Here is a 72,089-nt window from a genome sequence, read left to right as displayed (position 1 = left end):
TGTTCTATAAGTCGTCTAATATGTGTTGAATTTACAAGATAAATGCTTTAGCTTAGAAGGCAAGTTTTCTACATGTAGGCCATATAGTTAGCTTGTTCTTTAAGCTATCAACATGTATAGCATATGGCCAACTTGTTGATCACGTTTCTAACCTAAAAAGCCAATTAAAGATATCTATAAAATCAAAATAGTATCTATGAAGCTTCTAAGAAACTTCTATAGAAGATATTATGGAATTGACCTACTTTTATCTACTATTATCTAAATCATATAAGTAATTATTGGTTTACATGTATATGTCCATGACACTACCACGACAACGCCTTTTCAATCTTTAGTCTTATTTCAAGACTATCTAGTCTCTTTATTTTTAAAAATAACCATTCTAGATTAATATTGTATCATCTGTAAGTGATTTTTTAGACTTTTTGAATGATACAAGAGTATATTGAGGTTTTCTTTCTTCAAGATTCATCTCTTTGACAGTAAATTAATAAGTAACAACTTTTAAATTGAATCTACTAGTTATTGATTCTCCATCTTGTTAATGCAACTAATAGAAAGAAATTATAATAAAAGATAAAAGAAAGAATGCAATCTTCATTGAATATCTTTTCTTTTATAAGAAAGATTTGTTTGACTCTTCATCTTAATTTTGATAGATGTCATTGATGAAAAGCTTTGATCTTCTTTATTGAACTTATAAGATTCTTAATAGACTTGTATGTGTATTTATTAATATTATATTCATACCAATAAATAAGATATTCCAACCTAAATTAATATTGCCTTGAGTCTAAAACTTCTTTTTTTTAAGTTTTTTATTATTATTCACTTCTATAGAAAGCAATGGCATTTGTCATCTTTTTGAGATATTCATTATCTTATATGACTCAAGAAAAGATATGTGAAATATGATATGGATCTTTATAGACTTTGGTAGATGTAATTGATAAGTAACTGTATTGACTTGTTGACAAATAGGAAATGGTCTAAGTCTATACTAATCCAATTTTTCATAACAACAAATAGTCTTAATATTACAACAAAGTAATCATACTTTATTATCAATGTGAAAATGAAGTTGTTCCTTGTAATAGATATCTACTTTAATTTTTTGTCATTCTTGAGTTTCTTTTAGTTGTGCCTTTATTATTGTATGTAGCTTAAATAAATAATTTGTGAAATCTTCTATTCCAAGGTTATCAATTTTTGAGAAGTCAACAATATCAAATTATAGATAATAATCATAATTACCAAAGAAAGGTATTTGTTGAATAGAAGAATGTATCATGTTATTATAAGCAAATTTTGCCATTGAAAATAGAACTTTTCAATCATTTTATTGATATTTAATAATATACTTCAAATATTACTCCAAAACTTGATTTATGAACTTTTTTATCCATTAATTTAAAGATGGAAAGTTGAAGATAGTTTTATATCTATCTTTAGAATTTTGAAAAGAATTCTTCAAAATTTTGATACAAATTGAATCTTCCTATCTAATATAATATCCTTGGATAATCTATGATAGTAATAGATGTTGAAAGAAAATTTTAGTTATTTCTTTACTTGTGATATATTTTATACATGATAAAAAATGTGCCATCTTAGTGAAATGATCTACTATCACAAATATAAAGTCATAAAAACTTAAGATTGAAAGATCAGTGATAAAATCTATTGAAACAAAAGACTATGGTTATGCAAAAATAGATATAATTGAAGAAGTTAATAAGGTCAATGACAAGGAGTTTTTTATCTTAAAAAAATGTCACATAATTGTACAAAGTCTTTAATTATCTTTAACATTTGAAGCCATTAAAAATCTATAGATATTAGCTCCAAAGACTTCTTGTATCTAAAATATCATGTTATTGAAAAAGTGATGACAAGCTGGAAGAATAAGAAATTATATTTTATCTTTTAGAACATATAAGTGATCTTCAAAATAGAATAGTTTATTCTTGAATTCAAACTTGAAAGTATTTTTAAAAATTTTAAATTTTTTTTTTAATATTACAAATAAAAAGATCAAAGAATATACTTGATTGAACTTACTTTTAAAAAATTGAATCAATAATTAATGTTGATTTCATTGCTGAAAGATGAAATTATTTTAGCTTCAAGAAAATTATTTGTTCTTAATTAAAAGCAACATCTTCTTTTTTTGAGCTAAGATAAGATAATTTAGAAAAAATATTAAAAAAAAAAAATAGCCAATAAGTGATTTTAAATTCAAATCTTCAGAAAGACATGCTCCAACAAGCTTGAAAAAAATTCAAAGTACTTGATGATATAAAATATTCAAGGTTCTTGTGATTTATATATATAGTGAATGGACTAGAAATGCCTTCTAGATAATGGCGTTATTCTTAAAATAAATCCACAATTATAAAAAGTTCTTTATTATGGATCTTGTATTTGATTTCAATTGCTAAAAAAATTCTTGTATGAAAAGCTATTGGATGAAGCTTATCATTTTTTCTCATTTGTAATAATATAGCACCTAAAGAAAAGTTATTTCTATAAAAATGGCTTAAAAAAATTAACTTGATATAAGATTGGTATAGAAACAAAGGCTATTTCTAAAGCTTCAAATATTGATTTCACTTCTTGATTCTACTCAAGTTTTTTTTTATAAGTCAAATGTATAAGTAGAGCTGTAATTTGAGGGAAGTTTTTAATGAAGATCATTACAAATGTCTATGGATTATTGAAGACTCAACAAGATTACTATTAAGAATATGTATCTCCTATCTTTGATATCAAGACTTCTTAATCAATTAAATTAAACAAAGATCTATATTAAAATAGATCTAAGAAGAATATATAATCTTAAATACATAAAAAAAAAAATAGAAAATTATGTTTTGAATTAGATATGGATATTTCAAATATAATGTCATATTTTTTGGACTTAAAAATACACAAGTTACTTTTCAATATTCCAGGAATGATTTTCTTTAAGATTTTTTAAATGATTTTATTATCTATTATTCAAATAATATTTCATTTTATTCTAAGAATAAAAAAGAGCATAAATTTTATGTTAATTGTGTATTGAAAAAAACTTAAAAATACAAGATTATATACTAAGATAGAAAAGTATATATTTTTATAATTTAAGTTAACTTCTTAAGATATATAATTTTAAATAATTATCTTATGATGGATTATAAAAACATTTAAATTATCATAAATTAGAAGGTTTTGAGAATAGTAAAAAAAATTTAATGTTTTTGAAATTTTTTAATTATTTATAAATCTCTATTAAGATATTTTTTGAAGTTGCAACTCCAATTATATATTTGACTTATAAACTTAAGTAGAATAAAGAAGATAAAGCAACTTTTGAAGCTATTAAGATAGTTTTTATTACAATTGTGATCTTATGTTGTGTTGTTATATTACATATATTCGTGTTTGAAAATGCATTAGGCACCTAGCTACGGAAGATAAGTAAAAATGCAACAAAAATTCTATCAAGTTTAATAGAGTCTTAATTAAACCTTAAATAATCTTTAAAAATCTTAATCAAACTTCAATTGATATAAGTAAATTTAATAGAAGTTACAAAAGAAATACAAAAAAGTCATTAATTAATCTCAAAAAAATATAATAAAAAAATATAAAAATAATCCTTAAAGATATAATAATAATATTTAAAATATTATAAATATAATTTTTTAAAAAATAATAAAAATCATAAATAAATATTAAAAATAAAAATCTTAAATAAATTTTAATTAAATCCTAAATAAATCCTAATTTAATTATAATTAAAATCTTAATGAATCTTAATCAAATCTTAAATCAAATCCTAATTAAATCCTAATTAAATTCTAATTAAATTTCTAATTAAATTTCTAATCAAATCTTAAGTCAAATTCTAATAGAAATCTTAGCAAAATCCTAAATCCTAAATAAATCTTAAACCCTAATCAAATTCTAAATCTCAGACCAATCTTATTCAAATCTTAGCAAAATCTAAAACCCTAATTAAATATTAGATCCTAAACCAATCTTAATTAATTCTTAATTAAATTCTAAATCTTAAATAAACTTTTAATAATCCAATAGTAAAATAAAAATTCGATAATTAATGCTTAAATTATTGATCTTGACAAAAATTTCATCTAGACTTCAATCAATAATTAATTAACAACTACATAAGATTTTAGAAAAATGAGACTCTCCAATTGCAAGAAAAGCTTTTAAAACCTCTCGGTCATTGATTGCCTTCCCTCTCTGACTTGAATGTTGATCTTTTAATACAGATTTTTTCTTTTTGAAGTGTTAAATCACTCCAAAAATTAAATTATATATAGATATTTAAGTCGTAATTGCTCTCATTAATTTTTTCTTCAATCTAATAAACAGGTATTGTCATATTGCAAAATCCTTCAATGATCCTAAATCTCAATTATTTGAAACTATAATCCAAAAATATCCTTATATTTTTCAATTTAATTGCTTAATAGACCTAAATTTATTTTACACACATTTATAACAAGCACAACAACAAACTGCCAAATCTTCATCCATACATATACTATGAAATTCAAAAATCCTTCAATTTTGTTAATATATTTTTATTTTTTAAAATCTAAATCCACCAAATATATCATTGACTTTGAAAATCCTTCAAAATCTCAATATTGATCCAAATGATATAAAACAAACTTTTCAAAATCTTTCATCAAATTTGCTCTTGAATCCTACTTTCTAATTGAGCAATCGGAATTGACCTTGGAATTACAATAGGTGTGTGGTTTTATGTCTTGAAATTTTATTTTGACATAGATTGATAACTAATCCTCTTTAGATATTTTAAACAAGACCGGTCTATGTCAAGTATCCAAGATCCTTCTAATCCATTGCAACATAAAACTTCATTATAAAATAGGATAAACTAGACTAGAAAAAAATTGAATAAAATTAAACAAAATGGAATGTAGATGACAAAATTGAGCAATCGGAATTAGAATTAAATAAAATAAAATAAGAAGGTACAAAATCCAATTCTATTAAGAGAAAGGGTCCAAAGCCATGTCTAACCCCATGTCCCAAAAGGCCCTAGCTAGTCCTATTTATACTTTGTTCTACTGCCGTGGACTTTCTAGAATGTTTCTAAATGATAGACCTCTCTTAAATAACTGCCTTAAACTCCTTTTAGAAGGTTTTATGGTGGATCTTATATAGATAACCGCCCTAAGCCTTTTTTAGAAGGTTCTATGATAGTTCTCACATAAATAATCATCCTAATCTTTTTAAAATATTTCACAATGGATCATTTATGATCCACTAATCTAACTCTTTTTCTAAAAAATTCTATAACTTTTCAAACATGGTTCTAACTATCTATTCTTATGTGTCAATAATACAAATATCTTATCATATCTATTATAGTTAATCTCTCTCTACTAATACAAAACATCCTTGTTTTGCTCCCAATGGTATCTCCAAATTGTCTCTTAGTAATGAGTGAAGTTTTGTACGGGTTCTCACATTGCATTGTAGATGGGATAACATTTCTAAAGAACTTAATACTAAAATTGTACACATCCATTGCCATAGCAAAGATAGCAATGCTCCAAAATATTATCTACTTCATATTCTTGTTGATCATCAAGTACAACTAGTGGTGATGGTGGTTGCTGTCAATTCAAAAAGCACTTTAGCTCAGTATGAAATTCCTTCAATTACAAAATATGAAAGATTGAATGGATTCAAATATGAGGCAAAAGCTCAAGGCAATATGTAATATCAGAAATCAATGCAAAAATGTCAAAAAATCTAAGCCATTGAGGTACTAGTTTATGAATTTGGATTGATTTAATAAGTGACAAGTTGAAATTAGAAAGATCATTTGACAATAGAGGAATTTGGACAATAACTTACAATGACCTTACAAGAGGCATAACAAGTATTGATGGGATCATGGAAAATTTCTGGCATAATCAGATATTGATCAAAATTAAAGAAAAATGGTGTATGATCAATATTTGCTTGAATAATATCATTGTAAGCAAATTTCAAGGATATCAAGTATTTATTCCAATCATTAAGATGAACCACCACAAATACTTACAATATATTTTTTAAGGTCAAATTTTTACATTGTCGTGTTGTGGTTTGGCTACTATATGAAAATAATGTAATTATGTACTTAATATATAATTTACTAAGTAGCATGGTGAAAGCCAAGTTAGTAGATTTTAGTTGGTTGTAGAATATAATTTGATTATTACCTTGAAAAGAGGTTATTTAAAAAGATTACTATAGAATTTTTATAACTTTAATTTCTTTTAATAATAGATTTTAAGATTGGTTTTGATTGATAGTAACTTCTAAATATTTAGAGTCACATTTGTTAGACATTGGTGACCTTTGAAAACTTATTTTGATTCTCTTATTTGGTGTTTAGAGCATAAATTATGTAAATCTTAAAGAAAAAGGATTGAAGAAGGGTTTTAGTAGCAAAGAAAGTTTAGAGAATCCATATAGATGAATGGAGATGGATGATAAAAATCTCCATTCCTATTAGTCAAAAGTCATGATCCATAGGCTTTTAGGAGGCTGCTCGAGGCCATATTAGAGATTAGGGTTAGTTTTTCGGAGCTATTCAAGCTTTGAAGGCTAGGATCAGGAAGTTTAGGTTTTTGGCTATAGTTTTGGTACAAATCTTGTATGATTTGGAGTTTATATGAAAGAGATATAGGCGCTCAAAGTTGAGGTGTTGATTTGGAAGCTACTATCACTATTTTTGATATAACGCACACATATGGAGGGCAATTGAGGATCGGCGATCGTAACTAGAGAGAGCACTTTTGCGGCTATAATTTTTGCATATTGCTTGCTGGATTTTAAGTTGGAGATAAAAGACTATATCAAAGAAGATTCATGCAAGTATTGAAGCATCAATATCCAAGCATATCACAACTAAGTGAAGTTGCTTCGAGAATCGATTTATAAAGACCACAATGGCAATATAATTATAAGGCATATGTAATAAATACATAATGAGATCCATAGTCACATACTTTCAAGAAGCCATAGGTGGCAAAATTGACTGCAATAGTCCATGAGATGCTACATTGCATGCTTTATTATGTTGACATAATTAGTAAAAGCTTACAAAAGTTGAAACATTATGATCCAAACATATCCAAAATCACGTCCTTGAGATCTATTCTAAAATCTTTTTTTGCCCTAGATGTCTAAATATTAAGATGTCATGTCCCTCTTGAATTATGGACATCCAAAATATAATATTATTAAGTACATAAATTTAGTTTTTGAAATAGAGCAAGTCATCATTAAGGTTGTAATTTTGAAACTATATATTGTCCATCTTTAGCCAATCTCTAATCATCTTGAAATAAGTATCTTAATACATAGCTTCCTTCCATTCTGCCTCTTTGGTTAGATTTGAAATGACACTACTTATAGTAGCGACTTCTGCCTTTTTTCTCAATTTATTTTTTAAGTCTAGTCTTTGCAATAAGTTATTTGGCACAATATGTTGTTGCCCTTACTTGTATTCAAGCTGAATATCAAAAAGTTGCAACTATTCTTCTCAATGATGATGTTGTGATTTCATATTTTTGAGATGTAAATCATATAATAAGAATTGATGGTCAGTCCAAACAACCACTAGTTTTTCCAACAAATAGTATTATCATATCTTTATAGCATATATAATTATTAATTACTCTCGATCATATATAGAGTAATTGTACTCTATACTTTTGAGTTTGTATGATTTATATGCTATATGTTGAAGGCTCCTATCAAAGTCTTGTTGAAAAACTACTCTAATAGCAAAGTCGAAAGCATCAATATTAAGCGTGTCAAGAAGATTGAGATTATATGGTTGCAATATTAGAGCAGTAATGAGTACTTCTTTCAACCTATCAAAAGTACTTAGCTGGTCCAATTTCAATTCAAATAAAGCACCTTTCTTCAATAGATTTGTCAAGAAGATAGTAATGAGTATAAATCGCTAAATAAAATGATAATAATATCTAGCAAGATCTAAAAATGAGTGGACTTTAGAAGCATCCTTGAGAGTTGATCAATCTTCCACTACTTTCATCTTATCTTGTTCTATACGCATGCCTTTAGAAGACACCACATGTTCCAAAAAGGTGACATTCAACTTTCAAAGTTTACATTTGCTTACAATAGAAGCAATTATTTTATAGCTAATGCAGCACTTCTCATAAGTGTTGCTCATGTTCTTAAGTATTTTATTATATACAAAGATATTATCAATGAAGACAACTACATACTTCTCCAAAAAGTCTCAAAATAATCTATTTATGTGACCTATGAAAGAAGCTAGAGTATTGGTGAAACCAAAAGATAAAATCAGCCATTCAAAATGTCCATAGTGCATATGAAATGTTGTCATTTTTGCATCCTGTAGAATAGGTAAATAAATTTTGTGGTAAGTTATTGGTTGGTTATTGACGACCTTGAGAATTAGACTTATGGTTAGGCAGTTTAGTTGGTAACATTAGGTTGTTAGTAGAACAAATGGTTAAGAACTCAAAGATTCATAACCTTTAGAATCTACTGACCGATAGTTCATCTTTTGGTAGGATAAAGAGGTTAGAAAAAAGAAGATCGGGGCGAGACTGTAAGAGTCGTAAGCGGAGATAAACTTAATGCCACCTCTTTGTTTTCTTTGCTTTTATTATTTGCTTATGAAGAATTGTGATTGAGAGAAGTATTGTTGAAATTGTGATTAGAATATTGTGGAATATGACTTTGGACTAACCGTTTTGGAAAAAATTTGTGACCTTGAGAATTGAGATTATCGAATTATGTTGTGTTAAGTAAAGATATTGAATTTTGTGTGATGAATTTAGAAACTAAATATAATAAGTAAGCTGGAGATCAGTAATTGAATATATATAAATGACAAAGATAGTAAGTGGAAGATGAACCGATAAGAATATAGAAGTATTGTTGAATTGATATTCGTAGAGTGGATTATGTGTTGAATTAAGATGGAAGTAGTAAGCCTTGGTGTTTTGTAGTTTGATAATTGATTTCAGATAGCTAGAGTACAGTCAATTGTGATACTAACAGACCCAATTCATATAAAAAATCTTTTCCCGTATTCGAACCCACCTCTATTAGTTCAATTGCTTTGATATATTGAAGCTTGAACACAATGAAAACAACACATCTTCTCTTACAATAAGTGTCTGCCAATAGCTGCTCCAAAGATCTAATTTACTAAAGATGTTTACATTTCAAAGTTGATCAAAAAGATTATCTATATATGAAAGAGGATATGTATTTTTAATAGTCTACTTATTGAGGACTCGATAATTGATACAAAGGCTAAATCCACCATCTTTTTTAGGTGCAAAGAGTATAAATTCTTTCTATGGTGATGTGCCTTCTCAAATGAGACCTTTCTCCAAAATTTTGTCCAATGTCTACTACAATTTTTTAGGTTCTTTTGGTACTAGGCAATAAATTCATTGACTTGTTGGTTTGGCTCCAAGTAATAGTTCTATTTGAAAGGAGGCACCCCAATCACAAGGCATGCCACTAGGTAGGTCAATTGGAAAGACATTTTAATATTTTCATATGAGTTGTTTTGCACGCTTTGCTCTTTTAGTTGTCTTATCTGCCATTGATGCAAGATTTGGAACCACCATATATATTGGTTGCTTATGCTTTATTTTCTTCTTTACAAGTAAGTCTATGATTGCAGATTGTCTTTCCTCTTGATGGGGAGGTGCAAAGAGTCACCTTGCATCCACTATCTTTAAAAGAGATTGTCTTTGCTACCTAATCAACTTTATTATTTCTCATCTCTAATCATGACATATCAAAGATAATATCATATCTTAGCTTTGTCACCTTAAACCTCTCTCTTAAGAACTAGGTGTCAGTCAACCTCAAGGTTTCTTCTTTATATGTTTTATTCAATATGTTTTCTTGGTTATCTGCAAGGTATATATTTCTTCCCATCATTGCCTTAATTTAAATTCCAAATCAATCGATAATTTTAATTGAGGTGTAATTTTTTGTAAAGCTACAATCTAGAAGCACTCAACATGATTGTCATCTTAATAGTCCTGTTAGATGGACCAATTAACTCTTTTTATAGTTGTTTAAGGCCATGCCATTTGTCTTTGAGAAATAATAGCTATCTATAATACTAGCCCTTGGTACCTTTATTTGGAAAATTTTATTTTTTTGCTTTGTTAAATTATGGACTTGATAAATTTTGAGACTATAAACTTACTTTGTTTTGTTGGTGCTTGAATTTTGACATTTTGAACAACCTTTAATCTCATGGCCTAGCTCTCAATAATAAAAACACAATCTCTTTTCCACCAATATTTGTCATCTTTGTAATATCAATAATCCTAGTAGGGCATCAATTTCCATTCGCATTGGTTTTTGTACCATATTATTAGATAGCAACATAAGACTTCGTACTATAGGTCATATTCCATAATTTTTGAAATCTATAGCATTGATTCTCTCTACAATCTGAATTACCTCTTTGAACGTTTGTAGATGCTTTAATTCTACCTCTTTCTAGATCCTAAGTTTCAAATCTTATAAGAATCAATCTATCATCTTTGTCTCTAAAACATTATCAATTTGAAGACATAAACACTTGAAACAAGAGACATAATCTTGCATCAACCTAGATTGTGTAAGACTTGTCAACTGATCGTATGCTATCTTGTCTACATTAATGGGCCAAAATTGATTCCTAAATTCAGCCTCAAACTCCTCTCAATCACAAAATCCACCTTGAATTCTATAGCTTTGAACTTGATATTGCTACCAAATCGCTATCACATCTCTCAAATAGCTAGCTTTATATATGATTCCTTCAATGGTTATTGCTCAAGATAGTTGGAGATATTATTGCATATTGAAGAATCATTGATATACATCTTCTTCTCTCAAAATTTTAGAGTATGTACTAAGTTTACTCAATTTCAATTTAATAGATGTCTACTCCCTTGTCTTTGAGACTTCTCTTTGCTCTTGTAAAATAGCTATCTGGTCTAAGAGATGTTGTATTTGAGCCTCCATCTAAGATTGCTCTCTCATATCTTCTATGTTGTAATTTCTTCGCTGGACTCTACTATTATAATGCCTTCTCACCTTCCAATTGACTTTTTAAGAGTAGCTTGTAGTAGCCTCAACACAGTATCCAATATGACTACAATATCTAATCTTGAACTAGATGATCACTATCGACACACTACCAAGGAGTAGTCTAAAACTTGTTCTGATATCAATGGAACATGATTGGTCTATATCAAGTATCCAAGATCCTTCTAATCCACTGTAATATAAAACTTCATATCAATGTAGGACAAATTGGACTAAAACAAAAGTAAACATAACTAAATAAAATGGAACAAAGAAGAAAAAACTGAGTAATTGGAATTAAAGTAGAATAAAATAAAATAGAAAGGCATAAAATCTAATTATATTACAAAAATAAATAAATAAATAAATAAATAAATAAAGCTATACCTGACCAGATGTTTCAAAAGGCTTGGTTAGTCCTATTTATACTTTGTTCTACTATCCTAGACTTTTTAGAATGTTCTTATATGTTGGACCCCACTTAAATAATTGCTTGAAGCTCCTTCTAGAAGGTTCTATGGTAGGCCCTACCTAAATAATCATCTTAAAAAAAATTTAGAATGTTCCACAATAGATCCTATTTGGTCCACTAATTTTATTCTAATTTTAGAAACTTCTATAATTTTTCAAACATGATTCTAATTATCTATTTTTATATGTCAATAATATAAATATCTTATCTATATCCTGTTACAATATTAATTTTTGGTAATTTAAAATAAATTTTATTTTAATCTATTTTTAACTTTCTTCTAAATATAGTAATATTAATTTTTTAATTTATTTACTTAAATTAGGCTCATTTATACTTCTATAAAATAAATAGAAGTTTATTCTATAAAAAGTAGTATTAAAAATAGAATTTTTATTATCTTTCTATAATTTATCATTGTTTTTTATTGCATCTTTAAACTAGGCTCTTTTATAATAACATCTATATTTTTATTTTTCATCACATAGTAATCATATCACATCACAACGTTGATTTTTTAAAGCATTTTTTATGGAAATAGATACATTAAATCTTGCCTTAAATGTAATATTGTTATAAGTAGAGCAAATGATAGAATTCACCTAATAGCTTTTCATTCAAAAATAATTTTACCAATAAATATTAACTATGACATCCACAATAAAGAGCTTCTACAATTGTAGACTCATCTCAAGAATAGTCCTATTATCTAGAAGATACTTTTGGTCTTATAGTTATTTATATAAATCATAAGAATCTCTAATATTTTATATTAATATATGTTTTAAATTATTACCAAGCTTGTTGGAGCATGTCTTTCTTAAGATTCAAATTTAAGACTACTTATTAGTCAAAAAAAACAACAAGATTTCTAAAATGACCTTTTTAGATATTTTTATATTATGCCAAAAGAAAAAAATACATCTTTTCATAAACAAAGAACAATTCTTTTGAAGCTTAAATAATTTCATCTTTCACCAATGAAATCAACATTGAATATTAATTTAATATTTTTTAATCAAATTAAATTAAGTATATCATTAAATCTCATTATTTTTATTATTAAAAATAATCCTTCAAAATTTCATAATACTTCTAAGTTTGAGTTCAAGAACAATCTATTCTAATTTTAAAAATGCTTATATATTTCAAAAAGTATAGCACAATTAAATTCTCTTCAAATTTATCATTATTTTTTAGCTACAAGATATTTTGAATACAACAAATCATTGGAATTAATTTCAAGAGATTTTTGGTGGCTCAAATATAGAAGACAATTAAGACTTTAAACAATCATGTGATATTTATTCAAGATCAAAAACTCTTTGTTATTGGTCTTATAAACATCTTCAACCATTATCTATATCAAAACAACTATAGTCTTTTATTCCTATGGATTTTATGATAGATCTTTTAATTTCGAATTCTTATGATTCAATATATGTTATAATAGATTGTTTCATTAAAATGGCATATTTTGTACTATGTACAAAAACTATCATATGTAAATAAATAGCTAAGTTTTTTTTTAATAATATTTATTTTTATCATTGATTATCAAAGAATATTATATTAAATAAAGAAACTCAATTTATATTAAGATTTTAAAGAAACGTTTTTTAAATATTAAAAATAGATAAAAAAAACTACCTTTGATTTTCTATCTTCAAATCAATTATAAATAAAATAAATGAATCAATTTTTAGAGCAATACGTAAGATGTACCATCAACTATCATCAAATTGGTTGGATAACTTTTTTGCCATTGAAGAATTTCTTTACAATAATATGGTACATTATTTTATTCAATAAAAATCTTTCTATGTTAAATATTGTTGTCATTCATAATTTTTTATTTTTGACTTTTTAAAAGTTAATAATCTTATAATGAAGGATTTGATAAACTTTTTATTAAATCTAAATACAACAATGAAGGCATACTTAAAAGAAATTCAAAAACAACAAAAGATCAATGTAGTTGCTTATTGTAAAGAATAACCTCAATTCTATGTTATCAACAAGATATGTTGCTTTATTGTAATATCAAGACTATTTGTCCATATGACAAGTTAGATTTTATGTAGATTAGAATTATTTCCTATTTGTAAAGAGATCAATTCAATTTCATACTAATTACACCTACTACAATTTATTAAGATCAATTCAATTGCATACTAATTACACCTACCACAATTTATAAAGTTCTATTCCATGTTCTATATTTTTCTATATATAGTTTTTATATATAGATTCATATTATAACATACATGACATTTGTAATAATTAGCCATATTTACTAGTATATTTAATTAGATAAGTAGAATCAATTAAAAACAAGTAGAAGTAGGTTAAATTGTTGATTTCTTGTTAAAAAGCTTTTTAAAAGCTTTGTAGACTTTAAACATGTTTATAAATAATTGGTAGGTTTACAACTTGGCCACATGTTACACATTTAGTCACTTGTTTATAAATTTGTCATGTTATGTATATGTTGGAAATTTTCCCTACAAATGAGACATATATTCTATTGGTTGAACATGTATCATTTAGCCTATAGGGTATTGCCTCATACTTCTCTAATATATTGTATATATGGAAGCAAGAGTGATGCCTTGTCAATGCCATTTTTGTATTGTATCTTAATTAAGACTTCCTAGTCTTTTTGTATTTGGTAGAAGTCATTTTAGTCAATTTCATATCTATCTTTAGTTATATACATTCCCTCTTTTGGCGATACAAGTGTATTGTCATTTTTAGAATTTTATTGTAATTCATGATACATGTTCAATTAATGATTTAGGTCCTTAAGACTATCATTTTAGAGAATTCAATCAATTTTACATTGTATCTTCTATACAAAATCGGTAAGTACTTTATTATTTTTATCCATCTTATATTTTTATCAAAATCTTCTTTGCAAATTCTTTGAGCCACTATGTAACAAATCATAATTATTAAAATTACAAAGTTGTCTATTGTAATAAAAATCCATCTTTGATACTAATAACATCTTCAAAGTTTTAATTTGATAATTATATCTTTTTGAATATTCTTTGATTATAGATCTTTACAAAAAAATATGTATCATTTTTCTAAAAAAATAGTCTTCGATTCTTTTCTATAGATGGTTTGAATAGATGTTATAAAATAAAATAAAATACATATATAAATACATAAATAAAATTTAATTTATAATAAATTTTAAATTTAAGAACTTCAATTAATTAATTACATATATATTTATAATATTATTATATTAAAGTATATATATTTAAATCTTTAATATATTAATATATCTTTTATTTTATAAATAATCTTATTTAATTTGATTATATCATATAATATATTATATCTATAAAAAGATTAAAATACTTAAAATATCAAAATAAAATATCTAAAAAATAAAATAAAAATCAATGATCTTAATAATCATTAATATATAGAATTGAATAGAATATAAAATCAAGATATCATTTAATAAAATTAAATACAATTAATAATACAAAAGCCAAAAAATATATATTTAAATTCTTTTAAAATATTTTTTGTAAAAATACAACCACCAATATACTTAGGACCTTTTAATGAATGATAATGTTTTTAATATAGGATATTTGTCATGAAATTATCAAAAATTGTATCTTAGATTAAGAAAATTAGAGAATATTTTTCAAACTCATAGTTAAAAGAGATAGCAAAAAGTAATTATTGGGCTCTACATACAAAATCGTCCATATTATATTGTTTTTTTCATATTCACATTTTCCATTTACATTCATTTGTATCTTATATTAAGTCTAATACAAGACAAGTAAGACAAGTTATGTCTTATAGTATACAATATAGGACAATGTTCTCAATGTCCTACATTAAAAGGGCTTGATCATGCTGATGATTTGTTTATTAATTAATGTTCAAATAGACTAACAAAATATTAGAATTAATCAAAATATAAATGCATATTTATTCCAAAAATATTAAATTACTATCAAGAAGATTGATTCAATACAAATAGGAGTAAAAATATTCAAAATGAGTTAATTAAGATTAATTAGTATCTCTAAAACTTTCACAACAATAATATAATCAAAAATATAGGAACCATAGTCAAAAGAAAAACATGTAATAAAATTGTATATATCACATAGAAGTTGATAAATTAAATAAAAGAAATATACATACAATTTCTTGTTTCTATAAAATACCACTTTCAAGAAATGGTTTGCCTTTGAATTTTGGATTTTGCAAAAAAACAAAAAAACAAAACAAAAAAAAAACAAACAAAAAAACAAAAACTTAGATCCATCAAATAAAATTGTAATAAGTACTATTACTTACAAATTTCAAGTTCGAAAATTAGGTTTGGAAATTAGGTGGACCTTTAATTAGGTCAAAAATCTTTTTAATTACAACAATCCCATTTGGTAATGCCATTTGATAATCCCATTTGATAATGTTATCCTGATGTGCAAACGGGTAGATAAATGTCGATTTCATGGCTATTGCTTACCCACATTGTATTTGGTGTATTACCTTCTAGACTATTTATTATATTTTGTGTATAATTTATTATTAGAAACACTTTAACAACTCCCTATATATGCATATAAATCCTCACACATGAATTCATTTAGATTGAAGACAGATGGTGATGAGAACAACTCTTACGAAGTCGCATGCTGTGATTCTTCCAAGCACAAAGATAATACAAGCGTGACATACAAAACCCTCTGGCAATTCCCATGCGAAAAGGCATATTCAAATCCCGCAGCATGTTTGAACAAGGCCAACCTGGTCGCAAAGCCCAGTCGGACTCAAAGCAGAGAAGTGTCGATACAATTCCGACCGATCTTAATTCATCGCTCAGTTTCAGACAGGAACTGTGCAAGAAACCCTAAATCACGCGCTCGCAAACACAAAGTGACGAAAAACGAAAACCCCCCTCCCGACTCTCCGAGTCATCACCCGACCTCGGATTATCCGCCGAGACGGCGTCGAACAGCACACAGGCAGCGCAGATTGGTGCCTACAATGTTTAACAACTCCTCCCCAAAATGGGTTTGAATGCCCCAGGAGCAGAGAATGGACTGATATAGGAGTACAATACAAGGTTTGCACGCGGTGCAGGGCGGCGGCGGCGGCGGCTGCGACGGTGGCGGCGGCGGAGGCAGGATCGAAACCCTAGGGATGCTTGAGGGGGACGCGAGGGGCGGCACTGCAGGGAAGGATGAGGGGGAGACGAGAGAGTCGGAGTGTGCGAAGAAGAGGGACCCGATGCTGCTCCTGCTGCTGCTGCTGCTGCCAGCAGCAGCCACATTAGCAGCATTAGCTGGAGCCCGTATTTTCACGCAACGGAGGCCATCGCAGACTATGCTCCACCACGTACGACAGTGGGGGTGGGTTATCGGCCACGCTGAGCTAGTGTCTCCTGCGCGTCTCCCCTGAACGATCCAATCCTACTGAGGAAGTAGGTACGAGAGCATGGGATGCTGGATTCTAGACAACGATCTCCGCCGCGCTGCTCCGTGAACTCTCGGCAACCATCACCGCTCTAACAACGCTCACACCATTTCTTGCTGCCCAGACCAATGGAACAATGGATGGATGGATGATTGATGGATGCATATGGGATGAACGGAAGAAAGTTCCCATTTATCATAAAAGTGAAAGTAATCCTCTGCATGGGTTTTGGTAGCCAATGCATGTCTTGTTTGGCCTTTGTGGTCATGTTTGTCAACTACTTTTGGGCAGTTTGGTTGTTTATTGCATGTTCCATAATAGTTATGTGTTAGATTTTTTCTTTTCTTTTCCTTGTAATTGATTTGGTAATGTATAATCATTGATGCAAAAATCATAAAAATGATTATTTGTTCTTTAAAACACTTGGTAATTAGGAGTAAACGAAAATAAGTAGAATTATGTTAGGATGGTATTATTATGTGTTGTAAACTTCTTCTACAATTTTTTTGGAATTTAGAAGGTGCCACGAAAACATCTCATAAGTTTAACACTTATTTTGTAAGCATTGTGGTTCTTGAAAAGTTTTTACATGGCCTTTTGTTTAGCTAATATGTTTAAAAGCAATACTAAGGGCATTTTTAGTCTTAATAATATCTTTTCTAAACTCTAGTCTAGCTTCAAGTCTCTACTACCAATTTTAACTTAATAATAGTTGTTCAAATTCTTCATTACTATTTTCATGATAAAACACTTATATATTAATCATCTTTTTTTAATGATTATCCACTGTATGTTCTTTATTTTTTTATTTCTATTTATCTTTGCAAAATATGGTCATTTTAATAAATCATGTTTTGTCAATATATATGTTCTATATTTATATATATATATAATTATTTAATATATAATTAATTATTTAATATATAATTAATTATTTAATATATAATTATTTATATTTTAAAATTACTTAATTTATATATATATAAACATATATACATAATTTACATAAATTAAATAATAATTAAGTATCAATTTTTATACACACACACACACACTTATATATATATATATATATATATATATATATATATTTATATATATGAATTAAGTAACAAAACTACTAAATTATAAGCACAAAATAAATCCAATACATATCATTTATTCTAAGATCTTTATAAAATTATATTTTTTGGCTAATATTAATAATTTAAATCATATCTACAAATCATATTATTTTTTAATTCTTAATTGACTTATAACTATATTTTATTTTTTATTTTGGAAGCTTAGAGGGTATATAATTTCTCTCATATATATAATTTTGCACTATTATTGAATATTTATTTTATGTCTATATATTATAAAGTTTTCTTTAAAGATTCGAAAAGAAGCATCATATAGAATCTTAAATAATGAATCTTATTAGATGCTTTCTAACTTTTGAAAGTCTTCCATCAAAAAAATATTTAATTCTTTTTCATAGAATTTAATTTGATATATTTATTTTTTATATTCTATAATTCACTTTTTACAAAAATATTTCTAAATAAATTTTATATCTATGTAACTAATATCAAATAATAAGAACTTATCAAAATCAACTTAAATGAGCTTCTTGCAACTAAATACATTTTAATTTTAAAAAATACTACTTAAAAATTAATTTAAAAGTTAAAATTTTAATATTATTCTAAAAAAACCTAAAGTAGGATTTTTAAAAATAATTATTACATCTTAACTTTTTTACTAAAGTGTATTTTTTGGATGTATTTTTATAAATTAAAACTCAAGATATCAAGAATATTGAATTTAGAGTAGTAAATAAATAAAGTATAAAGTTGATTACTATTAGAACTTAACCAAAAAAAAAAAAAAAAAAAAAAAAAAAAACTTGTATATATATATATATAATTTTTTATTTTACTTTATTTATTACAAAAAAAATTAAAGGGTGAGTTTTATATTTATATAAAAAAACGTATGATTAAATAAATTAGAGTATAAAATTTCTATTGTGTGATTTCTATTAGTGTGTGGAATAAAGTAAAAAAATATTATACAATATATGAATTATAAAACAAAAAACTCATATTATCCTTGCATTAACCTTCTTTAATTTTTAAAAGTGGTAATGATAAGTTTTTTAATTAGTTAAACTGAGGTCTGTTAGAAAATGAATTTCATCTTATTACTAACTATCATTCAGTGGGCTAAATAAGAAAAGAAATAGGGTAATAGTTTAAAATTTTGTGAATAATATGTAGTTGCTCCCCAAAAAATAATTTTCAACCAATATAATCTTTTGTGGATATCAAAGTCATGTCTCATTGCATTGAAAAGAATTACAAATCTTAATAACTAAAATCACAGCAGATCATAGATCTTTGATAAAAGACAAAAACAGTTTATCTATACATATATATATATATATATATATATATATAGGTAACCATAGAGTCCAAGTAATTGAATTCAGGTACACAGAATACCACATCTCATAACTTGAAAGGGAAAAACACAAACAAAATTAAACGAAACGATGCGCTAGAGTATTGCAAAGCAAATCGAATAGCACCATAATGTTTGTAGAGGGAGAAGCATTTAATCCACGTAGAAGGGTACTACTACTTCAAGTACGGCAACCCGCAGAATAGAATTCATCAAGCAGTCCTTGAAATTGATGGGTTATGTTGAGGCTAGGGAGGAGATGGATTGCGTTCCCCTGCTCATGACCACTTCGGTGAATTAAGCTCCAAGGGGAGCTCTGATCCATGACAGCAAGAAAGATCCACTTGAAGGAACACCGAAGTGTGAAAAGAATGAGCCCCAAAAATGGTGAGAAATTACTTTACACAAAACACACACACACACACACAAAAACACACAGAATATGCTTTGTTGTGGATTTCGTCTCTCGGTTAGAGGAAGCAGGCAATTCCGGTGAGTGGTGGGGATGAAGAATACCGCATCACGACATGAAGATCGCCAAATGTTTTGTTTGCAACTTTGTTATTGGAGTGGCAAATCATCATGTCTATCCTCATCTTTTTTGCTCCACTACGGGAAGTTATCAGTAGCCCCACCTCATGTGATTGATTGCAAGGCTGATTCATCTCCTTTGTCTTCAGACTGGGAGCGTCGGCATATTACAAAACCCCTTGAGAGTCTTCTTCTTCGTGAGCTCCATCGCCATGACTCGACGCTGAACCTGATCTCACAGCACCAGCCACCATAGCGAACTGCAGTCATACGATAAAAGGAAAGACGATACGATTTCTGTGTTGAATGAGTAGACTCCCCCAAAGTGCGTCTCCATCTTTCGAGGGGAGAGTTACAGTAGATGTTGAACGATGAGGTAGAATTGGTGTAGAATTTATCATGTGGAGGTGAGCAGTGGAGAAACACGGAGCAGTCTATAGGTACACTTCATTATCTGAGACTCGATCTAACTTGAATTGCAGAGAGGACAGGGATCTTGTATTATTTTATTATTGGTTATTTTTTGGGGTTTGGTTTTTGATTTGAGGAAGATGAAGTTGCTTATCAAGAGAAGGTGAAGTACTCACTGAGGTTGCACTGCTTCTGGGGATTGCTGCCAGTGCCAGTGCCCGTGGTGCCCGTCAGATGCCGCGTCGACGTCTCACATATTTTTGATGTGGCACTCGCAACCACTGCCACAAAATTGTTTTTGCAACACAAGCGTTTTCCAGTGGTAGCATTTTATTTTATTCTGTGTGTGTGTGTGTGTTTTTCTTTTTTCTTTTTTCTACTTCTTATTTTTGTCTCAGGGATCTCGGTTGCGATGGCTGGCACCGCGCGTGCAAGTTATCAACTAGTGTAGTCTAGGATGTTGCCTAACGTTAAAGACAAGCTCCCTCTCTTTCTCCCTCTGCATGTGCGATCCGCGATTGTGAGTCAGTACTGCCGGTACGCAAATTTCTGAGGTGGATGCATTTGGTGGCATGTGGTCGGGCGATGAGCCGAAATTTTGTCCGTGTAACATTGGCGCAGCCCGCTGCTCTGGCAACCACGATGCTGAGCTGGTGACATCGCTCCCTCCACCATCACCATGCCGAATCGTGGCTTCGGATTCTGGTTGCCCTCTCGTGATGCAACTTATGCGCACATGATCTCCTGCATCATTCCAGATTGAGTCTGCGCCAGAGTGGGTTCCAGGAGCAGTTACGCGCTGGTATGAATCCTGAATACACTTTTTGCCGCTAGGACCCTTGGAGAATTGCGATTCCTGCACGTGAAGCTCAGATTGTCATAGGAGATTGAGACGATAGTTACTTTGGTGTGACCGACGTAACTTGTAAACTTCGCCACTAGCGGAGGTAGAGGAAAAGGGAGGAAGAGGATTTGTATGACAGACAATCGCAATTTACTGCTCGTGAAGTGGTGTAGTACCAGCGATGGCGACCAGCTGGAGCTTTACACTGCTATTGATTCTTACAGTAGTAGCGTTTATCACCTACAGTCAGCCGCTTTTCCATCCTGCTCCAGGTACGTCATGCTTTTCTGACCAACTCGAAGCTGTCTGTGATAGATCGATTGAGAATTCGCTTGTCGCGTTCTTTCCTTTGTGTTCAGTTTGAGTCGGCCAATGCCCGCAAATTCCTACTTCGCAGCAGCATATAATCAAGGTTTGTTTTGTACTCTGTTTCGCATAAAACGGTTGCGGTTGCTATGTTTCATTTATATTTGCATTTTTTTGTTAATCTGGAAGTTAGCCTGTTTCCTTTTTCATGCACACCTCGTCTAGCATTCGGAATTTCTGTCTCTATGAAGAACAAGGTTCAGCTGTGAAATGCCTCGTCCTAAGGAATATGGCACTGCTACAAATAATTTACTACCTTCAAGTTCTCAGTAGACCAATGCAACTCTAAGTTTCGTTTGCTACCGTGGCTGGTTTTGCAGCACCCTTGGAGAGACGTAAGCACTTAGATTTGGAAATCGTTCCACAGGCTGCGATAGCAAGGGGCGCACCGCAGCGCAATCTCCCAACCTTCAAGGTACACAGCAGCGCTTGCTTACCATCAAGTCTCTAATACAATAAATGGCACTGTAATGTAACTAGAGATACTATAAATCTCTCGTGCACTAATCGACTTATCGCGATAATTAATTTCTACGCTCTAACCACTCGACTCTACGGACTGTACCCCCGTCGTTAATCTCTATGATCGGTTGCTCTTGCATCATTCATCCCTCAATTTACTGGATGCAAGGATCCTCATGTGGTTCGTTAATATCCGAAATTTGCGGTTCAATCTCGCCATTAACTAAACCTCTCCCCTCGCCTTCTACCCTAGGCAAGTGATGTTGAATCCTACTCCGACGGGTCACAGAGCTCTGGTACGTTAAACAGTGGGAGCCAAAGACAACGCTCGACGCGGAAACTAATCCAACGCCAGGTCTCATCCCCTTGCGATGATCAGCAGAGGCACGTCATCTGCAGAAGGAAGAGAAGAATCGTCGCCAGCGCTGTCACTAGACCAAGCCCCGACGCAGACCGGCCGCCGCAAACTCGTCCGTGTCATAATCTTCCACATGCCGAGCCCGCCATTCCCCGAAGGTCGATTTCGGCACACTTCGAATCCGATCGCATGGTTCCCACTGGCCCCAATCCTTTGCACAACAGCAACAGGTCCCAAGTCATCTTTCCATGAATTCTCGTCCTCTGTTACTTCCACCCCATTCTCGAGGTTGCTCTCCTCTCCCTGCCACAATCTTCGACGAAGCGATCGCCTTGAAGCATTATCGAAGACGACATTGAACAGGATTAGGTCAGAAAAGCGAACCTCATTTGCAGGATTTTGCTCGCCAGGAGTCAAGAGAAATCATCACCCAATTACGGCACAAGCAAACACCACCAGCAGCGTAAATTGGCCAAAACCTAATGCAAGTCACGCGTCTCTTTTAATCGCCGACTATGCGTTAATTGAATCTAGAACAGAGTAGGGATTTTTGCCTTCTCATCTCTATCACTGCCTAGTGCCGTTGCCGAACCGCTTGAGTGAACCCTCAAATTACCACGACTGAAAAATAACAGGTGATCAGAACGAGTTCACATTTCTACACACTGCTCGACGGTTTTAAATTTTAAATTTTAAGGTCCAGCTGCAGCGGGTGGAAACCAATAGGATATTGGAGCTTTACGTCCAGAATTAAAGAAATTCATTATGTATCCTTGGAAGTGTTATGAAATAGATTCCCAATACGAACAAATTTCTTTCCATGAACTGGTTCTGCACAAAAAAGTAATCACGTTGCAATGCTTACGGCTCTTAGCTGCTGGGAAATGCAACTGGTAAGACAAAAGCAAGCAATGATCAGTAAGTTCCTTCTGAACACGCCCAAGGTCAATGGATTGGTTTCAGATTTTTTTTTCTAAAAAAAACGTTTTGAGAGAATAAGCAGAGTAACCTGCACCACCCAAAATGAAATTCATTAAGTCCAATTTGTGGGACACGTCTATTGTACATACAGTGCGCTATTCTGCATATTCTCGTCTCTTGATCTTAAAAGGCTTTTGAGCTATTCGAATATTGTGGCAAGCCCGTGGAGATCAGATGCCGAGCTCCTTCTGGAAACAAATCTTCGAGAGGATTCTTTCTACAACTTACCTTGACTAAATACTGAGGTCCTAGTGCGAGCACTTCAGGAACTCTGACTCAAGTATGCTTTTCCCAGCACCAGGATGTCTAATGATATTTCATGGTCATACTTGAAACGCATCTCCATGCATCAAGCTGGCATGGATTTATCCTGACAAGAACTGCATTCTTCAAAACTCCATCCAAACCTTGTGGAACTACTTACCAAATCAACCAGATCCAAGAAAATAAACCCGCCAACACTATGTTCTCAACACTACATATAGTGTATACACCAGACGACAAAACCCTTCATTATACGAGGTCTAGTTCCACCTTTTCTTCACTACGAATATCTATATTTAGCGTCAACTATGGTTGGAAACACCTGATTAGAACATGTTATCTGCCACCTTGGGGTTTACATAGTGAGGATGAAGAGTTTGACCAGTTGAGACGTCCATGTGTGTGCCACCGGACTCTTCACTATTGGAAACCGCACCTGTATTCGTATTATCTGGAAACATATAATGCGAACCAAGTTAATAACAAACAGAAAATAGCTTACGCAATGCTCAAACAAACTCTCCACCAATTGGATCGATTACTTAGTAAAAAGATCCACTTTGAGTTACAAATAGCCTACCAAAGAGAGAAACGATGGATGGTCTTTTGGGTTGAGGTTTCTTCTTAAGCTCCGCTGCTCAAAAGAAACCAAGTATCAGTAACGCCAACAATGCTTCCAACCAGAATAAATAAATAAATAAAGTTTCTCGTATTCAAAGAGATGCTACAGATCAACAAAGATACTAGAAAAGACCCTATCCTTCTCACAAAACCGAAATGTACAAAGGGAAACAAAACTTCGTACCAATAGGTGAGTTCATCATCCCCTTAAAAACATCCGAGTTCTTGTACGTATATCCCACGAAATTCGCATCCTTCGAAGTCAGCATCTGGTAGCATTCAAAATACCATGATATCACTACAGATTGGCAGCGTATGGTACGAACAAAACAGTTTTCAATCCACGGAGGCAGTTCTCGAGTGCTAAATATAATTGCTCATCATGATGAGAATATAGCGCACAAAAGCAAAAGATAAAGAAAGAAAAGACAAGGACGAAGAGGACAAGAAGGCAAGGAATAAGGAAGAAGACAAGGAAGAAAAAACAAAGACGATGACAGTGAGGATTAGCAGTTAGAAAAAAAATCAACAAAGAAGACACAGACGAAGATAAAGACAAATAAAAAATAGAAAAAAAAAAAAAAAAAAAAAAAAAAAAACCCGAAGTCGATCAGGACAACGATTAAAAGTATTTAATAATAAAAAGTCCAATACAAAGACAAAATATATAAATAATCACCACAGAAGACAAAGAAGATGAGAAAAAAAGACCAAAGACCAAAGTCTAAAATAAAAATGCATGAACTAAATGTACAGATTAGCTGAAACTCAAAACGCAACAGAGAAATATGATTACCTTTCGCCAAGGCCCTGATCTTGACGCATGAGGCTGAGAATTCACCTGTATTAATCGCCAACAAATATGAAATACAAGCCAATACAAACTAACAACAAATGTGAAATTAGGCCGTTCCTCCTCCAGCAAGGAAAACTGGCGGAGAGTACAGAATTATGCAGTTAGTCATGATGTTAGCATAAACTAAATAAGTGAAACTACTCAGGATTATCCTGACACATCACAGTAACCTCATTATCCAAAACAAATGCTCCTGCTGCCCACAAAAAACTGACAGCAACCACAAGTGGAAAAAATAAAATATTTGTGGCTTGAGTGAGATATAGTGAAAAATAAATAAATAAATAAATAATACCTCATCAAACTTCTCAAAATTTTGGGTGTCGAGTTCTCCGTTCACCTCTGGCTTGTACGCCGCCTCCATGTCATAGAGTTTGTCCCATGGAACTCCCCTGAACCACGGGTGCGCCTAAACAACAATGAAATTCACAAACTCAGTCGTTGATACATTCTACCAAGTAGCACACCCGTCTAAATCAACTTAATCTCAATGAAACAAATAGAACGCTACACCTCCTCGCCGACCAAATCAACAAGCCAGATAAATCTAGTGGTAATTATCAGCACGGTAAAAACTCGTCAAACTGATATACAGTGAATTAATCGAGAAAGCATGGAAATTCACCTTGATGTCATCTCCACCTCTACATCCTAGACGATGGTCTACATCACAGAGCAATCGACAGATCAGGTCCTTCGCTTCAGGCGTTAACTTTGCTTCATCAGGGAACTTGAGGTAGGTTCTCCAATTTACTATCTGCAGCACATGAAGACATGAACGCATGTTAAAGATAGTTTTTGGATGAAGTAACAGATGAAAGATACTTTTTTCAGTAAAAAAATAACAATGCAACCACCAACTCACTAAAAACTAAAGTTAATAAACAAACATCATCCGATGCGATTGATGATAGTTCGATGCAAATAAGAACTAGACATTTGGCAAAAGACGGTAACATACCTTTCTGCAGGTATTCATAGGGTCATCTGAATAGAACGGTGGATAGCCAACCAGCATCTCAAACATAATTGCTCCAAGCGACCACCTGTAGAAACAAAATCCACATCAACACACACAATACAATGTTCCGAAAATATTTCACAGCAACACATTGGCTCCAACATTGATAATTCATAAGCGTGCTTAGAAAATATTCAAGTTGCTTTTTGAAAGACACATATTTTCTAATGATTCAAGAAGAGTGTTCAGTTAGACAGTCTCCTCATTTTGATGAAATGACTCACCAATCACACTCCATGCCGTAACCTTTCTTCAACAACACTTCAGGTGCTATATAATCTGGAGTGCCAACGGTAGAGTATGCCTGCATTTATTTTTAACCGAGTCAAGTTGCCGTGAAGCCCACAAGTGGTACTGAGGACTACATGTCCCAGAAGAGAAGGTACGTCTGATTATATGAAAGCATCATCCAAACTTGTACTTCATTTCTCAGCAAGTCCTATTCAAAACCATGCTGAACTCAAGACTGCAGAATAAAGAAACAGGGTGTGTAAATTTATCAAACCATCATACAGTTATACATTTCTAATAACAATCCTGCTTTTAATTCTAGAAGAAAATGGGGGGTAATAAAACAGAAAATTAAACAATTCCACTCGAACACAACCTGACAACATAACTCATTGGTTCAAGTCAATTAATCCAAACAATGCGGTACACTAACATCATATTTTTGGCAACCACAAATATATTCATCAAAGATCCTGCTGATCGGAATCCAAACAGACAGAATGCGAGCTTATACCAGCATCCGGCGATTCCGCTGCCAATGTTGCAACTGCTCTTGCTGACTACGATACGGCTGCCCACGCGTGGATGGTTGTAACCGTCCACCCTCTATGTCCATAGGCATAGGCTCTCGGAATTCCTCATCGGTGCTAGGCTCGTGTTCATGTAAAGTTGATAGGGCACTACAATCTAAAGGTTTGCATAATCCAAAATCAGACAGTTTCATATGCCCGTTTTTGTCCAGTAACAAGTTGTCGGGTTTTATGTCCCTGTCACGCAAAATATAGGAAATAGCACATTAAAGAGTACTCTATACAAACTGAATCGAAAACAGATAGTTTAAGTGTCCCAAAACTCTGATGATTTTAATTCTTTCCTGGCCAAGATCTGCCAAACATATTACTTATTTTCAAAATACAGAACTAACCGATGAATGTAGTTGTGCTTGTGGATAGACTGAATAGCCAAAATAGACTGTGCTACATAGAAACGAGCTTCGTCTTCTGTTAGGGTATCTTTGCGCATCAACAATGTCATCATATCGCCTCCTGGTAGGTACTCCATGATCAGGTACAGGTACTCCGAGTCCTGGAAGCTATACTGAAGCTTCACGATGCAGTGACTGTCCACTTCTGCCAGCAAGTTCCTTTCAGCCCTCACATGCTCAACCTGCATTGATGTTGATCAGAACTATGACGGCCAAGAACTGATATGCTACAGGAATGTAGTTTATGATTCGCGGATAACCTAGGCAATGAATGAAACTACTCTAGGGCTACTCAGTCACTTGCGCCTATCTAGGCGGGACAAATGAAAATTGTACCAGATAGAACCAGTACACAATCAAAATCCAAGGTCGCATACATTAACTTGACGTGCCAGCAACACAATCACTTGTAATCCTCCTCACCCGCACACACACCATCCCCGTTTGCATACAAGACTGATCATATTGGCATATGACATTTCTTAGACGAGGATTTTCATTGAAAGTACGAAGGTAAAAATCACATGCCTGCCCTCTTGACAACATTTCAGATTTCTTCAATTTCTTCATGGCGTAAACCTCCCCTGTCGCTTTTGCTCTGCACAGCCTTACCTGCAATCCCACGTTTTACAGTCAATAACGACCTCTTCGCGGTAATCTGCAAATATCCGTAGCTTGCAGATGTATCCCGGACAATCGGTTGCCACAAATGATTGTACCTGTTGAGCTTACAATGATGTTAATTCTAAAGATAAAAGGTATTCCAAACTATCTACTATTAAAAAGAAGGGGAGAAAAAAAAAAAAAAAAAAAAAAAAAAAAAAAAAACCCTTGTTATTTAAAACCATCCTCTGCAGTTAAGTCCGTGAGAAGTTAAGATATAAAATGTCGTGCCCTTCAATTGACACGGACCTCTCCAAAGGCGCCTCGTCCAATGATTGTTAAAAGCTCAAAATCTTCCACGCCCATTTTGTGACGCTGCAAACGCATAAACTCCGTCTCTTTGCGCTCAAGATCTTTCAGCAGGTGGTGCTGGTCCTCTGGAGACACATCGGCATCTTGTAATTTTCGCTCGAGGGTCCAGCGTCTGTCAACAAGAGAAACATCCTCTCCATGATGTGAGTTTCAGACTCACGCGCAAGTCCATGCAAAAAGGCGAAGATATCTAGACTCACCTGCAATCTTCGCCCAACGTAATCGCAACAAATCTTGACTACTCCGCAAAGCCTGACGAGTTTGAATGGTTTCATAAAATAACATTTTCCTTCAGGGTAAGGACGGAAAGATAGGCCCTCTGATTAGCCAACGACGGGTGATCGATGGGTAGCTTGAAGCTCGATTATGCAACCAAATGCCATCCAAAGGAAGGCCGAAGATTACTAAACTCTGTAAACAAACCCTGACCTCCTACTCTAAAAAAATAGGTACAATTATAAGACACAATCAGCGCGTCCTAGGCTCTACAAGTGAAATCAATGGAAAGCACCGAGTTTGTCGGAAGCTAAGTGAAATGAGGATCTGAACGTTTACCCTGAAGTAAACTAAGATCATCGAGGTTGAAAATGAGCCGCAAAATTTTGTACTTAAGATATTTTCAAAGCCGATATCCCACGAAACTTTCAATTCTAGACAAGTAGAAATGAATGTCTTAAGATTGAAGAGTTCACGAATTTCAGGCCTCACAAGAAAGCATGCGCCAGGACAACTATCAGCTGAACAATTCAGTTTCATGGAGGTCGCCGAAAGCAAGCTCAACATGAGCTTCAGAAGTAACGTGAACTGTGGTAGGAGAGTAAGAATTTTCCACTTCGAACAACACACATTCTCAGTTTACGCCGGCATTGCGAATTAGGTCAAAAACAGATTCACAGATTGCGCCAAGGGAGATCCTGAAACTGCCAATTACATGTCTTTCATAATCTGAACGTAGAATTTAACACCTCCAAAACAGATTCTCGAAATATGGAAACGGCCTCACCAGATCTTTCGTACATAAAAATATTGATGAACGGCATTTCCTCGATTGAGACGACCCACATTCTCGAGATTTTCAGAATGGCGATTGGGGCAACGAAGAAAAACAAGCTAAGTCGAATAGCAAGGGAATGTCAACAATATGAGAAAAGCCAAGGGCGCATTCGCCACAGATTGCACTCCGCAAGATCAAGGTTTAAACCACTGCGAGAGCGAGCAGGGGAGGATTCATCAAATACCTCTCTTTCCGTTCCTGCAAACTCTTCATCTGCGACTTGTAATGATTTTCAATATACTGCTTGGCCGCAGCAACTTTCTGGCGAGTGGTACTCGAGGCGAGATTGTCGTCGACCGGTACGCCATCCGCATTCCCAGCTCTCTTCCGCTCATCCGATCCCACGTCCAACCCTCCCATCCCGTCCTGCACCATCTTAAATGATTCGGCCTGGTTCATCATCAAACCTCCTCCTGCTCCCCCTCCTCCTAACCCTTGCCCTGCCTTCCAACCCCCGTCCTTCTGCTCCATCTACCGCCACTGTCCCCGCCCTCGATCTAATCCCAACGCAACCTCAACGTCATCTCATTCGCACTCTCAATCTCGAGCTGCCATCATCGCTATGTCATTCTAATCTTGTAATCACCATCCTTCACATGTAACACTTTACTATCAGACGACGAATCCGGTAATCGCGAATAGCACTGCAGCATGAGATAGCCAGCAGTTAACTTCGTTCCTGCGAGATCGACCGAGGCCACAGCTGGATATATGATGGAGACCGGGGAAGTGCGGGCAAAATATTTTCAACATCCCAAGGCCAGCCACTAGTGCTCTCACAAACACACACAAAATATAGAACCTCGGCCAGCCCTCCCTCCCTCGGCGAGGAGCCCTTCTTCCTCTCGCTATCCTTCTCTCCTTCGCTCTTCTCCTTCTCTTTCTCTCTCTCTCACTCTCTGCAACTCGCTCTGCAACTCTCAAATGCCTTACTTACTTACTTACTTCCTTCCTTCCTTCCTTGCTTCCTCCCTCCCTGCCTCATGACTATGGCGATAGGCCCCTCTTATTCTTCTGCTTCTTCTTCTGCTTCTTCTTCTTCTTCGACGCAGCAACAAGTGCCCACGCTGCCTGCCTCGCGCACACCCACGCACGGACGGAGGGATGGACGGACAGACGCCGCCTCCACTTCGTTCACGTTCACAATAGTCGTCGTCGTCGTTCCTCGTCCGGCGTTGTGTTGACGGTCGGTCGTTCGGTCCCCCAGGCACGGGGTGATGGGCTCCCTTGGTTATAGGTGGACGCTTCATGTTGGTCTAACATTCGCTGCATTTCCTGAAAATCAATTCTCATGTCTCTGTAGATTATTTTAATGTGGGCTTTTAGCCATGTTAGCTTCTTTTTTTATCTTTTTTTTTAATGATGTGTAGCCTTTTAAGTTCAATTATAGCAACTTGATACTGTGATAAGTTTATTGAATTTGATTTAAACATTTTCTGATTAATTTTACTTAATGAACATCCATTCCCATTCGTTTTTACAGCTTATTTTTTAGTAATAAAAATACTCTCTTTACAACTGTTCGTCTGCACATACATAAGATTCTAAAACCAAGTGTTTACTTTATAAATTCAATATTTCTAAGTTTTTTATTTAAAAAATATACAAAACATTGAGTAATAAAATCATTGTACTAATTTATAAGCAGAGTAAAATTAAACAAATGAAGAATTTAGAGATACAAACTAAATGTAGATGACGAAATTGAAAGACTCTAAATCTAAAAAATAAAATATCTGATTATTTTCAAAACTTAATACATCTTTGAAATGTATTTTTTGATGTTATTTCTATTTTAGAATAGTTAATTATGTACACATAAAAAATGTCATTTACTTTAAAACGCTAAAAACATCACAATCCACAATAGTCAAATAACTAACTGGATTTAAGAAGAAAACTGATGAACTTGATTAATGACCTAATTATTGTTTCTATCTATACTAAATAATATACACACTACATGGTTTATTTTTAGATTATTTAAATAAATATTTAAGTACATATACATGCATACTATACATTTAATGAATTATTTAAAACATCTCCAGTATTAAATATTGATGAAAATTTACGATTTTCATAAGAAACAATCATATTTTCTTATATCCAAAGTTGCAATGATTAAAACAAGTAAACAAATGGTTATAGATATGGTTTATGATTCTATTTTCTATGTTTATAACATATTAGTATTTTTAATAATTAATTTATTATTATTATTATTATACAATTAAAAGAGAATTCAGATATTTAAATTTTTATCAATAATCAACATAGATCTATCACAAATGCATTCTGTGTAAACAATATAATTGTTCAAATATTGAGATCAAGTATCATAGTATATTTTTCTAAATACTAGTCTATAATGTATGTCAGTTAAAAAACAATAAGACAAGTTCAAACAAAACTTAAATTAAAAATAGAAGAGTAAACCACCAATTATTTCTTAGAATCCAAAATCATTGATTTTTATTATCTTGTCTACAAAGCTGATAAAATAGATTCCTACTTTGTTTCTAACATTCTAATAATGACCAAAAACCATTGAATTTATTGAACTTACACATCATAATATTAATATATAAGTCTATTATATTAAGTGATTATACACACACACACACACACATATATATATATATATATATATAAATTATGATTTTTTATCTCATTTTAATAAGCCTAGGTCTATACAATCAATATGTTAAAAACACTCGATATTCAACAAATTATAAATTATTTAGAAAAATCAGAAAATCAATTATACAAGGTTTGATACTTTGTTTATCCTATGTGATTAATATGTATGCTTATAAATTATTAGTATATGATTATAATATATGTCATCAATTATATATATATATATATATATATATATGGCTTAGGCTATATGCACACCCATTATGTCCATACACACATCTATGATCTTTTAATGGTTAATCCAAGGTCTTGGGTGTGTGTAGACATAATGAGTGTGCATATAGCAATTTGGAGCATACTTGTAGATATATATATATATATATATATATATATTGCAATGAAAAACTTATATTTATTACCAATATTTTTATAAGACATCCATAATAGAACCTTGCTAATGTATTAAATATAAAAAATTTAGAGCAACAATAATATAATTTCTTTTAAATAGACAAGTACATTTTTTTAAATTACCAATTTCAAAAGAAGAAAAATACACAACAACAAAAATAACAACAAAAATTACTTTTTCTTATTTTTTATGGATATTTTTTCTATTTTTTTTAATTTCATGATTTTTTAAATGTTTGTGATCAAAATTAATATTTCCAAAATGATATTTTTGAAATAATAAATAAGCTCAATTTTGCAACATTTGAATTTTTTTTTAGGCTATTAATTTTTTTTTGCTTTAAAAAACAACGTTTTCTATGGTAAATTAAAAAAGAACTTCTTCAAAAGAGTGCATCAAATATTATTTTGTAGTGATTTGAAGTTTTTTCTATTTAAAGAATTTCTGTTAAAATGTTTGTAATCAATTTTATAAAATTTTATATCTTTGTGTAGCTGGGTTTGTAAGATAAAATTTGGTCAAATTGAGGATGGTGACCACAGGTAAAATATTAAATTTTTTGTTATATAGAAGCACAGGTGATTACATTTTAATTAAAACAGTTTAACACAACATTTTTTTTTTTTTTTTTTTCGACCTTTAAAATTTGAATAGAGTATTTTTCTGTTTCAATTTTCAAGCTTTGATTATATCTCTATATTTTATCTAAATTTAAAGGAACTTTAATAGTAACTAAATACAGTTACATCCACCAAAAATATAATTATACTGTGATTTGGCTACCTTGTATAATTAATAGAAATATATCTTTAACAATCAGCTTTTCATATATCAGAATTAGCACCACATACATGATTATCAAGTTGATGTTCTTTAATATGATATTTTTACAAATTCTTGTTTATTTACTTTGAACCCCTAATTTTATTCTATGTACATGGAAAATCAAAACCTTCCAAGGAACATATCATATGTTGAAAGTAAGGTTCTCCTTTATATCTTTCAGTTCAGAGTAATATCAACCATTGAATATGAATCCATATTTTCCAAGTTTCTTCTTCCAAGCCTATTCCTTACTCAATCCCTTTGTATTCATTAAGATTTTTTCAATCAAGGTCAATATTGCATACAAGAAAGGATTATATATATATATATATATATATATATATATTATAAAGAGGATGGATTTACCCAATAAGTGTGTGTGTGTGTGTTAATTATTATTGTTATTGTTGTTTCCATGGTTGATATGTTACTCTAATGTCATTCACCACTAGTATCCCACATCTTATTGCCCATTTGCTCACACACTCTCTCACACACACACACTTTTCCCTTTTTCCATTACACTTTTGCGTTGTAGGCTTCCTAACCATTTCATGCACGGCCATGAGGGCGGGCGCGGTGTCTCATCTAAGACCAGGCAAAAAGGAGTCCCTGGAACCGCGGGGGCCCCCAAATCCGTGCCAGAGGAGGAGGAGGAAGAGTGGAGAGAGTTGAGTTGCACATGGTTATGGTTTTGAAGGGCTCTCGCTTGACTCCGCCATCGCCGCCGTCTCCGAACTGAAGCCCACCCAGCTACAACACCAACGCCAACACCACCATCCCAATCGGATTGGGTTGAGAGCCATTGCAACAACATCCACAAGAACCCAATTGGGTTGAGAGTAAATTCGCGCCAGGGTTGGTTGGTTGGTTGGTTTCTCCTCCTCGACTTCTTCTTCTTCTTCTTCGTGTCACTTGCTACTCCTCATCATGTCGACAGTTCTGCGAGGAGGAGGAGGAGGACCCTGGCTGCTGCACCCTCTTCCCTGCAGTGTTGCTCACTCTCTGGAAAAGGCGAAGAAGAAGAAGCAGAAACAGAAGTGCAGCCAGGGAGCTGGGCTGCGGGTTGAAGCGGCTCCGCGGTGTCTAAGCCGCAAATTAGCGCATTGTCTTCGAGATTGTGGTGGGTTCCCGTTGGTGAGAATCCAGAATGGGTGGGATTCTGTGCAGCCGGCGCGTTCAAGGACTTTTGACGCTCTGGGAGCAATTGCGGAGGTATTGTGATCGTTTTGTTTTTGTTTTTGTTTTTTTATAAATCGGCTTTGCCTTCGCGTGCTATGTTTACGATTCCTTGTGCTGTTTGCTGTTCCGTTTTTTTTTTATTATGTTTTTGCAATCTTTAGGGACGAGAGCAAGTTCAGATGGATCACGACAGAGAGCAGGAGGTGGAGAGGGCCAAAATGGATCTTCTTCGGGCGGTGATAGAGACCAAAAGGGGTGTGCAGGTTACTGCAGAGCAACGTGCAGATATAGAAGAGGCACTGGTAAGTTATGTACTTGACAATTGCATGTTAGCATATTAGGCATGTGGATAGGTTCAAATGAAGTACTCAAGGGGGCTGGGAGCACCGTATTCATCAATCCATAATTTTGTAGCTTCTCTGCTGGATGGGCTATAGGTTTTTTTAAACCAATTGAGGTGCGACTACTTTCTTATTACTGTATCAACACTCGAGGCAGAGTATCCGACTTACGATATGGGAATTTGTTTATCCTTTGAGTTCACTGGAAACACGCAGTTTCAGTTGCAGCCTGTTGTTCCTTAGGTGGGTTACTTTGGGATTTGTGCAACCATTGTAATTGGTCAGCGCGGTCTTTGCGAAGCTGTTTGGATATGCTTTGATGGTAACTCATGACGCAGGGTAATCTGCATGGGAAAGCCAGGTGGGCGTGGAGACGTTCAATGCAGGATCACCTTTACTGCTAGACCAGCTGCACGGGACGTGGTTATTACAGTATACGACCGCTCCTGATGTTATCTCAATCTTACAAGCTGCTGAACAGCTCCCTTTGCTGCAGGTGATACACTACTCTTCTATTCCACTTCCTCGTATCTTTTTCTTTCTTTGAGATTCTGTCAATTAGTGCAGTGGTTATCTATCCTGTGGTTAAAGTTTAGCCAGGAGTTCAGACAAATTGGTCGTTCTGCTTGGCTGTGAAATTTGGAGATAGCCCAGCTGAATTACTTCCCTTCATATTTTTACGCGCCATGCCTGGAGGTGAAGACAAGTGGCATTTTGCAGTGTCGTGTTTCAATTGGATTTTCGTTGAAGAGACCTCCAGTGTTGTGAGGCTGAATGATACCATGTTGTCGTGGAGCAGGTTGGACAAGTGTATCAGAATTTCGACTGCAGACGAAGAACGGACGGTGGAGTAGTTGAAAATATTGTGCGATGGAGTGTGCCAGGACTTCTACAGGTGTGTGATTTTTCTCGTCTTCTATGTGCCTAGTTTTCTATCCTCTTTATTACTAGATCTAGGTGGGGATATCTCGCGAAACTTGTATCGAAAAATCCTGTATTCAACCAATTGTAGTTTTCATGCGATTAATGGTGAACTTCAGATGAGGAACTTACGACGTGTTTACGACCCATCTTGTAAAATCCTTGCTTTCCACCATTTCCTGCATGAATCGTGTACTATCGAACGAAGATCTTGGCACTGAACTCTTTTTTCAGCAGTTTTTGTTGATTCCATTATTGTAATTCTGTGCAGGAGAATGAGGGTGCAACTCTAATAGTGACAGCGAAATTCTCTGTGGCTAGTGCACGCAGTATAGTTCTTCAATTTGAAGAGGTACATCTTGAAATTTGCGATCTTTGCAGTACTCCGAATTCGGGTAAAATACATATTGTGCATCACTTGTGCAACCACTAACTTTAGGTCATGGTAGTTTGACAAATTTTTTGAGTTGCACCGAAAATAGTGGAACATCACAATGTATTGATGCCAATATCTCCTTGATGTTTGTTCTTCAGGCGAGGGTAAGTGAGGTTGAGATAAGTGAAGTTTTGGAATCGTTCATTGCTCCGGCACTTCTACCTCGCACATTTATCAACTTACAGGTTCGTTGCGACTGATTTCTCTAAACAATGTTTTAAGGGTTACTTTCCGACATGAATAAACTTATGAAATACCAATCCCAAGTTTTGTAGTTGAAACATTGAAGGTGCAGTCTCATTTCAACATGGAAGATGCATTGCTGAATCTGTCCTTGAGTTTGCCAACCCTGAACATCTTTTCAACAGTTGTGTATAGACCGCAGAATATGTTCCAATTGCTACATAAGAATTATCAACGTCAGTCCTAGTAGGTTTATTGTTAAGTTCTGCTAGTTTTAATTGCTGCAATTCAATATGGACAATGTTTTGGGACTGACCGTCGGAATTCCATCCTCAGATTTTGCAGTTTTTACGCGGTCTAGATCTACGATTTCCTCTTGCCCGAGGATCGCAAGGGCTACAGACTCTGCCTGAAAATTCCAGAAGGTAACGATGCCCGACAATATTGCTGTTGATGTAGAATATGGTTGTAATCATGCAGTTTGCTGTGACATTTTTCTGAGTTAAACATCCCCTCATTACTGTGTTTTGCCACGTTACGATGTTGAGGGTCACGATTGATCCTGGTTATTGATGACATGCAGGGCTCCTATTGGATTATGGTACAACCTGACATTTTTGGACAACAACATGCTTGTGGGGCGGGCTCTTGGCAATGGGGGTATCTTTATCTTCAGCCGGACTCAAGCCCGTCCTAAATCCGTGTGAGATTACTTTAACCAAGTCCACCAAGTAAGTAGAACATAGAAAGTGCATGATTTCTTTCAATGTTTTCTTCTGTAACGCTGGAATAAGATGCTGTAAAGTACTTGTTTTGCTCATAGTAATTTGAAACCTCGCTCTGTTCTCTACTAGGCAATGGCTAGGTAACCTATGGCGTGTATTTCTGATTAAAGACCTCTTCAAATTACATATGCCAGGGTCTAAACTTTGATTGTAGATGAACACACACACTCACACTCAACATGACGTATGTGTCGTGAAGTGAGCAACATTTTCAATCAAATGTAGAAGGTGCCTAGTATTCAGTTAATCACATCTTTCTCTGCAATTTTTTACCCTAGAGAGGTCTTTAGACCTGCTTCTTGTTCTTTTGTGCTTGAAATTGGAGATTGTATTTGACGGTCTTTGAAACTGGGCTTGGGATAACTTTTTGTGTGCACACTCGTGGACCTCATGACAACCGAATACAATCTCCAATCTCCAATCTCCAACCTCCACACTCGCGAATGTGGTTGTCATTGCCCAGTCAAAAGTTTGTAAAAGTTTAGCTGGCGATATTCACTTGCTTAGTGATAACTTCTCAGGCTGTTTGCTACAATCTCTTTCAAGAATTTTGTGATGAGACTTTATTCTAAGTTTTCAAGTAGACAAAACTTGTGTTTGATATTTCTTTGATTTGTATATGTGGAAAAAAATTAGTAGAGAATTGAATGAGAACTAGAAATAGGGTTAAATTACTGTATTGTAATCTTTCTTTACAAATCTTATTGCATGTTTTGAAGCTAAAAGAGGTAAACATATTACTAAATAGAATGAGATTTATCTGATAAATAGTTGAACTACTATTAACATAAAGAAATAAAAGTTTATTTCAATGATGATTTGAATACACCCTTCTAATATAGGATATTGGAAAATTTGTCCTACATTGTGTAACATAACTAGTTCTTCTTGTCCAATCACAGACTTGATATAAGATAGAAATAAATGTGAATAGAGCTACACAAGAAAGATAGTTTTCCATTTAAAACCCAACAACTACTTTATGTGGTTTCAAAATTGTTTTGTTATAATAATTATTTTAAAAATAATTTCTTATTTTGTTGATTTATTGTTTTATGGACAATGTCTTACATTAGAAGACAATGTGCTCAATGAAGAGGTTTCAAACATGAAGACCAAATCCTTAGTTATGTTTGGTAATAAAATACAAAATTAAGTTGGAGTGCAATAACTAAAATGGTCTTTATGCTTAGAGGATAAGGTGAGAGGTTTCAACTTTTAAATCTTTTGATTAGCTCAAAGGAAGAAGCTATATTGACTTGATTTCCACCTATATAAAATCAATTTAAAAAAAAAAAAAAAAAAATGATGATATAGATTGCATATTTTTTTCATGTAGCATGAGTAGTATTGTTTCCTAAAATAGGGTTCATTTTAAGAGATGGTTCTTAGAAATAAATTTTTTAAGAGAAAAAAATAATACAAAGTAGACCACAAAGAATGATAATTTACATAGACTTGTTTTAAAAAAAAGAGAGAAAATAATATAATTTTATAATTATATAATATAAAAAATAAAATTTATCTAATATTAAAAAATAAATATTGAATTGAAATATGAGTGTAAATAACATAAATAATATAGAATATAATTTTATTTTTGCCTCTATGTATATTGGTTAACAAAGAAATTATGTAAGAAGTACATGAAAAGGTACTTGCAAATTTAATATTTGTCTAAATATCTTCTTTTATAATGCTTTATATTTTTTTTTGCATCTAGTCTATTTCTATATATATTCATTTATTATAATTTATTATAATTTTATTTTTATTTTTGATTACAATATATCTTCTTTAATAAACAAGTTCTATAATAAAAAGAAATAAAATAAATAAATAAATCACAATTTGATAATGTCTAAAATATATTATAACAAAATTTTCCACAATAATTAATGTATACTTTATATACAACTGGATGATGGGTCTATTTAGCCACTAATATTCTATGTCCAAATGAAAAGTCAACTAAATTAAAAATTCATAGTTGAGATCTTTATAACTACTTTTTAATTTAACATTAGAAATGTCATCAAATTCAAGACCAATCTCTAACAATATTATCAAATATTGATGATTCATTATGAGGTTGTAGTACTATATATATATATATATATATACATACATATACACATACATATATACAACTATAACAGAGAATATCAAAGTTTATTTTTATCTTTACTGTATATTATCTTAAGGTTATAACATCAATTAATAGTCTTTGATATGAAAAGATGTCGATGAAAATGCAAATCATGTCTAATAATTTTTTTCAAGATTCTTTAATAAATATCATGTAGATTTATTAATATCATGTCTATACTATTATACAATATATTCCAATTGAATTATCTTGTAAATTGGCTCTCATATAATAGTGATATACTTACATAATATCCAGCAAATATTATATTACTTCAAATCAAAGACTTCTTTCACATTAAATTTTTGTATTATACACTACTACAATAGAATGTTGTAGTAATTTCTTCTTTCTTAGGAAAGTTAATAATTTGTGAAATTTAATTTATAAAAAAAGCATAAAGGTGGAAATAATGATTAAGCACCTATATTAATTGTAGCCAATTAAAGGATTGGACTAATTTTATTTTAAATTTGAAAATTGTTCAAGCTTAAATTTATCTAATTCATTTTAAGGTTGATGGATCTAAATATTACAAAAAAATAATTGTAACTTATGCCAAGAACATAGATCTAAATAGACTTATCAAGCTATTTATTAAGCTTAATATTTATGTATTTAGCTAATAAAAAGACTTTGTACAAATTTCTTGAGGGCCATAATACTTGTTGGTTAAATGTTTAAGTTATGAGATACTTCTATTGGATCTTTCTGAAAATAAAATATCTCTAAGAAATACTTTTGTAGCTTCATAGTATATCTATAAATCTAATTCACATCTAAATAATTTCTTTGATGTTTCTTAAGAAAGATGTTTTCTACTTAAAATATTTCTATATCTACTTATTTAACTAAAATATATATTTGTGAAAAATATTACTATTATTGAATAAATAATGTTCTTAGGCTTCTTTTAGTTCTATTTTTATTAATATGAGAATCTCTAGTAATTTATGTTAAATCATATACTAAAAATTCAAAACACAAATTTAAGATTGATAACCATTATTAATATAAAATGATATTTTTTGAATTAAAGAATGTTGTATTCTAGCATATATATGCAATCTTTACAAACAAAAATCTTTACCAAATAAATATTAAGCCTATAAGTTTCTTTTAGGAAGAAAAAGTATCAACCAAATTTTCTTTATTTTATTTTATCAATTGTTACACATAAGACTGTAACTATTTGCAAGTGATTTATATAAGCATAAAACAATATTTTTAAAATTATGGCTTTTTGGTAAAACAAAACAATATGTTTTTTGAATATCCTAAAATTTTCTAAAAAGCCTAGAAATCCATTATTTTTATGTAATTTTCTATAATTATAAATTAGATAAAAAAAACATCATATCATACAAAACAATATTAAGAATAAAATATCAGTTCTTATCAAATAGATTGAAATTTAGTACCAACCAAATGGTATACAATTGACTATCCAAATTTATTGTTCAAACTAGAAGCAAAATAAAGAAGTGATGTTAATGTATATTATTTGAATTAGAGATATTGAATTTAATGCAAAGAGAATTTAAATTCAACAAAATAAAATAAAAAATATAAAAAAAAAAAAACCTTATAAATGTTTTTTACTCTCAACTAGTAGAAATAATTCTTTACAAAATTTTATAAGTATGATAAGAATACAAGAATTTAAATTTTCATCGCTTAATTTTTTAAAATAAACCTTTTTGGAACTAAAATATGAAAGTTTATTAAAAAACAATAACATTGGCACAAGAAAAAATTGTCAAAATTTTAGAACTAAAAACAGCAAAAGATTCAATGTGATTTGGTTATTACTTTAATTCAATTATTTATGGACTATAGTAGAATGCAAAAGCCATCAATTGGCAAACAAAAATAAATACATAAAAATTAATGTGATTAGGTTTTGAAACATATAATAAAATATTTTACAACATACCTTATTAAGAAATCCGAAATCCAAGAAAACTGAACAGACATTTTCTCAAAAAATAAAACAAATCATGGATGACCAATAAAATAACAAACCATAAAACAAATATACTTTAGGTAGATGAAATACTACAACTACTTGCAAGTAGATGATATTTCACAATGTGCAATGCTAAACCATTTAACTCACTATATGAGTAGATTAAATTGCTCCTTTCATTGCGCTCCTTGATTGGGATGTCAAGACTCTAGTAGTCATTGTTTCATTCTCTTCTTTATTTTGTGCAATGGGTCTATTTGCGACAAATGTGACCTGAGGAATGTAAATCCATAGTTCTATTTGCAACAATAGTGACTTGATGACAGCGATTCTGACATCTCAGACAAACATGTTCTCATTTGCAAAGCAGATAAAATAGTGTTTCAGGTTCTGATTTCTCTATTCCAACCCTCTCCTATTCTGTTCACGAAGTACTCAAAACTAGTGTGCATTGTGCTGGATTTGTAGAAAGGTTAATTCAGAATTTAAATGCAATTATATGTAATAATCAATTAGTAAAACTACAAGAATGTTTGCGCAGATGTTTACAATCAACCATGTGATGACAATTATTTCTATTAAAAAAATGTTGAATGCAACGAGTGTTGACAAGAAGAATAAAAACTACATTGTGAATGATTTGACAAAAAACTACATCCCATTCTGGAGTATTTGAGTATTTCAAATCACCAAAACAAATTGGGCTACAGATCAATGTGTGGACTCTTCATTCAAAATTTAACAACACGTGATTAATTTTAATTGCATGTCTTAAACATGACTTGAGATGCTTTTTGATTCTTGCACACTGGAATAAGGATAACATTTTCTGCCCTAAAAATACTTCTAATGAAACAATTCCTGGTTTCAAGTGCTAAATTTGTATGTAACTCTTTTGGAATAAATCGTGTCAGGTTGTCCTTCCAAGAATGAATAATTCCGATTTGATAAAGCTTTAGGACTAGAAGAAGTGGGTTCTAAACGTTCATAAAATAGTGAGATTATTTTAAATTACTGGTGGATAATGTTGTAGGACCTGTGGATATGGATTCTACAGGCTCATAGAATAGTGAGTTTATTATTAAATGGTAGATACTTAAAATGATCCACTTGTCAATAAGGTAGAATATAAAGGTCTTGGTCATGCAACAAAATGCTATCATTTGTTATCAACTGCACTTCCATGTTCACTGAAAGTATTTTCCCCCTTAACAAAGAACAACTTACAGGCAAGCATGCGGACTCAAACACAAAAAAATAATTCCACATCTATTTCTTTAATCAAACCCATGTTTCTCTGTCAGTCAGTCATTCATTCACCGCATTCAACTCTACAAACGCATTCCTACAACAAAATGTAAACCAAAAGTCAAACCCTAAAAAGTGAGACATGGTCTTCCATTCAACCCCGAACAACCACCAACTCCTTTCCAGCTACTACAGAAAACTTCACCGCAACTATAAAAAAATCCCACGGTAAATTAACAACATTTTTATTTTATTTTGTTTTGTTTTGTTTTTCAGTCCACATTATTCCAAACTCAGGACTGACACAACAGAACTTTAAAGATGAGAGGGTTAACTTTATACGGCGGCGATACTTTTTCCTAGACCGCAGAACGGCACCGTCAGGGCGTCGACAGGCGCCACCTGCGGCGAATTGCTTCGCAGCGCGAGAGCTCCCGATCAGTATTTATGCCGCGGTTGGAAGAATCCGGCACGCACCGTCACGTCGGTATCTCACTGCTCACAGTCAGTCCGTAACTAGAAAACCCTTCATGACGGGACTGGTGTGTCGCCGCTGCCGTGTCGCCCAGCGAAGTATTCCACGCCGGCGCTGGCGATGATGCACATCGTCACCGATGGGATTGACTTTTCACAAAGGACTTCATGCCGTGAAGTCCTCGGCGACCTGAGTCGAAAGTGCACTGCAGGAATGGCCGGCGAAATCTGCGGAGTGCCGTATCCTCGAGTATGACGAAATGCGCGGTGGTGAAGCAGCTGGAAGAAGATCGTAGATGAATACTGCAGCTTCCCTCCCCCTTCATGACAGTCGAGTGACGGGTTTCGGAGACGCCGTGGAAAGTTCGTCCCGCCCATGTTTGATGCCCTTCTTCCGCTTCGGGACCTTTATGAGTGGCCGGAGTACACGCCCTCGGGTGTAGTGCGTAGTTGGTGGTGGGTCTGACTGGCGGGAGTGTATCATCGCGGTTTTGACACTCCGTGCACAATTGCAGTGATCGTCCCACTGCCCCGCGGCGCTCACGCTCGCTGCGTAAGAGCCATTGTGTTTGATTCGAAAGATTGATGAGGTCGTAAAGCTGTGTGTTGTGAATTGAGCTACATTGCATTGTGACCTGGTTTCTAGAGAGAGCTGGGAGGTGACGCGATGGCTAACGCGAAACCCGCCTTAGTTTTATTACTGGTGACTCTTATCTCGTTCAGTTGCAGTGGTTCAGCTCAGGAGACCGTCCAGTATGTCCCGTTGTCAAGCTCCTCTTTCAAGGAAAACCTCGTTGCAGTATGGAACGAGCACAATGCGGGCGCCTATGGAGATGAAGTGCAGCTGTCTCTCAACAAGGTCGACAATGTGTCCGAAGGTATTGGTTGTTCTCTTCCTATTGGTTTCTGAGCTGTCAAGAAGAAAGGATGCGATGGAAGCTACGAATTCACACTGGACACCTTAATCATCGGTGGCATTGTGTAGTTGTTGAGATCTTGTGGCGATGGCACCCTTTGCATTAGAATGAAATGTAGACCGTATTGCAGGGTTCTTGCTGGTGGACTAGAGGCATTGCATAATGGGTTTTTGTGACCAAGGACTTCGATCTTCATCAATGTGTGCTGTGATATAATCTGAAAGCGTTTACATAGTACTTAGAATGCCCGCTTTCATATATATATATATATATATATATATAGTAGAGCAGCAGAGGTTGATGTTTATTTTTCTGATTTTATTCTGTTGTTGTACTTGATGCAGGGGTCACGATCACGACCACAACCAAATATTACTGCGGGTACTTCAGAGCGTCGGTGAGGTTGCCGAGGGGTGATAGCAGCGGAACTGTTGCCACTTTATATGTGAGTATTTTTTTAAGAACAACAGATATTTCCATTCTTTACACTATTTTACTCAATAAGAAATATTTATACATGTATTCATCCCTCCGAAACGCGCGACGATCTCACCATAGACCTTGGTGAGGTTTCTATGTTATTTCAATTACAGCGACATCTAACTTAGGTATGGAAGTCGAACCGTGACGTTCTATTCCGTGGACACCCACACTCCAGGGTGCAGTTTCAAAGCAGGTCGAATGAAAATTACATCTGAAAATTAACGACATAGTCCCTACCTTGGCTTTGGTCGACTTGATGAACATCTTCGATTCCCATATTTTTGCAGCTCGCCTCACCTGGACCCGACCATAGCGAAGTCGACTTTGAATTCCTCGGCAACAAGACCAACACCCAGCCCGGAAACAACGAAATCGTCCTTCAGACTAACATTTTTGCTGCTGGTGTCGGCAATCGGGAGCAGCGAATCAGTCTCTGGTTTGATCCAACTGAAGATTTCCACTACTACAGCGTCATCTGGAACCATAAAACAGTCTCGTAGGTCCCCCATCTCTGCACACATCACGAGGAATATCCATAATGCATGGTCGCACACTAGAATCGCAACCAGCAGTGTTAAATACGGCGAGTCATATTTTACTCTCGCAACTGTTGCACTGGAGGCAAGGGTGCAGCATCGGAGATCTCATCTTCCGAGTTTCTGTTTGCAGAATGTACGTGGACGAGGTTTTGATCAGGATCTTCCAGAACTACGAAGACCAAGGAGTGCCCTATTTGCGCAGCGACAAGGCCATGCAGGTGTACATGAGCATCTTCGATGGCTCCAGCTGGGCTACCCGAGGGGGACTGGACAAGATTGACTGGTCCCACTCCCCATTCAACGTCCGTTATAAGGATATCATTATCGATGCCTGCGTGGTTGATCCGGCCAGCATTATGGCCTCTCCATGCGCTAGGCCAGAAGCAGGTAAGTTTGAATCACGAAACCTTCTCGTGGCTGTGTGAGTTTCACTGTCCACTTCGGCAGATACTCCTCTCAAGTTTTTAAGTTCGACGTTGTTGGTTTCACCGACACGAGGTTTTTCGTTTTGTGTGTTGTTGCCAGACAACTGGTGGAACCAACCCTACTTCCACTCCCTGCCTGCGGACCGCCTCGCTTTCATGGATCAGGTCATGAAGGACCACTGCATTTACGACTACTGCATCGACACTAAGCGATTCCCCGTGCCCCCGCCGGAGTGCACTCTCCCACGCCGTTAGAACAGCGGCTTCTGGTTCGTTCATGTGGATTAATTCTTTGAAGAATTACGATCTATGATATTCATGTAATTCTTTTATTTATTATTGATCTCTTGAGTGTCATCGACGAGCTAATTACAATTCCATTTTCCATTATGTAATTCTTGCTTGATCTTGAATGGATCCGATGTGGTAAGCCTATTGGATAATTAGAGTATGTAACTTAGTCTTTATTAAAATAACAGAAAAACATAGTCTGAGGTCGTGACATGGTAGAAGACTGAACCACATGTGGTGGTTTTTATTTCGTCAATAAGCCTTATTCTTTCAGCTTTATGAAAGTAAGTAATACTTCGTAATCTGATTAGCATATGTAAGTAAGTAAGACTTCGAGTAGCCACTACTTGTTGAAACTGGATTTTCTAGGAATTAAATATTCTAATAAACCTCGTCATCAATTGTAATCTCTTTTGGGGTTTGAATAGTTTAAAGATCTACAAAAAAGTACGTTGATACACATCCACACATATGTGTTTGTAGCATACATAGTTTTTCTAGCACTAAATATTATAAATATTCATGTGATACGATGCAGCAAAATAATATGTATTCGTTTTGAATGTATGTGATTGATGCATCGTTCTTTTCAAGCAAGTGAACAATTCGACGCGATATTCTTACTTGACAGCTCCGCCTACAAAATGAAATTACCTACTAAAAATATAAGTAGTTTGGCATCTTGTCTTCCAAGTCGTTGACGAATAGATCGCACACAGGCTGCCCATTAAAGAAGTCAATTAAAATCATCGTTGACCCACCATGCCACAATCAACAAACTGCAAGGTTACGTAAAGAGCACGGCGACCCCTTCAACAAGAATTACTTCGGAAACCATTCGGAATCATCAAATGTGACATCTTCACATACTACTGGTATTGCATTTCTGGCGGCAGGTACAGAGCAGTTTCAACATCAAGAATCTTGTGCTGCAGTGGCAGTGATTCATTGTATCTTACTAATACTACCTCGAATATTTTGTAAGTTGCTTGACAGAAACAACTTCGAAGAGAGCGGTAAAAGTTACAAACACCTACAGTGGTCTATGAACAAGAGCGGCTGATTACATTGCTTGGAACTAGACTGCTTTAAGGTAGGTGACACCCACCTCGCCTTTCACTACAACCTTGCAGTTTTTAATGTGTGCTATTACCTGGAAAACCTAGAGAAGATAAGCTAGAGCTATCCTGTTAAATACTTAAACGTGGCAATTTCTAAACATACCAAAAGTTAAAGACTCCGGTGGAACCTGAAGCTAGTTCTGCCCACTTTGCTGTCTCTTGGCTCGTCGCTGCCATGACGACTCCCGCTTTAGCATCGCGAACCAGCTTTTGGGTGGCTCATGGACCAATGAAGATAGTTTTGCAGTGGCAGCAGGGTCATCTCCGAAGAAAGAAAATGGGTGCGCAGACGAAGAATTCGGCGTCGATGTCGAAAGCGATAATGTGCGGTGTGAGACAGGTATGGGATCGTGCCATGTCAGCCTTTAACCTACAAGTCCAATTTCTGGTGGATTGTTGAGAACTTCTCATGCCAAGCGAATTCTGTCACGTGTAAGTAACTGCGCGTGCAAGAGCAACACCAGCAACACAACCTGTGCATGAACACAACGTCTTTACTTCTTTGCAAACTGAAAGGTTAACAAAATTATGATATTGTCTGCGCAATGAAGCATTGTGAACAGTTGCACTGTGGCGATGGAACGACACATGGTCAGGAACTGGTCCCCAGTCGACTTTCTACTTCCAAGCTATTCTGAACTAAAATGAATGAGCACCAGCAGTAAATGACAAAAAAGTATTTGAGTTGTTGCATTTCATGTGATAATTAAGGGTGGTGATTTCACAACAAGACATACTTTTGACACGGTAGAAATATTATGACCAATGATTGTTATTTAGGCTACAACTTCTCCAAAAAAGCAGTGCTTAAGGTTCAGTGCCGCCTCAGATTTAGGTGATTGTGGCAGCTGGAATAAAATGCGGTGAATTAGGGCGACCTCAGGCCCACCATTTAGCCTTTCATGCTGTACATGAAGTGCTAAAGTGGGACCCATTTTGACGCCTCACTGCAGAGTGTTGTGTAGATTCTATTTTCTATCTTTGCAAATAACATTTTAAAATCTCTGTCATGATCAGCTGGTTCCAACACAACACATGAACTCAAAATTCAAAACAGATGTCCCCAAAAATTAAGTTTTTAATTGTTTCATTTTCTGGGTTTGCTCCCCGCACAGCTGAAGTGTTACGTTTTGAAGTGAACAGGTTGGTTTTATTAAATTTGGGATTGGATTCTTATTCTCGTAAGAGGATTCATAATGTTATCACATCATTTAATTCTTGAGTGTTTGTTTGTAGTATTATCACTTTGGAAAATTCTGCACCACATGATAATATAAAAAAATATCGGTTATCATTTAATCATTCTTAAGCAATGTCTTGGGGAAAGGAAAGAAAATCTTATTCAAAAATGATGTATCTACAATTATATATATATATATATATATATATATATATAATGCAACCAAAACTTGTGTCATGGTTTTTTCAAATTTTCTCAAAACTTTCTCTAGATTGAATTTGATTACAAGTATTAGTTAAAATCTAGGAAATTTCACAAAGACTTTAATATTTAGTAATCATATTAAAAATTATTTAGGCTTAGGAGAGAAGAAGACAGCTACAACTTTCTAAACTTCTGATTGATTGAAATTGGTAATCTTCTCTTAGTTGGTTTTGAACTTAAAAAAAATGTGCCAAAAGGATATAGAGATGGAAAAAAAATGAATAAGATGAGGTGTAATTCATTTTTTTCCCCATGACATAAATAATTCAAATTTGTGTAAGGCTGACTCATAACAATGACTTTTACAAAAAAATTGAAGAAATAGTGTCAAAATTATTGGAAATACTCATTAAATGTATTATATAAATGTATATTATAATTGTCACAAAATATAAATTATTGAATTTAATAACATATTAAAATAATAATACATATATATTAATAATTAGTACTAGGAAAATAAGCTATTAAAATAATAATACATATATATTTTCAATTAGTACTAGGAAATATTTCTAAATTAGTTAGTTTAGAATCTAAAATAAATCACAACCAACATGTTGATGTAATCAAATCAAATCAAATATATTTTAAATAATAATAATAATAATAATAATAATTTTTATTAAACATATACATATATTTCATATGGATAGTTGCTAAGTAATTTTTGTTTTGATTTTTAAAGTTCTAAGAAAGAATTTATAATAGATTTGGTATAACAATATATGTAAGCAATACAATACTTTGTGATTTTAATACCAAAGAAAAAAGAAAAATCTTTAAAATTTTTTCACATATTGTTGAGATTAAGAACTTATAATCAAATAAAATAAAAGCTATTTATGTCTTTACAAAAATAAAATTTAGAATGCACATTGTTTGAAGGTGTTATAAAAAATCATAGTTTAATAAAAAAATAGTAAAAAAAAATATATTCTGTTAGAAATGTCAATTGTTTAAAAGTGACTTCTTAACAATTTTTCATATTAAGTTGGTTTATACCAAAAGATTAAATCAAATAATAAAATAATTGTATCAAAGTGCCTTTATTTATTTATTCATTTTATTTTATATAATAACATATTTATAAAGTTACGATGACTTTAAAATGTTTAAAGATTCTACTCATCTTTTTTAATTATTATGAGTATTATGAAAAAGAGAATACAATATATCCTTTTCACAATAATATAAAATAATCACCTATTCAGTTAAGAATAATTTAAATATGTGGGAATATCATCACTTTAATTCAAAATTATATCTACACGTATATAGTAAATAAACACAACGAATTTACTTTGATTGATTTTGAAAATATATGAGTTTTTTGAAAAAGCGAATACATTTAAAACATAAATCTGTACAATCTAAAAAATACTTTTAAGGAATGTTCCTTAAAAGTTTTTTTTAGATTGTACAGATTTATCTGTAAAACGTTGATTTAAGGCGTGAGTGTGATTTATCCATTGATGTCGGCATTAAATTATACACATTGTTTTCCTATTACAAAACAACCTTGTTATGACTCTTCAAGTACACCTGGACTCACCTCCAATAGGTAGCAACCCTAAAATGAACGTCTTTGATAAACTTGATTCTAGAGGATTCCAGAGTCAGATATCATTTTGAAGGGTGCTTCGGGAGGAATCCCAACACTAAATGAGAGTGGTGATTGACGTTCAGTGGTATAAGGCGTCAGAAAAACGTAGAGTATCAAAAAAGAATACGCTATCCCCATCAGAAACGGCAGTTGCAAACTTTGACAACACTCACATAATCAAAAGGAGTCTACACTGTTTCATGCAAGGAGAAAGAGAGGGGATTAGTGTCAAAACATCGCGCCAACTCCGCACATCCTGGCCCAAATACGAGAGAATCCTGTATAGCAGAGTCATTGCACGAGACTTCCCCATAGGAAACATCTGGCAATTTCAATGCTGAACATGGCTTAAACAATATACAATTTATAAATAGAAATCTTCTTTACCAAAGTAATCTAAGTTTCGTAACAGATTTCCGAGCTTTATCCCCAACTCCACCTACAAGCATGCACGCGGAAGAAAAGAAATCGCAGCAAACACGTACCTCGGTAAACGTCGTCTCTCCGTACCTGGACACGAGGGTAACTCTAAAGAAACATAACCTAACAGAGCCCAGGTTTAGACCAGAGGCCAACCCTTAGGCTTGGAGCATTTCTCAAGAGACTCGTCAAACATATCAATAGAATGAAAAGCACAAATAAGGTCTGAATGATGTGTCAAGAAAATTAAACTACTCTCCGTATAAGTTGAACACGACTGACAGACCTAATGTAAATGACATTAAAGAAGCACCCACGCTTGCATTAAATACGAGATTATGTTACATCCCACTAAAGGCTGCCAAAGGTTGCAGGATGCAGCACCCACATCGGATAACAAGTCGTTTTCCAGCACTAGGACTGAGTCCCTTTCCACTCCAATGTAGATACCAATGATGATATATAGTACAAGAATGAGAGCGCGCTTGCTCTATCATACAGAAACACATGCCCATCTGCGCCTCCTTGACCAGCACTTTTCAGGATAATGCTCTTCACCCGCCTTGGCGTCCATTGCATCCGCGAACATTAAAAGACCATCGCCTCTCTTTCCTTTTCACTATCCCGACAAACTTATCAACAGCCTGTGTTCCCCACTTTCGCAACACAGGCCGCTCCACCAGGCTCGAAGAAAACTCCCAGCTCCAACTCAGAGCACTTGCTATGATATACATTCTGATGTGCTGCCTTTAGACAGCACCAGCTAAACCCTATCTAGATCTCAATCTAGTCCCTCACTCCAGCTTCCAAAGCGAAGATCACAATCATGTGCCTTCAGTTGGTAGACTTCTATGCACCGAAATACCATATGAAGTCCTCCTCAAGTAAATGATCTATGGAGGCAGGCCCCATTGGCACAGAGGGCTCAATTCCTATATCAAATGGAGTGCTAAAGTTGTACTCTGATGGTAGCTCGACACCTTGATGATGATCGAACGTGTGCTCAAAAACCTTACCATCCTTCGGCAAACAGCCCTGATTCTCCAAACTAACATCCGCTACATTTGGACCCTCACCGAAACTCTGCCCAAACATGTTATCATCGGCCACAAAGTCTGTGGTCTCCATCTGTCGCTGCTGATGATTCACCATACAGTTTTCAATTGCTAGAAGGCCGTTATTGATCTCAGACCCGTCAATACCACTGTGTCGCCCGTCTCCAGGATGCATTCCATCAGCCCCGTACAAAGTAGCAAACAAATCATGGATTGGTTGGCGATCGCCATTACCACCTTGCATGTTTTGCAAATTTGGCATTGAAGACATATTTTGAACGGGTACAGGAAGTGTGATAGGAGCGTAGCTTGCCCCCGCATGCGCCACTCCCACGTGACTACCAGCCATTCCTCCGAATTGGTAAAGTCCATCACCACTCAGCCCCTGAGCCTGCGAATTCCCAGAGTACATGCTATTATTTCCGGAAGCAGGGGCAACAGGCCTAAACATGCACGACGATTGGTGCATGTTGCGAAGCTCTCGATCCACAAATGCATTCCGCCATTCGCTGTGCTTGCAATTAGTATGGGGGCACATATAAACCCGCTGCTCCATACTTTGAGCTTCGCCAGATGACCTTTTCTTCCTCCCATCATCCACCACATCCCCATCTTGCAATTTAATCGATGACTTATCATATACCGAGTCCAAGGAATCAGAATCCCTGTCCGCGCCACCCTTGGCCGCAGAAAAGGCAGGTCGGCTGCCCGCAAAGGGCTCGTAATCATCCGTTTCCACATGCTGACCTTCGTCACTCCCCGAGAGACCTGCAGGAGAATCATTTACTCCATCCACGTCAAACTCATTTGAACTGTTCCCGGCAACACCACCACCATTCTGGTACCCAGGAGTGCCTACGCTACCTCCTGCCCCGCTCTGCTGCCGAGCAAGCCCTTCCTCCTGGTTCAACACCGACAGCCATGTGGCACTTTCCTTGGCGGTCATCTTATCCTGTAAACACTTCGACTGTCGAACAAGCTTGCGAATCTTTGCAATGTCCGGAGACATGTGCTTGATGACGGCAGTAAGAACACCAACTTTCCAGGCCTTCTTCAGGTCATGGGGCTTTTTATATGGTGGCGCTCCTTGCCCCTTAGGCAATCCTAGCTGAGGCCACCATTCCTCCTCTCCGGATGGCCACCACGGCGGTGGCACCCCCTTTTCCAAGGGATACCTCCGTTGAGGAGGATCACAATGTTGCATCAGTGCACTCAGCAACGAACCTAGCGTCGTATCCTGAAGCTCCTGCAAAGTGTGAGGAGTAGGAGCTGTACTGACGTTACCTTTAGGCTTACCCGGCAGAGCATGATCTGCCTGGTACTTGGCGATCGCAGCAGGCCCATTCCGATCAAATCTCACCTTCTCTTTCCACCATGCACGAATGTTGTCCGACGCTCCACTCACAGGCTTTCCCTTTTCCGGGATAATCCCGTAAACGAATCCCTGCGCCTGACAAACCTCCATCATCTTTAACATATACTTGAGAATTCCGTCTTGCGCCCGACTCATCTTCTTCCGCCTAGCCTGCTCCTGGCTCTGCTTGTGCTGCTTCGTCATCACTCCCCCTCTCTCGCCATCTCCAACACTTCCGTGCCTCCCATCGCCACCTACCCCGCCCCGCATCTCCCTATCCTTTCGAAGCTCTTTGATCCTCTTCAACCGTATCTTGTCGCGCCACATCCTCTTCTCCAACTCATCAACGTCCATCTCCTCGTCGCTCGTCTCCTCACCGTCCTGCATCATCAGCCCCTCCCCGTCGTCGTTCTCCGACATGAAATCCCCCATCTCCATCATCCCCCCGTATTCTACCTCCCCTCCCCGCTCCATCCCTCTCAACCTTCCTTCCGACTCACCAATCCCCCGCCCTCCGCCCTCCGCTTCCCTCCTGGAGCTGCTGCGCCCGCCTCACCTCTCCTCACCTCACAATGAAACCCCAACCCCAGACCTCGCTGCCCTGGATCATCACCACAATAACCCGGCCCACCTCCATGTCCCGCAATGCCTAGGGTTTCACCAAGAGAGCGGGGCCATGGCGCTCCACAAAGCTACACCGAAGCACCTTGCAACAGCAGCATCTGAAGCCAGCCGCAACAACAAAACAAAACAAACAAACAAACCATTTCTCACCCCGGCCTCACAAGCACTGACCACCACCTAGCCAGCCAGCCCTCCCTCCCCTGCCGCTCTCTCCTCCTCTCCAGCCCTCCTGGATCAGGGAACTCCCGCTCCCTTCCGTTCCCTTATCGTTCCCATCCCCCCCTGAAACAAAGCCACGAGTGGATCGAGCAGCGAGAACCGGCGCGACGGGCAGGTGGGCGACAGCCTGTGGGCAAATTGCGCGAGAGGCTGCAGCGTTGGAGAGGGCGAAGGAGGAGCGAAGGTGCGAAGATGGGGGGGGGGGGGGGGGGTCTTCAAGAGAGCAGGTGGCTTTCGCTCTCTTGAAGACCCCTCCTTGCTCCCTTTTCACCCCTCCTCCCCATCCTTTTCTACCCATCGCTAATCAGTGCTTCTATAATTCTCGTGTTTACTATCTGGAAGATATATCTTGCTTGATGTGTTTTCCATGACATTTTATATATATTTATATAGATATATATGTTCAAATTTATGGGGTTTTTTTAGTTATGTATACCAAATGAGCTTTGGAATGTGTGTACTTAATAGTGGTTTAATGTTTTATATTTTTTTTATTCCAGACCTTCACAGATTTTAAATAATTTGTTTACTTTTCTAACTGGATATCATGACATTTTTGTTTATACGAGAATATCTTGATTGATGGTTAGAAGTATTGACATTCACAAGATATTGTAATTTGGATTGATTTCAAATCTAATTTCTGTTATTTTCTTTTTTGAAAAAATTAGCCAGCTTATATATATGAATATATATATATATATATATATGTATATAGGTAGGTGAAAAAAATTGAGCAATTTCGTCTCTAACACAGAGTAATTATAATTTTGAAAATAAATTAAGGAAGAAAGGAAGAAAAGAAAAAAGTCCAACGAACTAAACATTGAGCATAAATTATAATACAGAAAAATAGTAATACCGAAGGTTTCTATTTGCTATTTAGATATAAAAGAGTGGTGAATATATATCAAGCACTAAACGATTTTTTTGGTCAAATAAAAGTTTAGAAAACCCTGAACATTGTAGTAATATGATACTTTAAGTTTTTTGTATGTTCTAACCTTGTCTCAAATTCATTTATGAATCTTGTTTTCCCAAAAAGATCATGTAATTATTTAACATTCATAGTTTCTGAAAATCCTCTGACAATAAATATGTTATTTATACTAAAAAGTTACAGGGTGTAATAATAGCTCAAAAACGCCAGATGCTTTGTTGATTTACTAGAGAGTAATATATATATATATATATATATATATATATGTATACATACTTTTTAAATATCAATAATTGTAATTATGCATGTGAAGTACAAGTCTAAGCATTGTTTTCTTGTAATTATAACGGAAGTTGTATGTTTTTTAATTAAATGATGTGTTATCTGTAACATAAGAATATAATTCATCCATTTCCAGATTTGATTTTTTACGACAGCAACATTAACACATGCTTTATTGAATTACGAGAGTTTCAGAAAATCAATCAGCATTATTGTATTTTTTAATAAATGCTTGTCATACTTGTTAAACTTCAATTCACATGAAAAGTTTTAATTTGATTTTAATTCAACACCGTGCTGTATTTGTGTGTTTGTGCGTTTTTTTATTTATTTTTATTTTTTAAAATTTATTATTTACTGTTTTTATAAGTTTAAATTATTTTTTATACTAAAGTTGTACTAGAAATGAAAAATTACAGTACATTGTGTGTGCAGAAGAAAAATAAATTAATAGAGAATCGGAATATGAAGGTAGTAATATATTGGATGCTTAAATAATTAATGTAATATTCATAAAACATTTAATTATGATTTCGTAGAAAAGGCCAGCAGAGAGTTACTATAATCATCCCTTCGATGCCACTTAACATCCATTAACAAACATATACATTCATTCTTAATGAAAACTAGAAGTAGCTCAGCTTCACACCTCCACAAATTTTGAAGCATTGATGAGCATCGTCACTCATTCGACCTCAAGCTACGCCAACTGTAGCCTCGACTGCGCCACTTGTGTCTGAATTGAGGAAGAACCACGAATTTTGAGCTTAATTATCTGCGAGGGGCGCTCCATCGTGGTAGCAACATTACATTTCAGAAGGATGCGCAAGCTGCTGGTTTGAAAATTGCGTAATCTGTCGTGGATTTGGAGAAGTCGGATTCCGCCACTCTGCGATGGGAGAATGGCAAGAGTGTGATTCCAATTGAAGCGGTTGGCTGGTGGAACTCGAAAGTGTTGAGCGCCGAAGAGGATGGGTGGAGAAATCTCTTGAGCTTGCACACACAACAAATGTAGCACCAGTTTTCATTCAAGGACGTCGGTGAGTGCATTTAAGTTTGGTGCTGATGAAATGGTGATTGCTACAGGAGTTGCGAAGTTGGTGTCGCTGTGGATCGCGCCAGGGTTTCCGACTGTTTTGCTTCGTTTCAGCGAGTGGAGACGATTACATGCTATATTGAATGGTGCTCCGGAAGCTGTTGGTTAGTGGCTGGCTCCAAGGACTTGACGGCAAGACTTTTTTCGGCGAACAGGTTGGTTGAGCTGCGAGCGAATCTCGTAGTGGCCACAGAGACGCACTGGTGTGGAGATATGTGGTTAAAGAGAACGTTAACATCGGAGTGGGAGATGAGGCGTGCGAAAAAATGATGGAAACTAGTGTGAATGCTACGATTGGGAAGTGGATGATAGCTGAGAGTAGATTCCGCAAGCAAACTGCGAAGCCAACCACATGTGATCATCGTCCAGGTTTCTCAATAGGAGCTTTTGTTATATATCAGCTTCCGGCCTTCACATGCCTGTACCTGTTGCGCTTTTTTGGGCCAGTTGGTTGTCTGGGAGTGATGTACCAAGTCGCAAAGTTTTGAAGCAGGAAGGGCATTATTTTCGATGTGAATTGCAGGAGTTCTGCCAGTATTTTGCAAGTGGAGCAGATGATCACCAGCCAAAGGTTTGTTGAAAATTCAGTAGCTTCTAGGATACTTCAAATTGTCGGAAATTGCGTTATATTATGGTTTAGGGTGCACATTTGAACAATGAGTATTTGTTTGAACTTTATGTCAAGTTCGATTAGTATTATGTAAATTGACGATACGAATGTCTATAGTACCAGGTTTTGATGGTACTTCTGAAGTGGTTGACATAGTTGAAAGGTATCTGAGTTTGTCATACATGATATACGATGTGTGGAGGTTAGAGCGCGCGCTGTCTGGAAGAAGGTAACTTACAGTCTCCTGATATCTTCACTGTCCTTGGGATCCTTCTTCATGACCTTCACCGAGCATACAGGTTACATTATAGAAGTGTTTTTTCTTTCTGCAAATTATGTGATGGTAAGTGCCTCTCTAGATGCAACTGTTCGGGCATTCAACTTGGTATGTTACCGAAGGTGCAGAATGTTTTCTTCTCCAACGTCAACACAACTTATTTTCACGAGCAGTAGATCAGAGTGGCGTGAGTCTTTGCACGAGGGCGCTTAGATGGTTTCCAGATATTGCACCTCCTAGTGACAATGTAGACTCCTATATATTTATTCGGTCGTGAAACACGACACTGGTTGTACTTGACCTAATGTGCATATCATGACGGTTCTTACAGCCTTGTCGTTATCTACAACGTCGTATTTTCTGTACTATTTTCTATGGGAGAGTGTGCGTGCATAGACGCCGCGGTTGCAGGTAATTCATGTCTCTTTCTGTTTTCATTATGCCCACGTTTGTGGTAACTAGTGTGTACGAACGCTTGTTTCGAAGTTCTTTTCGTGTCAGGTCGGTGAAAACAGGAAGGCTGCTTTTGTCTGTTCGGGTATGAAGGCCCTGTCCTGCGCTCATGCTTCTCTCTCATCTCTACAAGTCACATCTTGCATGAGCATGTTCATTTGGAGATTATAATGAACCTGAAATTTAGCTGCCCTGACCTAAATCGCTCGCAACGTGCTGCAAATGACTTCAGTACTGGTTTTCTTGTTCCGTGCGGAGTGTTGCCTTCTGCTACAGTTTTTAGCACTTTGAGTTCTGTATCTTCACTTTGCTTCCTACTTGGGTGAGAAAGTGACATATAAATCCGTCTCATTCTTGCTCTTGTTTTTGAATTCATGTATTAGACATTGTTTGGGCTCTTTAGTGGTATGTGGTCACTGGTGTTGCAGCCACATAGTCACCTTTCAATATCTCCCGTCACTCGTTGAAGATGATTGATAACATGGACACACTCTACGTTACTGTTGCTAGGAAGTGCTGGCATCATCAACTTGGGATAGGATAGTGAAGCTTTGGGATGGTTTTGAAGGAAAAAGTTGAAATCTTCACCCACAACCATGATATGCTTGCAGTTGTTTTTCGTTCGGATAGTAAACGAATTGCCTGTACTAAAGCTGATGGTCACGTTCACCTCTGGGATACTATTCAGGGTGTTGAAGTAGCCAGTCTTGCTGGCAGAGGAGACAACAAAGGTGATCGGCTCATGGGTGACGGTAGAACAATGGAAAATTCCAGCGCAGGAAAAGCCTTCATTGGTTGGAGTTATTTTGTTAATGGGTACCGTATCTTTGCCGGAGATTCTAGTAAAGATATCTGTACGCTCAATGTATCGGAGCAAGTTGGTTTTATCTTTTCTGCCTTGAGGGTGGTGAGGTTATGTCTGTATATATATATATATATATATATATATAGTGTGGTATGTATTCCCGGAACTGGTTTTGGTTATAAACTGTTTGAGTTGTATCTGCCAAAATTGCCCAAGCATGACTATCTTACAGGAATGAGCGCTTTGTCTTCGTTTAACCTTGAGAGTAACTTACCGGTATACAGGGTCGAACATACATAAACCTAATAGCCTTTGTTATTGAAACCCCTACTTAAGTGGTACTGCCAAGGATGCAAATTACAATTAACAAATCAATTTGAATCAAAAGAGATAAAACTTGTGACGAATAGTTGGATCTGATGATGGTCGAGATAGTGATGCTGATGTTGACGGTGACAGCTCTGAACAATTCTACTAAAATTTGGGGACTTATTTGCTTAGAACAAAATTTAACTTTGGGAGATCTGGAGCTCGTACAAGAGCACTGCAGCTTGCTCGAACATGGAGGATGTTTGCGGCTGCCACAACTGATGCATTTCATAGATGAAAATCTTAACTACAATTCGATTGACATTGACGTTGATGTTGCACCTAAGGTAGGTCATCTAACTAACCAGGTACTTGTTGACATCAAAGTTTGGGATGCATTTTTCCTAAGTCTGATGAGTTGATGTAAGTGTTACCACCGTTGTAATACTACTTTCAAAAATTTAGTTTCATGGTCTTTGAAGTGATGCATATGACCACGTTTTCACAGAAGTTCAGTGGTATGTGCCTATGCTTAGTACGTGTGCTCAACTCTTTAATCTTGTTGCACACAATTTGTAATGCTCTAGAAGTAAAAAGCTCCACACTGGTGCTGTTGTGATGGCTCTTCGTCTCCACGAGCCTTTGCTGATCGACAAAAAAGTAGATTCTGTGCTTCTAGAAGACATTACAGTTTTTGTTGCCTTAAATCCTATCGATTACTTGGGTGACTATTTGCTCAGCTTTGGATAACATATGGTGAATTTGGTTTTCACGTAAAATTCTTGCTTCCATGAAATCAGGCCATGTGTAACTTTGTGCATCATGTTTCTCGGCCCACAAGATTGAACTTATTGCTAGAGTTTTGTTGATTGTAGCTTTATTTCAGGGGGTTTCTAGAGAAGAAATCTTTACAGAAAATCCACTTAGACCAATGAAGAAAGGGTGATTCAAGTAGTGATTGGTGATCTCAATAAATAAATGAATGTGGATTTGGGTTCACTAGGAGGTAAAACATTCCTCTAAAGAACTTGAAATTTGTAAATAAGAATTCAAGAATATACTTAGATACAAACACATACATATAGGCCCATAAAAGAAGTGATCTACTACAAGGCTAGAGATGATATACATACCAATGCAAGGATTAGAAAAGATAAATAATGGAATAATTTGTATTAATAACAAATCTATTTGTTAATTATGTGACAAACTTGAGACTCTAAGTGAGCATATTATGGATATACCAATACTTTCTTTCACTTTGAATATTTCATAAGACAATTTTTAGTAGATTGATTATTAATATTTCCTTAAAGAGTCATAATTGAGATACTTTATATTAGAGATGACTATTGGGAAAGCAATCATGCTTTGATAGATATTTTTAATTGTTGTGACACCAACTTGATGTTAGTAGTAGGTGTTAGATATAATATTCTATATAATTTGAATAAAATGTGTTGGTGATAAAAGTCTATATTAGTAATATCTTCTTTCTATCTCTAATCATTCTTTTTTTTGGTACAATTCCACTTTCTTCTAATGGATGTTTGGTTGTTTTTTATTGTTCTCTATCATATCTATGATTGGATCTTTGACCCTTATTTTAAATGGTTAGGTGAATCTATAAAGAATAAAAAGCCTTGTAGAAATCAATAGGAAGATTTTAAGACAATAGAAGAGAAGATCCAATAACAAAGAAACTTATTGAAAATTAGAAAGTTTTATGTTATTTGTAGTGGATGGAGATGTGGTATCTATTTCAATTCGTCAGATTATAAACAATAGGTAAAAAAAACTAGAGAGGTGCTTAATATAAGAACTTCAAAATTTAGAGAAGACAAAATAATATATGAGAATAATTTAGAAAGTTTGAGAGAATATTAATGGTAATTCTAGACTTCAAATATAATGGAATTAGTTTCTTTTTAATAAAGTCAAATTTTCAATTTCCATTTCTTTGTATAATTTAATAAATCTTTGCTTACTAAGAGATTTAGTCAATATGTTAGTAATTTGGTCTGTTGTTGAGATGTAAAATGAATATATAATTCTTAAGAGGATGTTCTCTCAAATATAATAAAGTCATAATTCCATGGCTTTGGATTTATTATGACAAACTAAATTACATGTTAATTTCAGCATAATTTGATTATTACAAAATAATAAAATTGGATCTGGAATTACACTATAAACTTGAGTTGAGAGTATTCGAAGTCATATAATTTCTTGAATGCCTTCAGCTCATGCTATTACTTTAGCATCAATTGATGATATTACAATAATTTTTTTGTTTTTTAGACGTCCATAAAATTGGATCACCTACAGATTTAAAAATCCAATCAGTAATAGATTTTATATTGACTTGCAATTAGCTCAATCTTTGTTTATAAATTCTATGACTAGGGCTTTTATATCATCTATAAAAGATTTCAAAGTTAAGCATATCTTTGATATATCTCAAGTCTTGGTTTGTTGCTTCTAAATGTTATACCTATGGGATATAAATAAATCTACTAAGAATACTAGTAGCAAACAAAATCTTTGGCTTAGTATTAATTACATGAAACAACATACCAATATGTTTCTAAAACCTTCTAGCATCAATTATTGGAGAGTTTTCTTTTCTACTTAGTTCAAGGCCTTAGTCATTGGTACAAAAGAGAAAATATAGTGTTTTATTTCAAATTCTTTAAATATCTGGATATGATATGCTTGTTGCAATAAGAAGGTTCTAATAGGTAATCAAATAAATCCCATGCCTAAATATAAATTTATCTTTTTTAAGTCTGACATTTCAAAGCATTGCATGATCTGATCTTTAATCCACACAATCTTATTAGAGTTTGAATCTATGATAGAAAATCATTTGCGCAAAGAATCAACAAGATAATTTTTTCCTACCAAATCTCTTAAGTAGCATAAGCTTCAATGCAAGACATACTATAGTCATCAAGAGATGCATTGATCTTCTTAAATTAGATTCTTTGAGTCTATTTTGGATTATGAAGCAATTTTTTAGATGGCATATTAATATGCTTGTAATAGAGGTTCAAAATCTTTAGATATCTCTCTCTCTGTATATATATATATATATATATATATATATATATATACCCTCTTTTAAATTTTTATTTAAAAAAATTATTTTGATATCAAGATATAATAGGAGCTAATTATTACTTGATTATAGGACTAGTATTGATCAAATTGCTTTCTATTTTGCTATAAGAACAAAAATTTCATTGCAATCAATACTTTTGACTTGTTAAAGCCTCATGCAATCAAACCAGCCTTCAATTTTTTTAGTTTGCCATCTAATATCATATTATAATACAGCCATTAGGTAAAAGAAGACAAAAAAGATTATATAATATATGAATTTAAATGAAAATATTTTAGAAAATTATCTTAAAAATATAAATAATAAATAAAAAGGTTATAAAATTAATTAGTGTTAATATTGCCTTCTTATAACAGAGACTTCTAATTACTTTGTAATATCATAAATAAGACAAAAGAAAGTATATTAAGAAAATAAATCATATAGACATCTTTAGGAAAAAGTTGAAAATGAGATTTAGCAAAAATACTAAGAATCAATACGTAGAGAGGATGAGTTGTGAACCATGGTCAAAATCAAACCTTGAGGTACAAAACCATGTACTTATGGTGATTCTAGGGTTCTTTGATTGATTGAAGAGTGGGATTTGAGAGCATATTAGTGAATTTTTTTTTGAGATTTGGTATTATGTGATTTAGAGATATATTAAAATTTTGAGGGATTTTCAAAAAGAGAGATGTATTTAATAGGTTTGGATTTTAAGGAACAAAAAGAAGTTTATAATTTTGAGTATTATGTAAGTATCGTAGTACATTTATAAGTGAAATTTTGGAAGTTTGTTATGATGTTTGTCTTCAATATGCTTGAAAATTTTGATATCAATTGAATGGTTAGATTGAAGGATATGAGAGATTTATTGGATTACGATCTCATATATTTGAAATTTAGGATTAGAAAGGGTTTTTACAATCTTGAAAAATCTACTAGTTTAATTGAAGCAAAAATTAATAAAAACAATTTGGATATAGAAATCTAGACACCAACCAAATTTTGATTGGTGTCTAGATTAGCATTGTAAAAGAATTTTCTAATCCAATCACCTCTAACAAATCCAACTCATATCTTGGTTAAAGAATATCTATGCAACAAAAGTGCCATTCAATTTTAAAAAATCAAACGTAAAAAATTGTACTTTACTTCTATGAGCTTTAATCATAATAGCAAAATAGATGTAAAAAAATTAAATTAAATTAAATTAAGACTAGTATTGCATTCCATGAAGTTTACTTAAGAATGCATTGGATACCTACTCATCAAAGTTTAAATAGAATTTTCAATAAGAAAGTCCTAACAATTCTATTAGAATCCTAAATAAATTATAATTAAATCTTAATAATATTAATCAATCATTAATAAAATCTAGACACCAATCAAAATCCATGGAGTGCAAGAACTCAATAAAGTTTATACAATCCAAATAATCCAATAGTAGGTTTAATTTTATTAAAACAATAAAACTATCTTTGAATCTGGTTGAAGGTTCTCTTAATTAAAGTAATAATTGACAACACTTCGGCTCAATAGATAATAAAATCTAAATCAAAGATGATTTTCATGCTAATTTTGAGGATTTTCCATTGTAAGTGGTAATGTTATGGTATTTAGGATTATAAAATTATATAATATTGGATATTTTGAAGGCTACTATGATGTATCTAAATATTAATTGCTATTTAGTTATGATGGTTCTTTTACTGATTTCAAGTTGTTTATAATCAAAAAGATAGAACTAATGGTAGTAGGTGGCATATATATCAATAAAGAGACTGATTTGTTTAATATACTAAATTTATCAAACTTGATGTTTTGAGTGATAATTAATTTATGCTTGGCTGGTAATCAAATTTTATTTTATTTTATTTTTTTATTTCTTTTTTGTATTCCATATAAAAATATGTATTAGCTTTTGATTGGAGTTTATTATATTAGATTTTTTTTTATCTAAACAGATATTCTAGATCCATAAACTCTCAAAAAAGAATTATCAAGTTTTTTGCCATAGAAGCAATAGAATGGTATTACTAGAGATGTAACTTTTGTGGACAAGCAATTCAGTAAGAAAGTTATATTGTTGATTGACTTGGTCTACAAGAATTTTGATATGCCAACTTGTATTACTATGCTATGTGCAATATTAAGTAGCTTTATGTTGGTCTTTTCAACAATACAATTTTATTCTAAAGTGTGAGCATTTGTTAGTTGCATTTGTATTTTAGTTGCTTTACATAATGTCCAAATTCATTTGACAAAAATTCTAATGGAATAATTTTTTTCTTCAATCATAGCTCTATTGTGGTTTTAAAAATCTTGAAATTTGAAAATACATCAGATTTATTTTGAATAAACTTCATTCAAATATATTGAATAAAGTCATGTACTGTTACAAACATGTAATCTAATCTTCTTAATGATGAGATTGAAAATAGTGTATGTAGGTCTAATGAAGCAATTCAAGTGTCTCTGGTGCCTTTGAATTACTAAACTATACAAATTATTTTTTGAATTATTTTTTCTCTTAATAATAATTGCAAACTTCTATGTGAATTGAAATATATGGAATGCCAAGAGCTATTACCTCAGTAGATAATTCATATAATCAAAAATAGCTAATATATCCAAATCTGCAATGCCACAATCTTCTTGTATTGAAATTAGATTGGACTATGTTTATGTCCATGGTTTGTAACATGAGTTATAATAAACCATTTTTATTTTTGAAAGTCACTCACCTACAATTTGTATGTGAATTATTTTTTACAAAATGCACTTTTGGTTGTTGAAGCAAGCTACTAAACTATCATTGTTGGATAATTGTATTGATTTTTTATTTATTTATTTATTTATTTTTAATTTTTATATTATAGACCATATAAAATGTTGAAAACATCTTTTATTTCATCAAATAGAAGGTTGAAGTGTACAATCCTTTAGCTAAAAAATTGATAACTTTGGCCTCTTGTAGTCCTTGAATTTCTACTAAAACTTTCTAAAATATTAAAATTTTGTTGATTGCCACTCATGTCTTATGTTAATTTGAGGTTAAGATACTATCTTGAGTCTTGATTATTGATGTCAAGTAAATTAATAGTTACTTCAAATATTTTATTATTACTTATATTTTTAGCAAAAATAACATTAATGATATAATCTTGGAAGTCTAATGATTTTGTTTTCTCTTGCATAAGGTTATATGAGTGAAATTTGAATCCAAATTTGGCTATTTTGTTCAATTCAAGTTTCTAAATGTCTAGCAATGTTTTTGGATACATATGCCATGGGTGCTTAAGCTTTCTACAATAATTACATGACATTCTATAGTATGAATTGCTTTGTTGAGAGGCTATTCTTCCAAAATATCAATTTAATTGGCTACTACTTAAATTGAAACAAAAAAAGTTTGACTTATTTGTGATTTGTTTTCCTTCCAATTTTGTTTGTCTTTGGCTCTCTTCAAAAATGAGTTGGAATTGAAGTTAATTCAATATTGGATAACCACCACCACTTGTATAGTGACTAAGAAAGTAGTCATATGAGTTTGAGAGGGCTTTGATAACAATTTGCATAATATTTTAGTCATCTATCTTTACTCCAATTGCAAAAAGTTTTGCTAAGATTTTTTTGAACTTTGAAAAGTAGCTGTCTACTTTAGCACTCTTTTTGAGAACATGATGAGACCAAATCTATTCTTCAAATCAAATTTTCAACTATCATTTGTAACTTCAAAGGATTCTTGTAAGAAGTTCTACAACTTTTTTGGCTCATAAAAATCAGAAAGTATAATAAGTAAACTTGATTTTATTACTATATTCATAATATATATGAGTTTTTTGAATTTTTTATCTTTAGAACTTTTGATTTTTAAGTTCTTAGAATATTTTATTTCCTTTTTCTTGAAAGAAGTGCTCAACGAAGGAAGAAAAAAAATGAACTAAAGTCTTTTACTTATTGTAATATAAGTGATCATGTAATTCTATATATGAAAGTTTGATAATCCTACAAGCTTGATTTCTTGTAGAATAATACTATCTTTTAGCATGATTTTTTTATTATATACAAAAAATATCAAAAGAGAGGTTTTGAGGGACTTTGAGATATCATATTTGAAGATATAAAAAAAATAGATATACATATATGGATCCATAAAAGAAATAATTTATTACAAGACTAGAGATGATATATATAATAATATAAGGACTTAATAAGATAAACAAGTAAATAATTAGTATTAATAGAAAATGTATTAATTAATTTGATACTTTAAGTGAACATATTTTAGATGGACAAAAAACAAAGACATATTTTTGTTGGCCATCAAGAATTTGAACCTTTATCTAAATCAAAATTCCTTACTGTATCATTTCATGAAAGAAACTTTAAAAGTATTTTTTTGATAATGATTTGGATTTTTAAGACTATTATTTTGTTTTTATTTTAAATTAATTTTTACAAATTATAGCTACAATATGTAGTTGGATTCTAAAAACACATCAAATACATATCTTAATAATAATATAGACTCTTTTGAATATTTTTGTTCCTAGATGAATCACCTCTTGTTTAGCAATTCATACATATTACAAAGTTTATTTTATTCATGTTTTACATTAGCATTATAATCATTATTTATAATATATTAGTTTTTATAAAGAACATCTTTGTAATTACAAAAATACACTACATGTGCTAAAGTTAAAGTTTATTTAAACTTAATTTTTAATGCTTACATATAGAAGTAATATTCACCATAATATATTATTCTCAAATTTCATTATAAAAAATAATATAATACACATACACATACATATAAATATATAAATAAATAAATAAATAAATAAATATATATATATATATATATATATATATATATATATATCTGTATTTACTTAAAAGATATATAAATAATGGTGATAAAATATTAAATAACAAATATAAAATCATTTTTATAAATAATTTTTATATTTTTAGTAGTGATTATTTATTTGAAATATAATTTAATTTAAAAATTATAAAAATGAATTAAAAGATTATTAAATATTAACTACTAAATTTCTATTTTAAACATATTTTTATTTATGTTATTTTTTTTATTTCAATAATTTTTGTATATCATGTTCATAATAAAAAATTCTACTATCCAATATTAATCAAATGTTAAGCACAATATAAAATATTTTTTTTTGTAATACCAAATATCAATATTTAAATTATTTTTTTTGCAATAATTTTTACATGCAATAAATAAATATTTCAAGTACTCTAAGCATATATATAGATAATGGATTCATATATATCAAATTATATTATTATTCATATAAATGATTATATGTTATATTTAGATTATATATGTATATATATATATATATATATATATATATATATCTAAAATTTATAATATAAAAATAATTTTAATTAATAATTAAAAATTTTATATAATTTATTATTTAATAAATTAATTTCTAAAATCTAACAACTTCTAATAATTAATCAAATTTTGAGGATCAATTCTACATCCATATTTATAATTGGTATGTATTGTACTATTTGCAAAGTGCCTTTGGAATATGAATGCTCAATTAATAGTGTAGATCATATTTATAATTAGTATGTATTATATTATTTACAAAGTATGTTTAGAACATAAGTGTTCAATTAATAGTGTATATCATATTAATTGAGTATATATGCTAATAATAAGCTATTTTGAATAATATGATATACACTATTCAAATTCATACTTATATAATATGTAGACCATGTATTGATAATGGAAATTGCAAGAAAGTAGTTTTATATTTTAGATCAAAATCTATGGCAAGTTTCCTTAATATAGTATAAAATTAGTAGTAGCTGTAATAAACTAGAAATTTGTTTTGTAATAAAAAAAGTAAGAATTATAAAATATTATGCATTAAAAAGAAGAAATTAAAAAAATAAAAAGAAGCAAAGAAAATCCAATACAATTGAGTGCATCAGAGCAAAGTAGTAACCGAGTCAATATAGTAGAATAGAGCAAAAGAAAGTAAGACAAAGTGAGTGACTAAGTGAATATATTGCTACAAATAGAATAAAATAGAATAAGACAATGTTGTATTACATGAAGTCTGCTTGAGAATGTAGTGGATATTTGGCTATAGAAAGAAAAATGGAACTTTTAATAAGATGATCTTAACAACTCTAATAGAAATCTATAAAAACTCCAATGAAATTATAATAATTCTAATTAATCTTTAATTAAATCCAAAAGAAGTTTAAAGAACTTATAAAAAAATATAGAAATCTTAAAAAATTATCAAGAATTAAAATGCTTATTGAATCTTAATAAAATTCTAATATAATCCTCAAAAATCCTTAATAAAATTCTAAACAAATCCTATCCAAATCCTAATAAAATCTTAAATCCTAATTTGAGATCAAATTCTAATTAAATCCTAGAAAAATCTTAATCATATTTTAATTAAATTCTAATAAAATCCTAAATAAATCCTAACTTAATCTTAATAAAATATTAATTAAATTCTAATCAAATCTTAAATCCTAATTTTAGATATAAATTTAATAAATTTCTAATCAAATCTTAGATAAAATATAATCAAATATTAGTCAAATCCTAAATTCTAACCAAATCCTAAAAAATCATAAATCTTAATCAAATCTTAATCAAATCTTAAATCCTAATTCTAAATCAAATCCTTATAAAACCTTAATAAAATCTTAGATAAATTTTAATCAAATTCTAATTAAATCTTTATAAAATCTTAGTCAAATCTTATTAAAATTATAATCAAACTCTAAATCTTAATCAAATTCTAATTAAATCTTAGATCTTAAATCAATTCTAATCAATGCTTAATCAAATCCTAAATTTTAATCTTAGATCAAACTCCAATGAAATCTTAAATCTTAATTAAGACCTATCAAATCGTAAATAAACTTGAAAAAAATTTAAAAAAATTTCAATCAATCACTATAGCTATTTGAAAACTCAATAAATATTAATTGAACCATAGATCTTAACTAAAATTTCATCCAAACTTTAACCAATTAGTAATTCATAAGTTAAAAAATTTAAGAAGAATCAAACTTACTAATTACAAGAAAAGCTTCTAAAATTTTTTAGTTATTGGTTGACCTCCTTTGATTTGAATTTTGATCTTTCAAATAGAAGAAAAAGCCTAAAATCATCTCAGGTATTGGCCAGCCTCCTATTCCAAACTAAATATTGAACTTTCAACACCAATATCTCTTTTTCAAACTATTTAATTATTTTCAAATTTTATATATGTATAGTAAATTAATTCTATTACCATCATATATAAATTTCACTCCAATCCAACTAGTAAATTAATAAAGATCTTAGAAACCTTAACTGCTCTTCAAAATCTAATTTTTGAGACCTTAACCTATTCAAAATTCAATAACCTTCAATTCAACCATTTGATTAAGCTTAAACTTATAGCATATACTTCAAATAATTATTTATATAAGTCTTTATAATTTAAATTATAGATCTACTACCAAACTTATAAAATTCTCCAAATTGTAATATCTTTTTTATTTTACAAATTCTAAAATTATCCAAAACAATCGTGACTTTGCAAAGCTTTTACAAAGTCATTACACACTCAAATCACTTAAAATTAATGCCAAAATAAACCCCATCAAGTCTTCTTTCAGATCTTACTCTTTTATTTACCAAAGAACCTTAGAGTTGTCATAGGTGCCTAGTTTTGTACTTGAGGATCTGATTTTGACCAAAGTTAATAACCGGTCCTTTTCAGGTATTAAATTTTGGCTTTTTGAGTTAATATTTGCTAAAATCAATTTCTAACTTCCTCCTACATATGCTCATATTCTTTATTTTTCTAATCTATATTTTTTTGCCTTATTTATGGCCTTACAAAGTAAATAGAAGCCTACTTTGTAAAAAGGAAGCATTAACACTTTTAGTCTTATTTTCTTTTAGACTATTGTCTATTTTCTAAGATAATTTACTACAATATTTGGAGTAAGATCTTCTATAATATAATAATTTCTTCACTATTTTCACCTATTAGTCATGTTACATCATGACATCATTCTTCAAGTCAACTCTTAAATTTTATTCTTTGATTTGCAATAAAATCTAGAAAACAATGTAAGTACTTAGTTTTGTGCCACAAAGTCTAATTTTGACCTTGGTTGGCAATTAGTCGTTTCTACATATCAATTCTCATTTTTTTAAGATAATTTTTGCTAAAATCAAGTCTTAACTTTTTCTTATATATGCTCATATTCTTTATTTTTTTAATTCATCTTATTTTTATTATTTATAATTGTTCAAAATAAAAAAAATCTATTTTTATAAAAAATCTAATAATATAAAATTTTATAATCTATCTAACTTTTATTTATTTTTTTATATTATATATTTTTAATTAGATTTTTTTATAATATATATATATATATATATATATATATATATATATATATGTTTTTTCTTTTATATAATGGCAATATTATAACACAGCAACAAGACTAGATTAGATGATATAAGATAGAATAGTGGTAGTGGTAGTGGCTAGTTGGCATGGACCTTTTGCTATTTTCTTCTTCTCTTCATTTTTTCTTAAGCATAAATGTCAAAATTTATCTTTCTCAAAGTTAAAATAAAGTAAATTTAAATAATAAAAGTGGAAAAAATGAAAAGTGTATTTTACAATCAAAGAGATTTTTATCAAAGATATGAATTTTAAAGAACTAAAAGTTTAATACTTTCTTATGTCACTCAAAAAGATTAAAAAATCATTCAAAGATGGTATAATATTAAACTAAAATGGCTTTTGCTAAAGATAAGAAGACTAAAAAATCTTAAAATAAAACTAAGGACTAGAAGGGATTGACAAAAGTGAAAAAGGTTTCATTCTTGCTTCGATATACACTATCTAATTAAAAGCTATGTGACAATATTCTATATGATAATATTTTATATGACAATATTCTATAGAACTTCTTGCAATTATGGATTCATTTCAAGAATAGCATCATTATCTAGAAGGCACTTCAAGTCCAGTCATAATATATACAGATCACAAGAACCTCAAATATTTCATGTCGGCACATGTTTTGAATTATTGCTAAGCCCTTTGGAGCATGTTATTATCAAGATTTGATTTCAAGATGATATATTGACCTCAAAAACAACAAGATTTATCATATGCTCTTTCTAGACACTCTTATCCTATACTAAAAGAAAGAGACGTATCTTTTGATTAACAAAGAATAATTCTCTTGAAACCAAAGCATATTTTATCTTTGAGCAATGAAATCAACATTAACTATTGATTGGACTTTTATCAAATAAATTCAATCAACTATGTCCTTTGATCCTTTTATTCATGATATCAAGAATCTTTCTTTTAAGTCTCATGATGTTTCAAAGTTCGAGTTCAAGAACAACTTTTTCTATTTCAAAGGATGCCTATATGTTCCACAAAGAAAATCATGTTTATGTGTTCTTCAAGCACGTCATGACTTTCTAGTAGCAAGATATTTTGGATAAAATAAGACTTTAGAGCTTATACCTAAAGATTTTTAGTGGCTGCAAATATAAAAGGTAGTAAAAGACTTGTCCAATCATGTGATATTTATTCAAGATCAAAAACTCCTCGTCATCGATCCTATGGACTTCCTCAATTGTTGCTTATACTTGAACAACCATAGTCTTCTATTTCTATAGATTTTATTATAGATCTTTCAAGTTCAAGTTCATTTGACTCTATATTTGTGATTGTAGATCGCTTCACCAAAATGACACAATTTGTACCATGTACAAAATCTATTTCAGGTGAAGAAATAACTAAGCTTTTCATTGATACTATTTATCGCTATCATGGATTACCAAAAGATATTATATTAGATATGGGAACTCAATTTGTATCACGATTTTGGAGAATCCTATTTAAGATTTTAAAGATGGATATAAAACTCTCTTTGACCTTTCATCCTCAAACTAATGGACAAACAAAACAAGTGAATTAAATTTTGGAGTAGTATTTGAGGTGTATCATCAACTATCATCAAGATGATTGGACAAGTCTTTTGCCATTGGCAAAGTTTGCATATAATAATTTGGTATATTTTTCTACTCAATAAACACCTTTCTTTGCCAATTATCATTATCATCTATGACTTGATACTTTTGACTTTTCAAAAGTTGATAATCTTATAGCAGAATATTTAGTAAATTATTTATTAGAGCTACATGCAATAATGAAGATACAATTAAAAGAAGTTCAAAAAGAACAAAAGACTAAAGTGGATGCCTATTGTAATGAACAACCACAATTTAACGTAGATAATAAGGTATGTTTACTTCATCACAATATTAAGACTACTCGTCTTTGTGATAAGCTAGACTATTGTAGGCTAAAACCTTTTCCTATTTGTGAATAAATCAATCCTATTGCTTATTGATTACATCTATCAGAGTCTATGAAGATCCATCATGTATTTCATGTGTCCTTTTTTGATCCGTATAAGATAGTGAATATTTTGGAAAGAAGAAAAATGCCACTTTGTCTTATAGAAGTTGATAATAATCAAAATTTTGAGGTGGAAGAAATCTTAGATTTAAGGTAGTACAAAAATAGGTTGAAAT

The 72,089-nt window shown here is 32.7% G+C and overlaps 6 protein-coding genes across 10 annotated transcripts; 4 read left to right on the top strand and 2 right to left on the bottom strand.

Moving 5' to 3' along the window:
* The first annotated feature begins 21,036 nt into the window (after positions 1-21,036).
* Positions 21,037-23,324, top strand: LOC112288659 (uncharacterized). 4 transcript variants are annotated; one of them, XM_024533097.3, is made up of 4 exons: positions 21,037-21,275; positions 21,633-21,729; positions 22,004-22,098; positions 22,399-23,324. In XM_024533097.3, the coding sequence occupies exons 2-4, from the start codon at positions 21,690-21,692 to the stop codon at positions 22,753-22,755; spliced, it is 492 nt and encodes a 163-aa protein (XP_024388865.1). In that variant the 5' UTR covers positions 21,037-21,275; positions 21,633-21,689; the 3' UTR covers positions 22,756-23,324. The 4 variants fall into 4 exon arrangements, with proteins under 4 accessions (XP_024388865.1, XP_024388864.1, XP_090110411.1 ...); XM_024533096.3 differs by lacking the exon at positions 21,633-21,729 and adding an exon at positions 21,491-21,589 and having other exon boundaries at positions 21,133-21,275; XM_090254285.1 differs by having other exon boundaries at positions 21,133-21,275; positions 21,491-21,729.
* Positions 23,325-23,767: 443 nt separating this feature from the next.
* On the bottom strand, positions 23,768-30,392 carry LOC112288658 (uncharacterized). The gene is made up of 13 exons (XM_024533091.3): positions 29,676-30,392; positions 28,375-28,549; positions 27,991-28,074; positions 27,403-27,644; positions 26,992-27,244; positions 26,471-26,550; positions 26,187-26,271; positions 25,851-25,982; positions 25,521-25,634; positions 25,166-25,210; positions 24,554-24,638; positions 24,329-24,382; positions 23,768-24,199 (listed from the first exon to the last, which is right to left on the bottom strand). Exons 1-13 carry the CDS (start codon positions 29,960-29,962, stop codon positions 24,075-24,077), a joined length of 1,761 nt encoding a protein of 586 aa, XP_024388859.1. The 5' UTR covers positions 29,963-30,392; the 3' UTR covers positions 23,768-24,074.
* A 3,675-nt stretch (positions 30,393-34,067) lies between these two features.
* On the top strand, positions 34,068-37,496 carry LOC112289122 (putative plastid-lipid-associated protein 10, chloroplastic). The gene is made up of 8 exons (XM_024534073.3): positions 34,068-34,586; positions 34,715-34,855; positions 35,256-35,390; positions 35,694-35,789; positions 36,087-36,167; positions 36,350-36,436; positions 36,771-36,859; positions 37,018-37,496. The coding sequence occupies exons 1-8, from the start codon at positions 34,302-34,304 to the stop codon at positions 37,139-37,141; spliced, it is 1,038 nt and encodes a 345-aa protein (XP_024389841.1). The 5' UTR covers positions 34,068-34,301; the 3' UTR covers positions 37,142-37,496.
* A 6,011-nt stretch (positions 37,497-43,507) lies between these two features.
* LOC112288369 (xyloglucan endotransglucosylase/hydrolase protein 9) lies at positions 43,508-45,813 on the top strand. The gene is made up of 5 exons (XM_024532482.3): positions 43,508-43,937; positions 44,321-44,421; positions 44,747-44,955; positions 45,129-45,385; positions 45,524-45,813. Exons 1-5 carry the CDS (start codon positions 43,727-43,729, stop codon positions 45,676-45,678), a joined length of 933 nt encoding a protein of 310 aa, XP_024388250.1. The 5' UTR covers positions 43,508-43,726; the 3' UTR covers positions 45,679-45,813.
* Positions 45,814-50,601: 4,788 nt separating this feature from the next.
* Positions 50,602-53,511, bottom strand: LOC112288792 (ETHYLENE INSENSITIVE 3-like 1 protein). The gene has a single exon (XM_024533359.3). The coding sequence runs from the start codon at positions 53,186-53,188 to the stop codon at positions 51,155-51,157; it is 2,034 nt and encodes a 677-aa protein (XP_024389127.1). The 5' UTR covers positions 53,189-53,511; the 3' UTR covers positions 50,602-51,154.
* A 1,963-nt stretch (positions 53,512-55,474) lies between these two features.
* Positions 55,475-58,432, top strand: LOC112288303 (uncharacterized). 2 transcript variants are annotated; one of them, XM_024532372.3, is made up of 3 exons: positions 55,475-56,446; positions 57,094-57,173; positions 57,904-58,224. In XM_024532372.3, the coding sequence occupies exons 1-3, from the start codon at positions 56,291-56,293 to the stop codon at positions 57,914-57,916; spliced, it is 249 nt and encodes an 82-aa protein (XP_024388140.1). In that variant the 5' UTR covers positions 55,475-56,290; the 3' UTR covers positions 57,917-58,224. The 2 variants fall into 2 exon arrangements, with proteins under 2 accessions (XP_024388140.1, XP_024388139.1); XM_024532371.3 differs by lacking the exon at positions 57,094-57,173 and having other exon boundaries at positions 55,476-56,446; positions 57,904-58,432.
* Positions 58,433-72,089: the final 13,657 nt, after the last annotated feature.

Source organism: Physcomitrium patens, chromosome 11 (genome assembly GCF_059467195.1).
Source record: "Physcomitrium patens ecotype Gransden chromosome 11, ASM5946719v1, whole genome shotgun sequence".
In the NCBI taxonomy this organism is placed as follows: Eukaryota; Viridiplantae; Streptophyta; class Bryopsida; order Funariales; family Funariaceae; genus Physcomitrium; species Physcomitrium patens.
This window is presented reverse-complemented; position numbering and strand designations above follow the sequence as displayed.

What these genes read in the sequence shown, in the direction of transcription:
- LOC112288659 (XM_024533096.3), top strand. Translation starts at nt 21,499, where the DNA reads ATGGCGACCAGCTGGAGCTTTACACTGCTATTGATTCTTACAGTAGTA. An exon ending in GCTTTTCCATCCTGCTCCAG is followed by an intron (nt 21,590 to 22,003) that starts GTACGTCATGCT and finishes CTGGTTTTGCAG; the next exon opens with CACCCTTGGAGAGACGTAAG. An exon ending in GCAATCTCCCAACCTTCAAG is followed by an intron (nt 22,099 to 22,398) that starts GTACACAGCAGC and finishes CTTCTACCCTAG; the next exon opens with GCAAGTGATGTTGAATCCTA.
- LOC112288658 (XM_024533091.3), bottom strand. Translation starts at nt 29,962, where the DNA reads ATGGAGCAGAAGGACGGGGGTTGGAAGGCAGGGCAAGGGTTAGGAGGA. An exon ending in GATCAGGGCCTTGGCGAAAG is followed by an intron (nt 24,639 to 25,165) that starts GTAATCATATTT and finishes GAATGCTACCAG; the next exon opens with ATGCTGACTTCGAAGGATGC. An exon ending in GATGATGAACTCACCTATTG is followed by an intron (nt 24,383 to 24,553) that starts GTACGAAGTTTT and finishes TCTTTTGAGCAG; the next exon opens with CGGAGCTTAAGAAGAAACCT.
- LOC112289122 (XM_024534073.3), top strand. Translation starts at nt 34,302, where the DNA reads ATGTCGACAGTTCTGCGAGGAGGAGGAGGAGGACCCTGGCTGCTGCAC. An exon ending in CTCTGGGAGCAATTGCGGAG is followed by an intron (nt 34,587 to 34,714) that starts GTATTGTGATCG and finishes TGCAATCTTTAG; the next exon opens with GGACGAGAGCAAGTTCAGAT. An exon ending in TAGTTCTTCAATTTGAAGAG is followed by an intron (nt 36,168 to 36,349) that starts GTACATCTTGAA and finishes TTTGTTCTTCAG; the next exon opens with GCGAGGGTAAGTGAGGTTGA.
- LOC112288369 (XM_024532482.3), top strand. Translation starts at nt 43,727, where the DNA reads ATGGCTAACGCGAAACCCGCCTTAGTTTTATTACTGGTGACTCTTATC. An exon ending in GGTCGACAATGTGTCCGAAG is followed by an intron (nt 43,938 to 44,320) that starts GTATTGGTTGTT and finishes TACTTGATGCAG; the next exon opens with GGGTCACGATCACGACCACA. An exon ending in GAACTGTTGCCACTTTATAT is followed by an intron (nt 44,422 to 44,746) that starts GTGAGTATTTTT and finishes ATATTTTTGCAG; the next exon opens with CTCGCCTCACCTGGACCCGA.
- LOC112288792 (XM_024533359.3), bottom strand. Translation starts at nt 53,188, where the DNA reads ATGGAGCGGGGAGGGGAGGTAGAATACGGGGGGATGATGGAGATGGGG.
- LOC112288303 (XM_024532371.3), top strand. Translation starts at nt 56,291, where the DNA reads ATGCCTGTACCTGTTGCGCTTTTTTGGGCCAGTTGGTTGTCTGGGAGT. An exon ending in CAGATGATCACCAGCCAAAG is followed by an intron (nt 56,447 to 57,903) that starts GTTTGTTGAAAA and finishes GATACTATTCAG; the next exon opens with GGTGTTGAAGTAGCCAGTCT.